Below are 72,089 nucleotides of genomic sequence, written 5' to 3'. Positions count from 1 at the left end.
ACCCTGGTGCAGGATCTTACTCAGTTTCGATCACGGTCATAGTACAAATTATGGATCTATTTGACCCCCCTAGACACTCACTATATCACAGACCAGTTTTTGAACTACAAACTTTTAGATCATCACTCTCAAAATTCCTAGACAGCATGGCCATTGTAGTCCAAGTGTAGCTGGAGATACCCAGGTTGCAGAATGCTCTTCTCAAAGATACTGCCTTTCTAGTTTGTTCTATCTGTTGATTGCTAAGAGTGAACCAAGAGCTTCATTCAGCCTCCTGGTCCTGTCATGGGCACATGTGCATTCAGGAAGCCCATAAACTAGGCAAGGATATGTTAACCCTTAATGGCTATACCCCCTCCCCTTTAATTTAAAACCAAATTCCTCAAAGTTCGTAACATTTTATAAAATAACCTGGAAAAGAGTCACCTGCTGGGATTTCCAGCCAGCACAAAGAACAGCCACTCTGGCTGGGCAATTATGAGAGTTGAAATCCAGCCTGCTTGGAGGGCACCAGGTTGGTGAAGGCTAACTCAGATGAAAGAACCAGATGCTTCTTGCACAGGGGCCAACTTATGTCAATGGTTGAGGACTAAGAATCCAGTTGGAACAGGACGGTCTTGTATCTTCTTTGCTTGCTTCCCTCATTTGTGCAGGCAATATATTCAGCAACTCAGGAGACCAGATCTGGCCGATTGGAGTGTTACAGTAGATATGGACTTAAACCCACTTTCCAAGTTTTCCAAGAAAACCTTTGGGCATTAAGTCTTGCAGCCTCAGTTTTGATAGGTGCAACCTGGGGATGCCTTGGCTGAGGAAAGTGGAAGCAAAACGAAGTATAGCACAGTGTTTTTCAAACTTGGCCACTTTAAGACTGGGTAGACTTCAACTTCCAGAATTCCCCAGCCAGTATGCTGGCTAGGGAATTCTGGGAGTTGAAGTCCACCTATCTTAAAGTGGTCAGGTTTGAAAAACACTGGTATAGCTCATTGTATGTTTCAGCTGGGGAAACACTTTTTATTTGTGGGTGTGATCCTTTGGATTTTTAAAACCACAAGTATATTTTAGGGGAGCACTACTGTTTTTGTGTCTCCAATCTTAAAACTATCAGATGTAATTCAGGCATCTTTTAGTAATCAGTACTCTGGAATTTGCTTGTAATGCTGGTGAAAGCTGCAGGCATGGGGTACGAAATTATACAGTATGTAATCTTGGAGTGTCAGTTTTATTTATAAGACTTATTAACCTCCGCCTCCCAGAGGACTTGGATAGTATACACAATATAAAACAATAATAGAATAGCAGCTATTCACAACCACCAAAGGCCTTTCTAAAGAGCTAGTCTTTGCTATCCTTCAGAAGGTAGAAATCGGGGCCACCCTCATCTGAATACAGATGTGGGACAGTAACTGATCCATTTTATGGCATCAGTAAGGCAGTATTTGCAGTATAATACACTTTGCTTTTCTGTGCCCCCCCCTCCCTTCTGTGCCATGGGCCTCCTGTTACATGTTTCCCATCTATGGTCCCCTTGAAATATGGCCCCCAGCTGAGAGTGTTCCTCTGCACCACTTTTTGCATCTCAAATCCCTCAAATCCCTTGCAAAATACAGTTTTGAGTTTAATTAGAGCAACTATACTTAGCCTATTCTAGAACATCGCCTGAGCCTGGGTTGTTTGGCACTTCTTACATAGATACGTACTAATTGTTTTAGGGATGTTCTTCACCATCTCAGTAGAACACAAGCAATCGGACATTTTCACTTTTTTACAAAACTCTTGGATAGATTGAGGTTCAGTGATTTAATTTGTACAAAGCTTTTAGAACTTAGTCATACTATTTGCCTTGGTTTCTCCCCTACCTTGTTAGAATGATCTGCCTTGATGGCAAATAAGGGCCATAACTTCTCTGTAATCTCTCTTTCTTCATTAATGTTCCCTTAATTCTCTTCTTTAAGGGTCCACCGGTATTCCTCACCTCTTTCCTGCTTCTGAAGTAATAACCTTTGTTGCCTTGTATGTTACTGCCATTAAGCTTCTCAAAATCCTTTTATATTCCATCTTTTCTACTTAAATTCCTTGTGCCACTTGATGTTCCTTGTTAAAAATCCATTTTCTGAAGGAACACTTTTCTCTAACAATTTTCTTGACGATTCATCCTGTTGACTTTAATGTGATGATTCTGTTTCTGATCTGGCATAAGCATCATTGCCGAGCTTGTATTATTGTGATTTTGAATAATCCCTTTTGGAGAAATTTGGCTGTTTTGTTTCCTTTTGGCTTCATTTTTATCAGTTCCCTAATTTGAAATATTCATTCTTTTGAAGGAAAACGTGACTAAACCTTCCTTTTAGGTTGCAATTTTCCGCTGATAGTTCTGTGAAGTATTTGAAAAATTTTCTGATTTTTAACCTATTTTTGCCATTGGATGTTATCAGAAATTTATGTGGCTCCTACTGATACATGGAAGGAGTTTGAATTAATGAACAGTACTGAACTTTGGTGCCTGTTTTACTTCATAAAGAAAGTCATCCAGCATGGTTGGGCCACTGAGATAAAATAATTCTCTTCCATTCAATTAAAGCAATAAATAGGACAAGTTGTCCTATTTATTGTCCTCCTAACCCTTGGCAGCATTTGCAGAAGTGGTTTGCCCTTGCCTGCATTTTCCTAGGGCTGAGAGAGAGTGGCTGGCCCAAGGTCAGCCAGCTAGCTTTGTGTCTTAGGCGGGACAAGAACTCATGGTCACCCAGTTTCTAGCCTGGTGCCTTAACCTCTACACCAAACTGGCTTTCACTGTGTACTTATTACTAGAGTATGAGGGAGCAAGATTGGCCTCCAAAATAATGACCCTATGAAAAAAAAATGCAGTGTCTGAAGTTTCCTGGTTTGACATTTTGCCTCTTTGATCTACAGAAGGGTGGCAACACTAATTAGTCCTTCCCCACCCTTCCATATTTTATACCAAGAAACAGCCACCATCTCCCATCTAGTCTTAGGTATCTAGAAGTAGCATAGAAACACTTGTATGTAGCTTTGTTCCTTTGATTCAGGCATAATTCATATATCATACCAAACCAGGGCTGGCTTACTTGTGCTTTGGCAGGAGATGGGGGTTGGCCACTCTCAGGGAAGGTGGCCTCAGTGCTTAGTACCAGTGCTGTGTTCCAGCCCCCTGTGCTCTACCCCAAGGCCTGGTCATTAAAGCTTCAGTGGCCCTGGGTTTTGCTTACTTCTGAATGCCAGGTTGGTCTGGATCAGTATTTTTCAACCTTGGCAGCTTGAAGATGTGTGGAGTTCAACCCTCAGAATTCCTCAGCCAGCATGGGGGATTCATCCACTGGTCCAGATAACCATGGATGAGACAGCTGACCTAGCACGGTGTGAAGTGCTGGGAGGGGTCTCCTCTCAGAATTGTGCCCAGCTGGGTTATGGAGGTGGCATTAGTCAAGGCTCTGGTGAAGGGGTGGGGGTGTAGCCATTGTCATCCAGAAGACTCTGGAGGCTTTCAGGGGCACTGGCCTGCAGATAATCAGGTATGAAACCCTATTTGTAAGTTGGGTCATGGGGATCAGATGAGATTGCTGCTTGTACACTAACCCCCCTATTACACAGTGGCTTCCCTGATGGAACTGCTTAACGTATGGCAGTGCCATAAGGCTTACAGTGATGGGGAACTTCAACCTGCCTTTGTTTGGCCCAGAGTCAAAGGTAGTTCAGAAATTCATGGCCTCAGTGGCAACCATGGACTGGATCCAGGTAATCGAGGGCCCAACACACAGTGGGGTGTGTGTGTTTGTGTGTCACATGTTAGACATGGGTTTTTTTTTTAATCTTGGGACAGTGGCAACATGAGAGTTAGGCAATACTGCCATCTGTCTCTTTTTATGGACAGATTTTTTTTTAATCGTATGGCATAGCAGCTCGGTGTTCATGCTGCTTTTTCTTGCTGGGAAATCCTTGTGAGGTCCAGCAGCCAGATGTGTAGACTGTTTAGCCGTGACAAGTCACGTTGCCCAGGGTGCACCACGAGGAGGCTGGACTACATTGCACCGAGTTGGGCTGAGAGTGACTGGCCCAAGGTCACCCAGCCGGCTTTCATGCCTAAGGAGGGACTAGAACTCTCCTAACCACGCCTGGTTGGCTCTTGGGCTGAGAGAGAGGGATTGGCTTGAGGTCACCCAGCCGGCTTTCATGCCTAAGGCAGGACTAGAACTCACAGACTCCTGGTTTCTAGACCAGCACCTTAACTGGTCCATAAAGATCAAACTGGCTCTTTATGGACAGATTATTCCCTATTAGTCTTGAAGTTTTTTTATGGCTACCTCCCGCTGCAGGAAGGTGGGACCTATCTAATTGGTCTGCCTCAGGCACCAGATGGACCCTGTTGGATTCCAGAGGGCACCTGGGGTTATTCCTGAAGCGCTAGTGCATGGTTCGACTGAGGCTTTAGTCACTTGTGGGAGTAAGCAGGTGGCTGGGGATTTGGACTGGATCATCGCTATGCTGCCTCCCTGTGTACACAGATGCTGGAGTGTTTTCAGAGAAGCTTCTGGAGATGAAGTGGTGCAAGAGACACCTAGAGAGCAGCTGGAGGAAGATGAAGAGACAGTCTGACCAAGCACAGGGAAGAGCCTGTATTAAGGACTACCTTGTGATGATAAGGGCGGTGAAATGTCCTTATTTCTCCAACCTTATGCCTTGGACTGCAAGAAGATCAAACCAGTCCATACTCCAGGAAATAAAGCCAGACTGCTCACTTGAGGGAATGATATTCAAGGCAAAACTGAAGTACTTTGGCCACATCATGAGAAGACAGGGCACCCTGGAGAAGATGCTGATGCTAGGGAGGGTGGAAGGCAAAAGGAAGAGGGGCCGACCAAGGGCAAGATGGATAGGTGATATTCTAGAGGTGACAGACTTGACCTTGGGGGAGCTGGGGGTGGTGATGACCGACAGGAAGCTCTGGCGTGGGCTGGTCCATGAAGTCATGAAGAGTCGGAAGCGACTGGATGAATAAACAAATTGTATCCACATATTGCTATTGGATGACCCTGTTTTGGATTACTTAGTCCCTTCTGCGTAAGGAGTTGGGGGATCCTTTGCAGGGTTGTTTTGAGCATTATGCTACACATTTCACAGATAAAGTCACTTGGATCTGCTTGGAGTTAGACTGCAGCTGTGCTGGTCCTATACAGGTGCCTGTGGTGCAGCTTTATCTGGTTATCTGGGTGGAGTTTGATTTGGTTACTCCTGAGGAAGTGGACAGGGTCCTAGGGATGTTGAGTCCTGTCACCTGTGTATAGATTTATGCTCCTCCTGTTGGTCCTGGCCACCTGGGAGGTGACATGTGGTTGGGTTCAAGCAGTGATAAATGCCTTTTTTGGCGATGGTTCCACTTGCTTTGAAGGAGGCAGTGGTTTGCCCTCTCCACAGGAGGCAATCGCTAGACCCAGCTGTTCTGGAGAACTTTTGTCCAGTCTCCAACCTTTCTTTTTTAGGGAAGGTTGTTGATAAGGTGGTAGGCCTGCAACTCCAAAAGGCTCTGGAGGAAGTGGATTATCTGGACACATGGCAGTCTAGGTTCAGGCTGGGGAATGGCATTGAGACAGCATTGATTATGCTTATTGATGGCCTCTGGTGGGCTCAGGAGTGGGGTAGTGCATTCATCTTGGTCCTCCTTGATTTTTCAGTGGCTTTTAATACCATCAATACCATGGTATCCTTCTGGATTGATTGTGGGGGTTGGGAGTTGGAGACTGTCATGAGTGCCGTTGAGCTGAAGACATCAGCGCAATGGCACACATGACAATAGCAAGGAAACAGGGGAAGGGGCTCAAGATAAGTAGCCATCAACTTACAAAGACTGAAGGACAAGAAGACAATGGCTAAACGGATCGCGAGGCACACCCAAGCTGTTAGCGCTAACGCAACGGAGATCGCCCAGCTGACAGCAATCACCGGAGGAATAGGGAAACCGATGATGGGCGATTCCGGAACGCCAGCGGGGCCTCGCAACCTCTCACCTACCGGCAGGACAGCGGGTTGGACAAAGGGGGGTGACGTAACCGCGAGTGAGGGGGCGCTGACCGGCGCGGGGTATTTAAACCCCGCACCGGCGCGCTCCTGTCACTCTCAGCTTTTTTCCTATACTGTATCTACACTGCGAATAAACCAGAGCCTGTTCCACGGAATCAGCGTCTGAGTATTACTCGGAGGTAGGCAGCGCATGACATAAAGCTGAGAGTCATAAACTCAGCCTCGCCGAACCCCACCGGACGACAACGAGCCGCGGGAGGAGTAGACGGCGAGAAGACCAGGAAGATGAGGCCGGCGCGACGCGGACGAGGGCGAGCCGCACGGAAAGAAGCAGAGGAGGACCGACCGAGGCCAGAGGCACCGCGGACTCCCGGAGCCATGGACGCCCACCCGACCCAACCCGAGCCTCAGCTCCAACCCCAAGGGGAGATGGCGACGGAGGCAACCCGACCACGGGAGGGAGCAACATACCTTCCGAGACCAGCGGAGAACCCCGCGCCCCACATCGCACCCCAGCAACGGGCGTGGAACGACAGCCCAACGGCGGTAAGCACGGAGGAGGACGATGGAGCAACCCAGCAGACGGCGGAGGAAGCGGACCAACGGCCGAGAGAGACTGAACCCCACCGGCAACCCACCCCCGCCGACACACCGACGGAACCGGCCCCAGCGGCGGCGCGGATCGTGGACGAGGACACACGAGCTAGACTCGCAGCCATGGAGACCCAACTGAAGGAGCTCCGGACCATGCTTCAGTCGCTCATGCCCCCCGCGCCGCCCAACGACGTCCCCGCACAGGTCCACACCCCGAGCGAAGCGCCGAACTCCCACGGGCCAGATGAAGGTCAACAGACGGCCCAGGAGGACGACACCACAGGCCGGGAAGCGAGAGGAAGGGGCGCACAAAACGCCCGGGCCCCAAAGGACTTCCCCATCTTCTTTGATGGGAACCCCGCGAAACTGTCGTTCTTTATCACGAACGCCAGAGAGTTCATGGGGAGGCACGGACACTCCTACGACTCCGAAGCGGACAAGATCGCTGCCGTGGCGATCAAACTACAAGACCGGGCGGCGGACTGGTACGTCCAACTGTACGAGTCCAGCTCCCCCGCCCTCGCCAACTTCCCCGCCTTCATCAATGAGATGAAAAGCTACTTCGAGGACCCACTAGCCAAAGTGAGGGCGAAAAGCACACTCCAAAGACTTAAACAGGGCACACGCACTGTCCCAGACTACGCCCTCGAGTTCAAAGCCCTCGCGGGGAAGGTCAACGACTGCTCCGAGACCACCCTGCTGGAAATGTTCAAAAGGGGGCTCAACCGCGACGTACTTCAATGGGCCCTCTACCGCGACGACCCAGAAACTCTACACGGGTGGATCCACCTCGCGGGGAAAGCAGAACACGCACACCGCACCTTCCTCATGACAACTACGGAAGACACGAACTACACCTGCAAAAAGGTACCCGCACCACACGTGGGGACGGCCGGCCCCACATACCCAAAGAAGAAATTTAATCGGGAGCCCTGCGGGAGGTGTGGAAAACTAGGGCACAAGACGGCAGATTGCTTCGCCAACCGACTGCCGACCAGTGCGCCTAAACCCACCCCGAAAACTAGCCCCAAACCACCTAACCCGCCGCCGCCCCCTCACCGCCGAATGACCGGAGCCACAGCGACACCAGAGGAAGGCTGGGACGCCTACTGGGGGGAAGAGGACAACGTAGACCCAGACCAGCCGGCGGGAAACGCTCCCCGCCTGCCCTGAAACGCGTTGCGAGGCAGGCGGTGGGACAGCAGCGCGGACCACCTCGACGGAACGGCGAAAGCTCCGTGATAATGGCGGCAATTAAACTCTCTGCCGGCAACGGAGCCACCACGGCCGCGGCACTAGTGGACTCGGGGTGCTCAAAAAACCTCATCCACCCCGACTTAGTCGCCAAACTCGACCTCCGCTGCTTCCCCCTCCCCACGCCGTTGGCATTCCACCAGCTGGACGGCTCTACAGCGGGAGGGAAACCGGCTACGATGCAAACCGAGCCGGTCACCCTGCAAATGGGCACTCACACCGAACGCACATCGTTCGTCGTCACCCACATCGGACGGCCCATTGCAGTCCTGGGAATGCCATGGCTCGCGACAAACAACCCGCGCATCAACTGGGAGACCCGCACCTTCACATTTGGCGACAGCGAGTATCGGGCACCAGTTCCGGCGGGCAGAACCAACCCCACTGTGGGACGAGCAGAGGTGACTACACAGGACAACGCCGCTACCACAGCAGACCTACCGGAACAATACGCTGACTTCTCCGAGGTCTTCGGAGAGGCGGAAGCTGACCAACTACCCCCCCACCGCAAGACGGACTGCCGGATCGACCTGCTGCCCGACGTCCCCTTACCTAGACCGAAGATCTACTCGATGACCCCGAAGGAGATGGCAACCCTCCGGGAGTTCATCGATAAAAACCTAGAGAGGGGATTCATAGAACCAGCATGCTCACCGGTAGGAGCCCCCGTCTTATTCCGGGAGAAGAAAGACGGCACCCTACGGCTCTGCACCGACTACCGGGGCCTAAACGCGGCTTCCCTGTCCAACAAATACCCCTTACCCCTGGTGAAAGACATGCTCGCCCACCTGTCCACGGGCAAAGTCTTCTCCAAACTGGACCTTCGCGAGGCGTACTACCGCATCCGAATCAGGGAAGGAGACGAATGGAAGACTGCGTTCAACTGCCCCCTAGGCGCCTTCCAGTACAAAGTGCTGCCGTTCGGACTCGCGGGGCCCCCCGGGGTGTTTATGCAGCTCATCAATGAGGTACTGCATGAACACCTGTTCAAAGGGGTCCTTGTCTACATAGACGACGTCCTTATCTACACTAAAATGCACAAGGAACATGTGACCCTAGTCAGGCAAGTCCTCGACAAGCTCAGAAGGGCGCAGCTCTATGCCAAACCTACAAAGTGCGAATTCCATAAAGCGCGCCTAGACTACCTGGGGTACCGAATCTCCGGAGACGGCATAGAAATGGACCCCACAAAAGTCGAGGCGGTGCTGAACTGGGAACGCCCCCGCAACAGACGCCAACTCCAGAGCTTCCTCGGCTTCGCGAATTTTTACAGGTCATTCGCCCGGGGGTTCGCAGAGATAGCCCTCCCCCTAACGGACCTCCTCAAAACCAAAGGGGTGGGGGACACCCGACGCGCCAAGAACCCGGGCACAGTATTGAATTGGACTCCCGCGTGCCAGACCGCATTCAACAAGCTGAAAGCGCTGTTCACCACAGAGCCAATCCTCGCGCACCCGGACCCAGAACGGCCGTTCGTGGTCCAAGCCGATGCCTCAGACTTCTCCCTGGGGGCCATCCTACTCCAAAAGGACCCCACGGGACTCCTGAAACCATGCGCCTACCTGTCGAGGAAATTTTCCGAGACAGAAAGGCGATGGCACGTCTGGGAGAAAGAAGCCTTTGCGGTAAAATCGGCGCTAGAAACATGGCGACACCTACTCGAGGGAGCCACCCAACCATTCGAGGTCTGGACCGACCACCGGAACCTCGAGGCCCTCCGAACGCCCAGACGCCTCAGCCCAAAACAGGTCCGATGGGCCCAATTCTTCAGCCGCTTCAACTTCCAGCTGAAGTTCATGCCGGGTAAAAAGAACTTCCTGGCCGACGCCCTCTCCCGACTGCCCCAAGACGAAGAGCCCGCCCCAGACACCATTGGGACGGTCCTATCCGCCTCGCAACTGGGGATGGCCGTGACCACCCGAAGCGGCGCTTGGAGGCAGCTCGACCCTACGGCGCAACCGATGGCGGGACAACCTGTGCCCAGACGACGCCAACCGCAACTACCAGGGGGGATACGCACGGACCTCGCCTCCGCCCTCAAAACCGACCCCTGGTTCCTGGCAAACCCCGACAAGGTAACGATGGCACAGGACCAGGCATGGGGGGAAGGCAGAATCTATGTCCCGGACTCGCAACGCCAAGCGATCTTGCATAGATCACACGACGCCAAGCAAGCGGGACACTTCGGGTTCCTTAAGACCCTACACCTAACAAGGCGTCAATTCTGGTGGCCCGCGCTAAGACGAGACGTGAAAGCATACGTAGCGTCCTGCCCAACGTGCACTAGGGCCAAACGGGCACCAGGAAAACCCGCGGGGCTTTTACAACAGGTGGCAGAACCCTCCCGCCCATGGGAGGAAATCTCCATGGATTTTATCGTGGACCTCCCACCCAGCCAGAAGAAAACGGCCATTTGGGTGGTGAAGGATTATTTCTCGAAACAGGCCCACTTCATCCCCTGCATGTCGGTCCCGTCCGCACAACTAGCCAAACTCTTCCTCATCCACGTGTACAGGTTACACGGATGTCCCGCACGTGTGGTGACCGACAGGGGCACACAGTTCACTTCCAAATTCTGGCGGGCCTTCCTAAAGCTGACGGGGACCCAACAGGCCCTATCCACTGCCTGGCACCCCCAGACGGACGGAGCCACAGAGGTCCTCAATGCCACCCTAGAGCAATTCATACGCTCATATACCAACTATCATCAAGACGACTGGGCCGAACTGCTCCCGTTCACCGAAGTCGCATACAACAACGCCGTCCACACGAGCACGGGGAAAACTCCGTTCGAGGTAGTCTCGGGGCGTGACTTCGTCCCCATACCGGAGCTGCCACAACCCCCGGAACCCCAGGTGGACGCTAGCGACTGGGGACGGAAGATTGCGGAATCGTGGCCAATAATCACGGCAGCGCTGAAGGATGCACAGGCGGCCTACAAAGAGCAGGCCGACAAGCACCGGCGCCAACAACCGACATTCCAGGCGGGGGATATGGTCTACCTATCTACCAAATTCCTAAAGTCACCCCAACCCTCGAAAAAACTGGGGCCTAAGTACATCGGGCCGTTCTGAGTCACGCAGATAGTGAACCCGGTGGCAATACGCTTGGACCTGCCACACAACCTACGGAGACTCCACCCGGTGTTCCACACCAGCCTCCTGAAACCGGCAACCACCTCTCGATGGCACCCAAGCACGCCACTGCCCTCACCGGTGATGATCAACGGGCAACATCACTTTGACGTAAGGGACATACTCGACTCCCGCAGGCAACGGGGAACTTTACACTATTTGGTCAGGTGGAAACATTTCCCCCACCCAGAATGGGTGGCGGCGCACAACGTTAACGCGCCCGACCTGACCCGGGCTTTTCACCGGGCATACCCCGACAAGCCAAAACCAAGACTAGTAAACCGTCACCTGCATAACCCCTCCCCCGCGGGCCCCAAGGGAAAGGGCCCCCCCAAGCCCGCGACTTGGGTGGACCTCCCCCCCCCGGGACTCCCCCCCCGCCCCGGGCCCACGAGGCAGTAACAAGCGGTCGCCAGCACCCTCCCCCCGCCCCGGGCCCACGGGGGAGTGGCAAGCAAGTCAACAGTGCATCCTAGGGACAACGCCCAGGAGCACACATAACAAAGGTGACGCACTTGGAATAAAAAAGAAGGGCCCTACCTGGAGCTGATAAGCACCCGACCAGCCACGCCTCTCTCCTCGTCGAACTGAGCCAAACAAACAGGGTGTGGCCGGAGCATGCGCACGCCCAGGGTGTGACCTGGGCATGCGCACTAAGAACACACCCTAGTAAGGCAAGTGGTGGAGGGCGGAACAAAGGGAGGGGCGAAAAATACTCCGGCGGGAAATTCAAAAAAACAAACATTTTGACAGCTCTCCTGGGGAAAAAAACAAACAAACCAGAAAACCGGGGGGGGGGGCACTATTCGGACAGGGGGCAGTATGTCATGAGTGCCGTTGAGCTGAAGACATCAGTGCAATGGCACACATGACAATAGCAAGGAAACAGGGGAAGGGGCTCAAGATAAGTAGCCATCAACTTACAAAGACTGAAGGACAAGAAGACAATGGCTAAACGGATCGCGAGGCACACCCAAGCTGTTAGCGCTAACGCAACGGAGATCGCCCAGCTGACAGCAATCACCAGAGGAATAGGGAAACCGATGATGGGCGATTCCGGAACGCCAGTGGGGCCTCGCAACCTCTCACCTACCGGCAGGACAGCGGGTTGGACAAAGGGGGGTGACGTAACCGCGAGTGAGGGGGCGCTGACCGGCGTGGGGTATTTAAACCCCGCACCGGCGCGCTCCTGTCACTCTCAGCTTTTTTCCTATACTGTATCTACACTACGAATAAACCAGAGCCTGTTCCACGGAATCAGCGTCTGAGTATTACTCGGAGGTAGGCAGCGCATGACAGAGACACTGTTCTTCAGTGGTTTTCCTCTTTCCTCCAAGGCTGGTTCCACTTGATACTGGTACAGAGGGAGAAATCCTGTCCTAGGCCTCTGCTATGCCTTGACTCTCTCCACTCCTATTTAACTTTTCCATGAAACTGCTGGGTGAGGTCATTTGTCAGCATGCGGTTAAGTATCAATATGCCATCAGTTGTACAACTTGGCCCAGGGCCAACCACGTGATGCAGCTGAGATGTTTTCCCAATGCCTGGAGACTATAGGTCTGGATGGGGAAGAACTGGCTTTGACTCAATCCTGCCAAGACTGAATGGCTGTGGGTTTTAGGTCCCCCAGATCTAGTGACTTTCCATCATTAACCCTGAATGAGGTTACACTTCCCCAGAGTTGGTGCGCAATCTGAGGGTTCTACTGGACTCACAACTCCTGCTTGAGGAGCAGGTGGCAGCTGAAGCCAGGAGAGTTAAAATACATCTTGTGGGCCAGTTGTGGTCTAGAGAGTAAGGAAGGAAATACTGAAGAACCATTACCTAGGCAAACGGGGCTGAAAGTTTTTTTAAGACCTGCGAAACAAGGTATTATTTGGAAGCAACTCAACAGACCCATCCTTGATTCACTGGGGTATAAGAAAGAGGGGAGGTAAAGCACAATTAAATCAGCAATATTCTCTTATTATACCCAATCTCAGGAAAGGTAGTTCTAGTCTTCCTGTGGAATTGATTTCCTGGTCTGGTCTACCTAGTGGGGCTGACATGCACCCATTCCTCAAATTAGGGCACACTGCTCATAGTCACTCATGCCTCAGTCACTTCCTAGCTGGACTATTGCAATGCACTGTACATGGGGCTGCCCTTGAAGAGCATTTAAAAGGTTTAGCTGGTCCACAATTCAGTGGCATATGCAGTGACACACTGTATGAATGTCCACAATTCAGTGGCATATGTGACACCACTATATGAATGGCACTGGCTTCCAGTAGCTTCCAGGTGCAATTCATGGTGCTGGCTGTAATTTCTATGGCCCTACATGGCCTGGGACCAGGTTACATCTCCTCTCTCTAGGGCAGGGTTTCTCAGCCAGGGTTTCACGGAACCCTAGGGTTCCATGAGAGGTTACTAGGGGTTCCCTGGGAGATCACAATTTACTTAAAAATTATTTCAAATTTGGGCAGCTTCACATTAAAGAGGTAAGTTTCATTCTTTATTTTTAGTTGTTAATGCCAATATACAGGCCTACACATGAAATGAATATAGCATTTTTTAAACTTGTGGCCTATATTAGAGCCTAAGTGTGCAGGGGTTACCTGAGGCCTGAAAAATATTTCAAGGGATCCTCCAGGGTCAAAAGGCTGAGAAAGGCTGCTCTAGTGGTTTCTGCCTGCCCCATCTGGACAAGTGGGCATTCTCGAGGTGCCATTGATAAAACAATGTCATCTGGCAGGTCCCTGGAAGTGTGCCTTCTCTGTTACGGCACCTGCCCTATGGAACTGCCCTCCCCATGTAATACAGACAGCACCTACTGTATTTGCTTTCACAAGGCCATGGAGACCCCAGGCTTTGGGGTTGGGATGTTGGCATGGGAGCTCTGGCATGGATGTGTATGTCTAGTGGTTTCGTGTTGCTACTAAGCCATGATGCAGCTTTAGTTGGTTTTTGTTTTAATGGAATTGTTTTTATTTTGTTCGCTGCCCAGAGTTTCATGGATAGATGGGCACTCATATAAATTGGATCAATAAAAATAAATAACCATTGGCTAGATCTATACAACACCTCTATAAAAAACACATTATGGAAAAGAGAAAAGGTTATCCCACAAGAGCAGGAACCTAACAAGTAAGGAACAAAATGGAGTGATATATATGAACCTTTGATTAAATACAAATGGAAATTGGGGAAACATGATACAGGGAGCAGAGGCGGCCACTCAGAAGCTCCCTTTTGATTTTCCTAACTTATTCATTATTCCTGAAAAATAAGTTGCTTCCAAGACTTTCAGTCTCAAGTGAAACTCATAAAATCCCGTTGTATCACCCACGTATTGAAATCCAACTAGACCTTCATCTTCAGTTGTCTGATACATCCACTTGGCTATTGTTACCACCTCAAAATCAATGTGCTGAAAACTGAACTAGTATTTTGGTTTCCAAAGTCATTATCTCCTCAATTACTCTTCATATTCCTGAGCAATACTCTACACTCTACTGAGCAATTACATTCTTTTGGTTTTGATTCCACCATACCTTCAATCTGTTGTTAAACTGTAACAGTTCCTGCCACATTGGGAGAATCTTTAACTCAGCTGGAACTATTGCCTATAATCTTTTTTTCCCACTTTGCCTGTAATATTTGTCTCTAGCCTTCTACTGTTACATGTTCACCTTAAACTGCCAGAATTTATATTTTCTTTCATCCAGACTGCATGAAGCTCTTCCTAATGTCCCACTCTACTGCTACCCAGCAGAAACCTCTTATGTTTATTTTCCAGTTTTCTACTTTGTCTTTCTTCTATTATATTTGCCTCCAACTTTAGATTCTCTGACCTCCCACCCCAATTATTTAAATATCCCTTGGGTTAATAACATCTTAGTACAATGCAGCAATCTAGATACTATTTCACTTATAAAACTTGCTTGAAAACCACCAAACATGAAAAGTGCAACATCAAGAAAACATTCGAGTTAATGGAAACAAGTCTTTATTAAGTAACTTTTTAATATCAGAAAAATAAAACTCTTATAATTCTCTTTACAGCAAATATATAATATCAGTGCTTTGGCCATCATTAAGTTAAAGGCCCTTTATCATAAAATATATGCTTTTTTTAAACTTTACTCAAATTGAATTTATAATCCCTATGACCTCCCTACATATACATAACAAAAAGAGTGTAGTAAAATTAGCAAATACTAAACCATATTGAGAGCTTTGTCATTCTGAAGTCTGTGGTTTATAGAAACAGTACACGCATCTAATGTTGAATCCTTGGCTTATTAGTTGCAGTGTACAATGCAACAATACAAAACGCATGCGTGGTAAACGAGATTGTTCATATCTACAAGACTCAGCTAAAGATTAAGATTTCAATACTGACATTTAACTATCCTACAGGCTATTAGCGTTAAAGTTATGCATCTCATAATGTAATAATAATAATAATAATAATATGCCATCAAGGCAACTTTTATACTGAAAAAAATCATAAAATAAAAACCATTATCTGTAAACTTTTTTTTTATACGAAATGTAACTCTTTCAAGTGGAAATAAAAAATAAAGATTTCTGTATATTCACTAGTTCAATACACATAGAATTTGCTATACTGAGAAAAATTATTTCATCTTGGGAAGATATTGCTCAAAAAAAGAAAGTGAATAAGAGGAGGGACAGAGAAAACGTTTTAAGAGGAGAAAGAGAGGAAGAGGGAGGAAGAAGAAAAAAGAAACCCACCAGAACTTCTGGATGTTCTTTTAAAAATGCCAGCAGAGATTTGGGAATATTCTGAGGATGAAGTTCTGTAGTGAGATACATCCACAGGTTGAAATGTATATTAAATCAATAGAGAAGTTCATTTTTTCCCCCTTAAGACAGGGAAGTGTAGTTTTGAAATGAGACAAACCATTTTGCAGGGTCTTAGTTAAACGGCTATTTGCCATGAATGATACAAAGACGTGGATGTTACTCCTTTTGCCCTCCTATACGACTAAAAATAAAAGACAAGTTTCACATAATGTGCAAGTGTGGTTGAAACATAAAAATGATTCACATTTTTTATACTCTTGATACTCTCTAAAATAGTTAATTTAAGAACAGCTTGATCACATGAGCCAATGGAATGTCAGCATCCTCATTTGCAGATACAATGGACGCAAACCCCTCCCCTTCCCCTTCCTCCCACACAGGTCCACCGGAAGCAGAAATGGGTGGGGAAGGGGCTCTGTACAGAAATGTCACACCTCTTAGCATCATGAATTGCATCTTGTATTCTGTGATGGACACCTAGTGCACAGAGGGCCTCCTTCCTTTCAATGGAAGGTCGTGCTGATCCACATATTCAGAGCATTATGTAAGATTGCCCCCCCCCAATAAATAAGCAAATTGCTACAAATGGGGGCGCTCTGTGCACGTGGCTGGAGCTCCTGAGTCCCTTGGCAATGATTGAGACAAAGAAGGCTTTCCCAGGCGTCAGCAATGGAAGACCCACACATTCCTGATTCACTTAAGACGCCTCAATTGCATACTGGATGAGAAGAGGCTCGGTTCATCCTGTTTTGCCCCCTCCGTCCTCCATGAACAGTGATCGTGTTAATAAAAATTCTCACCAGGCTACTCGCTGAATGGCAGGAAACCAATCGACGCACTGTAAAATTATTTGCGACATTAGGTAAATTAAGCCTGCATTGTTGTAAAGAGGGAAAAAGCATCCCAAGACCTGCTTTGAAAAACTGGCAGTGTAAAGAAGGCAGCGCTGGAAGTATGTCGAGACATTCGTCGCCCTTTGCACCCTTCCCCCCTATCAGTTTCTACACTCAGGGGCTACCTGAGACCTCGCCTTCACCGCCACCGCTGCCAATACTTAGTCAAGATCTGGACAGCCTGCGAATGCTCATTGTACACTCCTGCTCCGAAACGAATCTAAGTCCCTGGCACCCCAACAACATCACAGCTTCCTTCCAGGACTTTGCTGGAGGTACCACAGCTGCGACCAAAGTGGAGGAAGATTGGCCAGGTCTACAAGGTTAACTGAACAAGCCTTTTTGAAAAGAGTACACGCTCTTCAAGCAACGTCAGCCTAATCTCAAGAAAGCCCAATAGCAGTCTGAGTTCGTTATAAGTTTACTTAGGGGGTACCATTACATCCAAGCCATTAAGAGTTCAAAAAGTCCATATATAATATCTCTATATATTTAAGAGTGAATTTGAATCGCCTGAGTAACAGCTGTCTGGCAAACTGGACACGATGGTGCTTCCTTTTCACAGATCTTGTTGGCACACTCCATGCAGAAAAGGTTGTGGCCACATGGGACCAGCGCAGCGATTACCTCGTTCTCAAAACATATCACGCAGTCGTGTTTCCGCCTTAACTCTGGAGGGGAACTAGATGTGGAACCACCGTTGGAAGAAGAGTAGCTGTTGGTGCCATTTGAAAAGGCAGGGATGTAGATCGGAAGGCCGACCTGGTTGACTGTGCTGGGGGGGTCGCTTCTCACTCTCCGCGCCAAGGGATGTTCCAGGGTTTCGGGAAACGTGGGTGACAAGCGAGGTGTGGATGGCTGACTCCCTTTCCGTGGAACCTTCACGTTACTAGCCGGCTCACTACCAAAACTGGAGAGTGGGTTGACGGGTTCAAAAGGTGTCCAGATGGTCTGAGAAGGTGTTGGCAAGGAATCGTATGCTGGGGAGTCGACTGCTAGATCCTCTGCACCCACAGAAGGTAACGTCTCTCCAAACCAAAAATTGCCAGTGCTGAACGGACTTGTTGGGCTGAAGTCGGCCAACCTATTGCTTCCAAAGTAGGAATCGGTGGAACCACTTCCTAAAGAACTGGAGCTGTCGTTTCTGTAATTAGAAATCATCCTGGTGCGACTTGGAGGTGGTACTGGGTTGGAAGTAAGCCAGGCAGATCCAAGGTTTCCTCCTTCAAAACTTACATCTGTACCGTTGTAATGGAAATCATTTTCTTCGTTTAGTTCAATGTAGTTTCCAGTGCGCATGGCAATGTGCATTTCTATCTCTTCACGGGCACGATCTACGTTTTCAGGCATGCCGGTGACCTCAAAAACTGGCTCTTTGTCTCTACTGGGAGTAACTATGTAGGTATGAGTTTGCTGCTGAATTCTTTTGATTGTAGCCCCTTTGGGGCCAACCACCAGCCCGACAACACGGTAAGGCACCCGGACCTGGACTGTCGTTTGGCCTGGTAGACTGGGGTTGCAAGGGAGCCCTCCCAGAGCAGGGCCATTTTTGTTGCGTGAAGCTCTTATCATGGAGAAGTGTTCAGCCGCAGAAAGAATCTCCCTTTTGGCCATGGCTACATCTTCTTTGCGTCCAGTGACAACAAAAATGGGTTCTTCTCCACGGACGGGGGTCTTGATGTATGTATTTGTTTTGGCTCTCAGCGCCTTTATTTTGCAACCTGCATCAAACATACGGAAACAAAAACACGTATTTTAGTGAACTGATTTTTTTAAAACAATTTTTTTTAAAAAAACACGCTTAGCCTCTAAGTTACTTTTGCTGTCACTGTGCGCCATAATATATGCAAGCTAAACCAAACAGAAATCCATTCCATGGCAAATCATGTAACCACACAGAGACCAGCACCCCATTTGCCGTGAAAGTTGATGCTTCTGAGAATTAATGTCAAACCAGGCACGCAAATTAATTAGCTCAGAGAAATCTTTAGTGGCTTCCTGGCCCACATAAACAGGGTACTTATTTGTGGTTTGTACAAGTAAAAAAGGGAGCCGGCTTTTGAAAAACGTGTCAGCTGGAATAAGTCTTTATAGGCAAATAAAAGCCATTTTGCTATTATTGCCTCAAAAGAGCAAAGACTTTAACCTGAATTTCTTCTACCTGTATAATGTCCTTCCCTCCATCAAGTACTACTTTTAGTCATTGCACTTTATTATTATTATTAATAATAATAATATAACAATTTATTAAACTTTTATGCAACCCAACTCTCAACAACTCTGGGCGGCTCACAACAATCAAAGAAAGAAATTACAATAAAACATAAAAAATAAAGAAAAAGATGGCAAGCAAATTTTCATGGAAATATGTTGATTTCTTAACTTCGATATAATTTGTATTGCTATTAAAAGGCTATTTTCAATAAAATGAAAAATATTAGTACACAGACAATTCATTCAAGGGCATTTCTTCTTTGGAGCATCAAGAAAGCCCTTTTGACAGAGGCCAAGGTGATCTCTGAATATGCTAAAACCTAAAGAAGCTTTTAAATTACAGGGAAGTTCTTAGTTGACTAAATCCACCTAAGACAGTTATGATCCAAATTATTCAAAACTTGCAATTTTTTCTTCAGATGGGTATGGATATTATTCTAGGGGCATCCTTTTAAAAGGTTACAATAATCAAGGACTGAAAAACCTTTTTGAAATTTGTTAATAATTGGAAAAGGAAAAAACCAGGCATTTCTAAAGGTCAAATCTTGCAGTATGTGGAAAGCCATGTCAGACTGCAACGTATGTGAAGTTCAAAAGAGCAGGTATTTTTTGGATAATATGCCTTTTACCTAATTTCTTCAAATCAGGCTGGTTGTCAATTGCACATTCCTTGCAAAGTAATTATTAGAACACAGAATGTTGATCAATTAAACAATTACAGAACATTATAGGTCTACTAGAGATTAATGAACAAGAAAAGCAAAAGCAAATGATGTTTAAAAGTCGAAATAATGATGTGGTGGCTAAAGAGAACAGGAAAGAAGCTACGCATGATAAAATTTGTACAATTCAGTTTTGGGAAGATAGGAAAATGGTTATTAGGAAAATGAACTTTAACTTGCTTCTTAGAACTATTAAGTATTGGGACAGTTTCCAACATTGTTTCTATATTCTCTTTCACATGAGACTTAGTTAAAACAAAGACTTAACTCTTATGCAGGATGTGTTTATCCAAACAAACCCATTCCCTAGGGAATTTTGGAAAACGAATTTCTGAACTTCAGTCTGGGAGTTGGGCTTCACCCATGATTGCCTTACTGACCAAGAATCAGCCATACTATCCTAGGCCTGCTGTATACTTTCACAAACAGGAGTGAAACAGTCTGATCAGCAAAGAGGTTCTTATTAATGGTCCATCTCTCCTGACATATGCATTCAACATACTCTTGCTAAAGAGGCAAAGACACTTTAAAAACCTCCCACTCACTTTTTCTCTGGCCCAATTATTCAAAAATGAGAAAAGAGTAAGCTGAAATGCCTTATGCCTGACTAGAAAGAAGTGTATCTGATTGATGCACAAACCAATACCCCTATTTGCAAGACTAGATACCGGCACTGCCTTTCCTCGGGAGAGAGGGGGAAGTTAGTTTCCAGTTGAAACTACCAACACATTGCCATCAGAATCCAGTTCAATTTTTCAAATGTCTGAAGATTTCATATGGGTAATTAGAATCAAAATAGAAAGGAAAACACAGCTAGTATAGCTCTTAAACTCAGTTTGTGTAGTAGCAATATTTCTATAATACTGTGATGAACAGTGTCACAGGAGGAGGAATGGGGTCTATGCAGAGATGGGGAGTTGCTTCCTGTCTGTGCCTTTTGTTAGTCTCCTTTGTGTGGATCCTGGAGATGTGGCACTGTCACAACAGAGAGAAAAACTTTCCCACTTCTCTTTATCTTTCTTTCCAGCATCACTGCTTCTCTGCCAAGATCTGTTCAACAGCGGCAAGAGCCAAAGTGGCCTGCTGTGTACCATTCTGTGAATTGCTGAAGCAAGACAATTATTAGAGGCACTTTCTGATTCAATTATTTTGACTGAGAAACATGCAAACACCCACACCCACACAAAACCATGTATAAATACTTAGGGATAGCTCAAGTTTTTACACATGTAAGAGGAAGCATCATTTACATTCTAGTCAGCAGAAATTTTGTCTACACATTAAGTTCCCATCTGAAGACACCCTATCTGGCTTTTCACAAGAAGGAATGTAGGTGTTCTAGACATCATGTCAGAAAAATGCAGGCCCCACATTCAATGACGTATCAAAAGCCAACACAACAACATCCCTAAAAATGCTCTCTTTTAAAAAATGATGCTGGAAGAAAAGCTGATTTTATAGACTCCAAGGTCAACTCCTCCGTTATTGGGAAAGAAGGAGCAACAGTTGAAAGACAGCTGCGGCCTCCAGCACCTGAACTGTCTGTCTGTGTCACCAATCAATACTAAGTGAGTTTATTTGTAAAGAAATACTGTGAAATACAGGCACAAGATACTTCTGTAAAGGCAGTCACCCTCCAAGCCAATAACTTTTTCATGCAGTTCCACTGGATGACCTTCAGAATCCTTTCACTTCCTGTTCCTATTAATCGCTTCCTCATGTGCTGCATCATAACATGGCATCTAACAGTTTAAAACCTTAAACTGCTATGAATGATGCCAGTATATGACTTACGTTTTCTGTTTCTAGCACAACACTTAAAGTGAGGAATCAGAAGGTTCTAAATGAGGGAAACTTCATCCCCCACACAGTATTTCCAGATCCCTGGACATGTGAGAGCTTGCCATATGCAGGGCTTGCAGCGAGGTGTCAGGGAGAATGCAAAGTTGTGCCACAACTGGCAGAAGTTATACACGGCCAGTTTAGTATGAAACCCTTTTCTCTAAATAGTCTTAAAACCATTACAATGCATGCTGCGGGTAAGAGTATCCTTAGTTCAAATGATTTACCCTTCAAATGTTTACACACAAACATTTCTAACCCTTATTTCTTCAGCCTCAAAACTGTCCTTTTCTGCCAAGTCAGGGGTTCTCAAATTTTGTGGTGCTGTGACTCCCTAAAATAATGAGTTTGTTTGCCCCTTTCCCGCATTAATAAAACTGCCAGACAACACTGACAGGGCTTCTGATGTTAGAACTTGCTCCTGAGAGCTCTCCTTTGATGGCCTTTGCTCTTAGGACAATGTTGCAGCAGCCCCAACCAACTCAACCCAAGGCAACCTGGCTAGTATTGAAGTGTTTGCCGAATCTCACTTTCCCCCTCTTCCAGGAAAGCGGAAGAGCAGGGAGAGCCTTAATGCTCCCGACAGCCCATGCATGTTGGCCTCCTGTTATGAGCCACCATCCTCCATCAAGAAGAAGTGCCGTGGTTGAGCTGCCTCAAGTGGGTGCGCAGGCTTGGTGCTAAGACCCAGCATGACTTCCCAAAAGATAAATTTCAAGTAAATGAGAAGATAGAAACATCTCATTTAAACAGTAACAGGCGGCTTACCTTTAACTGTGGTGCTCTGAGTGGTCATATATGAGCTTGTGTATATGAGTGATATGAAACACCATAAGGAACTTTCTATTATGGATAGATTCTTGGTGGGAAGCACGATCCATCTTGGTCCTAAGTGTGTCTCCCACTGTCTTCAATTCTGTATGATCAGTGTAGCACCTCCAGGGTTTGATGTGAATGCATATATGACCACTCAAAGAACCACAGAAGTATACAGCAGCCATGAGTTTGAATAGGTTTGAAAACAGAGATGAGAGATTCCAAGTTTCAAGTTTGAACTTAACAATAGGGGTGTCATGAGTGCCGTTGAGCTAAAGTCATCAGCGCAAAGGCACACATGACAAGAGCAAGGAGATAGGTGAAAGGGGCGCAAGATAAGTAGCCATCAACCCACAACGACTAACGGCCAACAAACAATAACTAAACAGATCACGGAGCACACCCAAGCCATCAGCGCCAATACCACGGAGATCGCCCAGCTGACAGCAATCAGCAGAGGAATGGAAAACCTGATGATGGGCGATCCCGGCACCCCTCACCCACCGGCAGGGCAACGTATTGGACAAAGGGGGGTGACGTGACCGCGAGTGAGGGGGCGCTGACCGGCGCGGGGTATTTGAACCCCGCACCGGCGCGCTCCTGTCACTCTCAGCTTTTTTCTTCCTAAGCTGTACCGCACCATGAATAAATCAGAGCCTGATCCACGAACCAGTGTCTGAGCGTTATTCAGAGGCAGGCAGCGCATGACATAAAGCTGAGAGTCATAAACTCAGCCTCGCCGAGCCCCACCGGACGACAACGAGCCGCGGGAGGAGTAGACGGCGAGAAGACCAGCAAGATGAAGCCGGAGCGGCGCGGGCAAGGAGGGCGAACCGCGCGGCAAGAGACAGAAGAGGACCGATCAAAGCCAGAGGCACCGCGGACCCCCGGAGCCATGGACGCCCACCCCACCCGACCCGAGCCTCAGCTCCAACCCCAAGGGGAGATGGCGACGGAGGCAACCCGACCGCGGGAGGGAGCAGCACGACTTCCGAAACCAGCGGAGGACCCCGCGCCCCACATCGCACCCCAGCAACGGGCGTGGAGCGACAGCCCAACGGCGGTCAACACGGAGGAGGACGACGGAGGCACCCAGCAGACGGCGGAGGAAGCGGACCCGCGGCAGAGGAACGATGAACCCCGCCGACAACCCACCCCCGACGACGCGCCAATGGAACCGGCCCCAGCGGCGGCGCGGGTTGTGGACGAGGAGGCACGAACTGAACTCGCGGCCATGCGGGCTCAACTGACGGAACTCCGGACCATGCTCCAGTCGCTTATGCCCCCCGCGCCACCCAACGACGTCCCCGCACAGGCCCACCCCCACGAGCCAGCAGAGGGTCAGCAGACGGCACAGGCGGCCGACACCACACACCGGGAAGCGAGAGGCGGGGCCGCACAAAACGCCCGGGCCCCAAAGGACTTCCCCATCTTCTTCGATGGGACCCCCACAAAACTCTCGTTTTTTGTTACGAACGCTAGGGAGTTCATGGGGAGGCACGGACACTCCTATGACTCCGAGGCCGACAAGATCGCCGCCGTGGCGATCAAACTCCAAGACAGGGCGGCGGACTGGTACGTCCAACTGTACGAGTCCAGCTCCCCCGCCCTCGCCACCTTCCCTGCTTTCATCAATGAGATGAAAAACTACTTCGAAGACCCCCTAGCCAAAGTAAGGGCGAAAAGCGCACTCCAAAGACTTAAACAGGGCACACGCACGGTCCCTGACTACGCCCTGGAGTTCAAAGCCCTCGCGGGGAAGGTCAGCGACTGGTCCGAGACCACCCTGGTGGAAATGTTCAAAAGGGGGCTCAACCGCGACGTTCTCCAATGGGCCCTCTACCGCGACGACCCAGAAACGCTACACGGGTGGATCCACCTCGCGGGGAAAGCCGAACACGCGCACCGCACCTTCCTCATGACAACCACGGAAGACACAAACTATGCAGGGAAAAAGGTACCCGCACCACACGGGGGAATGGCCGGCCCCATATACCCAAAAAATAAGTTCAACCGGGAGCCCTGCGGGAGGTGTGGCAAATTAGGGCACAAGACGGTGGATTGCTTCGCCAACCGACCGCCGACCAGCGCGCCCAAACCCACCCCGAAAATTAGCCCCAGACAACCCAACCTGGGGCCGCCCCCTCACCGCCGAATGACCGTGGCCACAGCGACACCAGAGGAGGGCTGGGACGCTTACTGGGGGGAAGAGGACAACGCAGACCCCGACCAGCCGGCGGGAAATGCTCCCCGCTTGCCCTGAAATGCGTGGCGAGGCAGGCGGTGGGACAGCAGCGCGGACCACCTCGACGAAACGACGAAAGCCCCGTAATAATGGCAGCAATCCAACTCTCTGCCGGCAACGGAGCCACCACGGCCGCGGCACTAGTGGACTCGGGGTGCTCAAAAAACCTCATCCACCCCGACCTAGTCGCCAAACTCGACCTCCGCTGCTTTCCCCTCCCCACGCCGCTAGCATTCCACCAGCTGGACAGCTCTACAGCGGGAGGGAAACCAGCCATGCTACAAACCGAGCCGGTCACCCTGCAAATGGGCACTCACACCGAGCGCACATCGTTCGTAGTCACGCACATCGGACGGCCCATTGCAGTCCTGGGGATGCCATGGCTCGCGACAAACAACCCGCGGATCAACTGGGAGACCCGCACCTTCACATTCGGCGACGGCGAATATCGAGCACCAGTTCCAGCGGGCAGAACCAACCCCACGGTAGGACGAGCGGAGGCGACCACACAAGACAACGGCGCTACCACAGCAGACCTACCAGAACAATACGCCGACTTCTCCGAGGTCTTCGGAGAGGCAGAAGCTGACCAACTACCCCCCCACCGCAAGACGGATTGCCGGATCGACCTACTGCCCGACGTCCCCTTACCTAGACCAAAGATCTATTCGATGACCCCGAAGGAGATGGCAACCCTCTGGGAGTTCATCGATAAAAACCTAGACAGGGGATTCATAGAGCCAGCATGCTCACCGGTCGGAGCCCCCGTCTTATTCCGGGAGAAGAAAGACGGGACCCTACGGCTCTGCACCGACTACTGGGGTCTAAACGCAGCTTCCCTGTCCAACAAATACCCCTTACCCCTGGTGAAGGACATGCTCGCCCACCTATCCACGGGCAAAGTCTTTTCCAAACTGGACCTTCGCGAGGCGTACTATCGCATCCGAATCAGGGAGGGGGACGAATGGAAGACGGCGTTCAACTGCCCCCTAGGCGCCTTCCAGTACAAAGTACTGCCCTTCGGACTCGCGGGGGCCCCTGGGGTGTTCATGCAGCTCATCAATGAAGTACTGCATGAGCATCTGTTCAAAGGGGTCCTGGTCTACATCGACGACGTCCTGATTTGGGGTTAATCAGATAAAGCACTTAATGATAGGATAAAGAAGCACTACAGAGCACTGAATGCATACCAAAAACTGCCTTAGAATGGAATGGATGGAAGCAACTGCAAGACCTTGAGACTTGAGAGAAAAGCAGAAAGTTAAATGCAACCTTTAATGGGGAGGAGCTGGGACAAAAAACTTCAAACAAGCTAATGTTGAATTCTATTTACAGGCGTAAGAATGCTGGGTACAAGGCCGTACGCAGCCTCCGTAACTGCCAAGAGTTCCTCTGAAAATGATCCATAGGGAAGAAACAAGTGTGAGATGGCGGACAGTGTTCCATCTCCTGCCCCAGGAGAACAAATCCTTCCCAGGAAGAAGCGTGGGTTAAGAAAAGGAAAGAGGGAAGATGAGAAGGTGTTCCTCTTGGTCTTCAAGGGGTAACCAGGATTCATGGAGACAATGTGCAAATCACCCTATGGAGAACTCTTCTAAAGAGAAGAAATGGGGAAAAAATTATAGAGACAGTTCTGTCCAGGCAAGGAGAAATATGTCTCCCAGAGCATCTTCATCTCAATCCAACTGCTATGGAAATCAGCAGTGATATCAGGATTACAAGCACGTTGGCATTATGCCTTGAGACATTGCATCAGATCCAACTACCACATCTAGAACTACAAGGCTGAATGAAGGAAGTGGAGTTTATTCCACCTTGTTTGTCAATTTAATAGACCACTGCAAGATCACCTATAGCCTGAAGAATCTGTGCCCCATAGGAGGTTTGAAAGTCTGCACTACTTTGATTACACCATTAAGACCACTTACATGCAGCCAATAGTTGCAATACACCCAATGCGCTTAGAGTGGTCTGTCCAATGAGCTCCTAACCTAGTTTTCAGGTATCTGTCATCACAGTGACCTATGGCAGCAATGGAATGAAGGAGCAGCCACAAAGCAAATTTGGGATAATGTCCATAACTGAAGTGACTGAAGGACCAGGATGGACAGGCAAAGTCAGACAATCCAGATCTAGATGAAAATGTAACCCTGAGAAAAACAAATGCTGGAAGCTCCTCATGGACAGCCTGCCCAAAAGAACCACCACCATGGTGGCCAAATGGATCAGCAAAATCTAGTGATAGTGCAGTCCTATCAATGGATATTGTACACGAGGTCCGGAGATATGTCATCCAAAAGAAAAGATGTTGAACAAATTGAATGCAGAGAGATTAGTTGACAGGATTCCAATAAAGACCTATCTGAAATACTAAACTGAAGATGAGCAAAAGCTACTTGAAGAGCTCTTGACTGGATTATGATACAAGGAATCAAGCATCCAAATAAAAGTAGATATTAATCCTGAAAATTTGGATATAGATTATCATCATGAATTCTGACCTTGTAGGACAATGGAGAAGCCAAGTAGTAGGATCCAATCCAGTAAACAAAGTACTTGTTTAAGCTCCTGATGACAGTTCTGTGCAAGTGTATCACCTATATATGAGACACATACAATCTACAAAGATGAATGTGCATTCCATGACCCACTAAACTACAACTCCCAGCAGAACCAGCCAGCATGGCTAACTAGGTTCCCTAATCCTCATGTACATCCTTTAAGAGTGCCCCTAGTAGAGCCGGGGAAGGAGGGAAGAGAATGAGCTTGAAGGATGAAACTGGACACAATCTACCTTGCTAGCCTATTGATCTTCAGCCTAGCCCCTGCAGACTATTCTCTTCTGCCCGATTTATCTGGTAGGATGAGATTTTTCCGAATTTGGCAAATGGAGGGACTTTGATTCCCTCCACTTGAGCCTCTATCTTTCTAATATAAGGAATTACACCACCATAGAAACTTTGAAAAACAGATTGTACCTTGAATGTTATTCAGGTCTAGATCTGTGAACAACTTGAAAGAAGCATTTTTTCTCTGAGGTGGATGACTATTGCCTGTTACCCAACAATCAGCTATGACCCATTTACAACATCTGTTCTGCCTACCATCCTTGGTCTCCAATCATTGCCACAAAAATGTCAAATTCCTTGAAAGTTTCCATGCTGAAAGTGGAGTTATACAAAAGAAATACATGCAAATCTACTTATTTCAAATAATTTATTTCCTAATGATATTACACTTCTGTGGCATATTACATTACAGCCTAATTTTTATGAACATTACAAAAAAAAATGCAGAGTAGAATCAGTTGAACCTAGGGAGAAAGGAACAGCTTTCTGAACTTGAAGGTGAATCTATACAAAAGGAAATACTATTATATATATGGAAAAGTTTAAAGCTATACATATTCCACAGAATGGGGAACAGAGAAGTGGTGTGCAATTAATTCCATCAAAGTCACACTAGGAGTGACCTTTATTGTAAGCAACTTCCTCTACGAAACTTTTCAAGAGGGACACTGCTTCTCATATATACAGTGTATGAAAACACAAAAGCAATGTTGTATGCTTTGACTAGGTAAAGGTAAAGGTTTCCCTTGACATTCAGTCCAGTCGTGTCTGACTCTAGGGGGCGGTGCTCATCTCTGTTTCAAAGCCGAAGAGCTGGCGTTTGTCCGTAGACACTTCTTCCGTGGTCATGTGGCCGCATGACTACACGGAGCGCCGTTACCTGCCCGCTGAAGCGGTACCTATTAATCTACTCACATTGGCATGTTTTCGAACTGCTAGGTTGGCAGGCGCTGGGACTAGCAACGGGCGCTCACCCCGTCACGCAGATTCGAACTGACCTTCCGATCGGCAAGCTCAGCAGCTCAGCGGTTTAACCCGCAGCGCCACCGCGTCCCTTATGCTTTGACTGCTCTAGCCTTAATATGAAATGTACAAAATAGGCTCAAACAAAAGGTAAAGGCAAGGGATGAACTTTCATGAATGTTCTTACCAGTAGTGTGTGTGTGGGGGTGGGTGGGGGGAAGCATTTCTTTAATAATTATATATTAATTTCACAATAACCAGAGTTCTCTGGGTAGAATACAAGGGGCAATAAAAGCAAAAGAAATAATTGAGTACTCTTGTGGACGCATGTTATGGCATGCTATATGTTATGACCTGTTGTTACAACAGTAAACTAACTAACTTTTGTGGAATATCATGACGCAATTAATCCACAGAGGGTGAGGGTAATGGTGCTTTTTTCCTGTCTTCAGTAATGTCAACATCATACTGGCTATATACTGCTGGGATATCGGCCTGTATACTACGTCATGCTCAAAAGACCAGGAGGATCAAGATGTGGCTGTTCCTACAATGTGACAGCAGCTTGGACAGCAGTGAACAGGTTAAAAAAAAATCACAGGATGTGGGCAGATGAGTTATCTGTTATCACCGTCTCTAAAAGCACTAATAGGGAACAGACAAACATGCCTTCCAACTCAATCAAGTTTTTCTCTGTTTGCATAATAGCAGAAAAAGGCAAAAGTATCAGTATGCTAACAACATATAAGCATGCTAATATATCCCTAACAAAGTTACACACCTCCTTGTAAAATAAGAGAGATTAGATGATGGGATGGAAGCATATTTGACACAGCAAGAGGCCTATTCTTACTAGTGGATTCTGCTTGGCCTTTTGGTATTTCTCTTTTTCAGTTTTCTTTCTTTTGGACAGTGGTCAGCAAGGTGTGCTGGGTTCACCACCCTGGAAATAATAATTGTTGCTGGCTAGGATTACTCACTGCAAGAGAACTCTAAATATACTCCTTGACTCTTTTCCTGATATTATCTTCCTGTGGTGACTTCTACCACTGGAAGTACTTCTGGAATTGTACCAGAAATGGTCCAGGTTAGGTTCTGAATCTATCTGAGCCAGTAAAGGAGCATAATATAGTAAGGACTAAAGGACATATTCTACCTCAGCAGTGTATTACATTTGTTAACCACAACCCATAACTTGGTTTACATTCCACCTTTTTGTTGTTGTTTATTCCTTTAGTCGCTTCCGACTCTTCGTGACTTCATGGACCAGCCCACGCCAGAGCTTCCTGTCGGTCGTCAACACCCCCAGCTCCCCCAGGGACGAATCCATCACCTCTAGAATATCATCTATCCATCTTGCCCTTGGTCGGCCCCTCTTCCTTTTGCCCTCCACTCTCCCTAGCATCAGCATCTTCTCCAGGGTGTCCTGTCTTCTCATTATGTGGCCAAAGTACTTCAGTTTTGCCTTGAATATCATTCCCTCAAGTGAGCAGTCTGGCTTTATTTCCTGGACTGGTTTGATCTTCTTGCAGTCCAAGGCACTCTCAGAATTTTCCTCCAACACCACAGTTCAAAAGCATCTATCTTCCTTCTCTCAGCCTTCCTTATGGTCCAGCTCTCGCAGCCATATGTTACTACCGGGAATACCATTGCTTTAACCATGCGGACCTTTGCTGTCAGTGTGATGTCTCTGCTCTTAACTATTTTATTGAGATTTGTCATTGCTCTTCTCCCAAGGATTAAACGTCTTCTGATTTCCTGACTGCAGTCAGCATCTGCAGTAATCTTTGCACCTAGAAATACAAAGTCTTTCACTGCCTCTATGTTTTCTCCCTCTATTTGCCAGTTATCAATCAAGCTGGTTGCCATAATCTTGGTTTTTTTGAGGTTTAGCTGCAAGCCAGCTTTTGCACTTTCTTCTTTCACCTTCATCATAAGGCTCCTCAGTTCCTCTTCGCTTTCAGACATCAAAGTAGCATCATCTGCATATCTGAGATTGTTAATGTTTCTTCCAGCAATTTTAACTCCAGCCTTAGATTTCTCAAGCCCAGCACGTCACATGATGTGTTCTGCGTACAAGTTGAATAGGTAGGGTGAGAATATACAACCCTGCCGTACTCCTTTCCCAATCTTAAACCAGTCCATTGTTCCGTGGTCTGTTCTTACTGTTGCTACTTGGTCGTTATACAGATTCCTCAGGAGGTAGACAAGGTGACTTGGTATCCCCATACCACTAAGAACTTGCCACAATTTGTTATGGTCCACACAGTCAAAGGCTTTAGAATAGTCAATAAAACAGAAATAGATCTTTTTCTGAAACTCCCTGGCTTTTTCCATTATCCAGTGGATATTGGCAATCTGGTCCCTAGTTCCTCTGCCTTTTCTAAATCCAGCTTGTACATCTGGCAATTCTTGCTCCATGAATTGCTGAAGTCTACCTTGCAGGATCTTGAGCATTGCCTTACTGGCATGTGAAATAAGTGCCACTGTTCGATAGTTTGAACAATTTTTAGTGTTTCCCTTTTTTGATATGGGGATATAAGTTGATTTTTTCCAATCTGATGGCCATTCTTGTGTTTTCCAAATTTGCTGGCATATAGCATGCATTACCTTTCCACCTACTTTGGCAATTTGACCTTTGCTTTTAAAGCCCTAGTTCAAGAACTGCTAACCTCTGCAGAAACATGCTTGACATCCCTCAGAAATGATAGACTCAGGAGAGAAGGGGAAAATCTACTCAATAATGGCTCCAGAAATACAGAATGTTCTTCTTGAAGAGTTGACATGGCTTTTAGGTAGCTAATGAAGACATTATTTATAAGTGTTAATAACTGCTTCTAAATTCGTCCATTTTTATTCTATATTATTGTTGGATGTAAAGCACTGTTTCCAAGCAGAAAACTAGAATAGAAATTCTCACCATACCTGTACCAGAAAACTTAAGACTGCTATGTTTTACATGAGACTTTGGTGGAAATGAGAAGCATCATATCTGAAGCAGTACCTCATTCATTTCCTACCAGGCTCTAGAGATGAATCACTGTTACATCTTACTCAAATCTTATAGAAGCACTGAAAATGTGTGAAGCTGCCACTACTGAGCTGAAAAAGGGATCTGTAAGTACTCATGGGATGGATAAAAATATACTAATGCAAAATTTATCACAGATCAGTTGGCAGTATAAAGCATCTTATCCACGATGCTGTTTGGGGGATCGACATTCCCTGAAATGGCCACAGTTAGATAAACGTGGTCCAGAAGACAGGATGCAACTTAGCTGTGTGATATTTCTTACAGTTGCATGAAGGTGCTTAAAATAAATAAGTACAATTGACTTGAATTTAGCAAACCATATACAGCAAGCATAGAAGTTAGTAAAGGTGGGATGAGTCCAGAAGTAATCTAATCTGGAAGCATTGCTTTCCAATACCAGACATATTGGTCAGCACTAAAAACTGAGAAAACTTTTTTATTTCTGAACAATGGAGGTCACATAGCTTCTTGACAGTCAAACTGGAAGGCAAAAACATTTTTAAAAATAATGAAGTCTTACCCTTCTGAAAATGGGATAAAGCTCATTTTTAAAACCAGCATGATGGGAGTATTTCAAATGGCTGTTTACTGAAATACTCTAGCATATGCCGTGCAATGCTTGAGTAATGTTCCCAAGCTGTTATTCTCAAGCTACATTGAACTACTGGCACTGAATTCTGGGAGTTGTACTCCAAAGCTTGTGAACAACGTAATCTTGGGTAGGCAGTTCTGGCCTTAGATTAGCATCAAAATGGGTTGCAAAGTCTATTGAATAAAGGATGCACTGTGGAGGACAAGCAAAGAAAATACAATAATCAGTTCCTGTCTATTGCACTTATGCATCTTGAAGGAAAATTACATTGTTAGGACTTTCTTTCCACCAGACTCAACCCACTGTTGCTCTGGCCTCAGTGCTGAAACATATGAAAGGTTATGGGCCTTTATTTCCTCATTGTCAACTAACTCAAAAAAGTCACTGAGCATACCAGGGATTGGGGAGGGGTGTTGCGAGTTAAATGGCACAACAGCTGAGTCAGCCTACAATCATGATATTTCTTCACTGCATATGCTCAAAGCCATGTTTAGCTTATTACTTCAAGTATGTAAGAAACAGATTCCAGAGCTATGACCCACAGGAAAAGAGGTGAAAGAAATGTAAGACAACGGGCACAAAAATCCTAAAGCAAACAAATATCTCTTTCATTCTGAAACATAAAGTATAATTTCTTCTCTTGCCAGTTGGCTTCTTCTAAGTTGATGCCTTCAGTAAATATAAACAACCCTAAAGCAGATTTTAAAAAATCCATAAGCCTTTTGTACAATTTCCCAAAGTTTTAAAAAAACATAATTCTATGTTGCTCCTAATGAAATATTGAAGTTGTTTTCCTATATGTAGTGTTGCTCTACCAGGTAACATCAACAAGTTTCCCAGATTCTGGCTGCAATATATAAAGATGATGTCAAAAAAGGGGATAACAAATGTTTAACATAAACATATTACCAATTCATTCTTTGATAAAACAGCCAATCTTTGAGGCCAAGATTGTTTCTGGTACAAGAGAGGAAGTTATATATGGTGTCTGATGAAAGGCAAATTGGAGTTGAGCCTACAAACTAACTTTTGCCATCACCATCCCTATGCAAGGTATATTATATCAAAGCAGCAGCAGCTCTACATTACCATATCCCCCTTGAGCAGGATAACTCTTCCTAAATTCTCTATTATAATCTCTCAGGACATCTAAGTCAAGAGTTTGTTTAAGCTTATGTACTGTACCTAAATATGGAGGTCAAAGTGTATGGTGACTGGCTAGTTCTAAGGATTAAACTCTTATAAAAATGTGAATTTGAGGGATAGTGGTACTGATGGGCATCATACACAGTCCTAATTGCTGCAGGTTAATACACATAGGGCTGTCTTTACAGGATAAACAGTACGAGTTTCATCTATAGTGCCTCAGAAAGACAACCTAAGAAAAAAAAACTTGACATAGAAATTGAATAGACACATGCATAAGTCTGCTTTGATGAGGCTGTTATTCTGTTGTGATTTAACTTTCTGTATCACCGTGTTTAAATGAACAGAATTTTACCACGTCTGATGAAAATGCATGGCTGAACAATTGACTATATCACTCAATAATCTAACATGGAGCAAGTTTGTATTTCAGAACATCCAAGAATATTGACAAAGGTTGTCTACTGTGCTCCAAGAGTAAGGTCCACTGGGAGAATTTTCATGAGTTATTTATGTATCAAAATCATTGCCCAGAATCAGATACGTTCAGAATTTCTTAATGCCCTGTGCCTCCACAGAACTGTCCACCTACCAACAATCATAGATCATCCCATTCTTCTATATGCAAGTAAAAAAAAGTAACATTGTAAATATCTGAACAAAGGTAACATGAAACAGATAAAGTTTGGCACATGATATCCATAATTCAAAGACTGCATGCATTTTGTTTCCTCACTCCCAAGTGGTGCTTTTTTTCATAGGAACCTAAGGAGTGTACAGCCAATTCTCATGGGGACCTGTCCAAGTGTGATCTTCTGAGATGTAGCCAATGAAGAGAAAAAAACCATACTGCTGAAAGAATTTTATGTTCAGACACATCTCACAGATGTAAAGTATTTTCTACAACTACAACAACTAGAAATTTTTTCCTAACCTGTTGAAAGCTGAGATTCACAGAATGTTATGTTTTGCATCATCTCAAGAGGATCTGATTGGAACCTGAAATAATACATATTGGAGATAGGTGGGACCATCATATTTAACAAGAAGAATCTGAGTACAGGAACCGAACACTTGAAACAACCATCTTTGGAATGGAACAGCAGCTCACCACTGAACTATGAAGATTAGCTGCTGTGTGAAATACATGACAATCATTTCCCAAAATTTATGGGTCACATGAGATTCAAGCAGGCAGAAATAGTCCTTAATGGAATTAAAAGCCAAGTGCAATGGGAGAAATGTGGACATTTCATGAGTTAATTTAGATTTTGAACAGCCTCCCCCTTGGGCCTGTCTGCGACCTCAGGGGGGAAAAAAAATCAACATATGGGGAAGCACTATATATATATATATGAACTAGCTACAAATATATGTATCCATTTAATTAAGAACACCATTATTTCCGTAATTATTAATTTCAGAGCTGTTAGAATCATAGCTACTGTATGAATTGGATACGTATATATTTTGGGTTTATACACTTTTTAAGTGTTTCATGTGGTTCCAAATGTATGGGACCTCAGGACACTGACTTGCTTCAACTAGCCCTTTTTCATCAGTTAGATACAAGAATACTGTAGTCACACCAAGTGTTTTAAAATCTAGGAAACAAGGAATTCTCTCCCAAATAAAACTGTAAAGGAGAATGAAATATATAAAATGGGATCCCAGAAAAGTATTCATGACTTATTTGGATTTCCTTAAAAAGTATTTTTAAAGGGTTTCATGTTATTTAAAGGAACAATTCAGAACCTCTACTCCAAATAAGGTGTAAGAGTGAAGCATTTGTTTCAACCTAGCAAGACCAAAATAACTTGAACCCCAAAGCAGCAGACTATTACGTGCAGAGGAGAGGTTTATACTTATGGGGTGTTACCAACAACTTTCTAAGTGAGAATTTTGTAGGCCAAGTTTGAGCAAGGCAGACATGTGCAACCTCTGTTGGTTCAAAGGCTGCACTGGAACTTGTGTGGCTTGCTGGGGTCGCATTCTGTAAGAAGGAGAAGCAATGAACAAAACAGGCTTAAAATTCCCATTTTGCTCCTTAAAACCCCCCAGCCTGAAAAAAAACACAAAACAAAACAAAACAAAAATCCTAGACTGAATTTTTTGAACCTGCCGACTGCAGAAGCTCTCTGAATGCCGCTAAAGCTTTTCTGCTTCTCTAAGATAGGGAGTAGAACGATGCCTAACAGATTGGTAACCAATCTGGAGTCTTCTGCAGCCAATATGCCATGTCAAGAGACCAATAATATATTAGCCAGGAGGGAGGACATATTGAAGTCCCACCCTTCCGCTATACTGGGAGAAGCATGAAGACACTATGATGTCAGCTAACTTCAGAATTATAAGGAAATGGCAGATGTTGCCCTAATGAGCCTTGGAAACCATTGGAGATGCGGAGGGTGTGTGTTTTGTTAAGTGTTAGAGGCGTGTCGCAACATGCAGCAGTTTCTCCAATGTCTTCAGCTACGGAAAAAGGCAAGCTCCTCTCCACAAGTCAGCTGCCCAATATGATCTTCGGCTTTTTTAAAAGCAAGAGTGGGCAAACCAATGCCCCAGCCAATAAATAAGTGCCTACCCCCAGCACTCTATCTGTGCTGCTCTGGCATCCCAAGATGATGCCATTTTAAAATCTCTCTTAATTCAAATGTATGAGTGTGATTCCGGAACGGAAAATGCTCCCTTTTCCAACTTTAAAGCTTCCCCAAGCCACAAAAAAATGGCTTGAAATTGGTCCCCCAAACAGTAACTTTGGGTCATTTTCAGGGATTTTAAGGAAAGGAATAGGAGTGGTTTCTTCTCAGAAACCTTCTGCTCCCCTTTTCATCCTTAAACCCTACTCCCCAAATAAAGATGTGGAATAATTTCAGTTCTGCCCCTTTCCAGAGACTTTGTTATATTACTGGATGACCTCCTGCAGTTCCCTAGTAGGTAAGAAGCCTGTGTTCTCTCCTCGACACTTCAAACATTGTTTACTCTGTTTTAAAGGCTTTTACTTTTTCTTAATAACACAATTGATGGTACTATCAGAAATCTTGATATTTAAGATAGTTTGGGATTTGGATGATTTGGTTCTTCCATATCAAATGCCTTTTGCCTCCCTGGCACTGGAGAAAGCAATATTCCTCAAACTTCATTAAGATAGGGGAAAATATAAACACTGACTCAACTCCATACACTGCTATATGTATTTTTTCCATAACAGACACTTATTTTTCTTACAAATAACCTCTTTTTAAAGGGCTTGAGAAGATCCATTTAACTCCATCTGAAATAACCATTCCTATGTCTTGAAGACGGTCCACAAACTTTTAAAAGTCCTCAAACGTGCACCATTCAACGAAGTGTTTCTCAACACCCACATACGTTAGCCCAAAATGATCATTTTTACAGCTACAGCTAATAATATACTGAACCAACTAACTGCTGTCTAGGATATTTATAGGGCAGTTAAGTGCAAGCAAGAAAATATTTTCCATTCATGAGAATAAAAACCTCAGTGTAAACATTTGCAGGCAGTGACCTCATGCAGAGCAAGGTCACAGCAGAAACTGCCCGAGTTCCACAGTCCCAATACCCCAGCTAAGAGTTCCTCAGCCACCATTTACTCTCCAGAAGCCCTGCGCCTGTCTGCAGCTGTGTGCAGGCATCACCCTGCTTGCCAAGATGCACAGCTTTTCCACCCAGCCAGATCCACCTGTTCCCTTGCACCGGATTATTCCACCGTAAATGGAAAGGAAGCACTTTTTTTTTTTTTAAAGACTGCCTCCATCTTTGCAAGAGTTGGTTTCCTGGGAGCAAAAATGAAAAAAGAAAAAACCAACCAAAAAACTTTTTACTTGCCTTGCAAAAAGAGAAACAATTCAAGTTAAGACAGAATGGCTGCTACTTCTTGCCTCTTCTTAATGTCTCTATAGATAAAGCAAACCTTTTTGGCTTCCTTGAAGTGTACATGTGCTTAGCACATGTTAAAATACACTGCGCCTTTGGAACAGGGTTCCCCAAGCCTGGCAACTTTCAGATGTATGGACTTCAACTCCCAGAATTCTTAGCAATGGCCATGCTGGCTGGAGAATTCTGGGTACTGAAGGCATTATGAAGTTGCCAAGGTTGAGAAAAATGGCTTTAGAAGCCATTGGGTAATCATTTATATTGGATCATTTTTAAAAATGGTGAAGATAAATGAAAATTTAAATGAGAAGAGACAACTCTAGTATGCAAACTAGTGTACGTGAATGATAAGCAATCCCCGCGCTCTGGGATGCAGGTCTATGAGGGCTTTATTCTGGCTTTTCTATATTCCTGCAAAGCTATGGCTATCAGATTTGAGCTGCAAAACCCTGGCTTGGATGACCATTATTACATTATATCTCTTGGCTGCTACCCATTGGTTTTCCTGGTTTTTGCAGTCCAGATTTGATAGCTTGACACAAAGCAAACTTACTGTCTTAATTATCTACATACCAAAACCTGACAGACTTTAATTCCAAAAAGATGCATGCTAGCTTCCTGATCAGAATCTTAACTCATATTAAAATAATGGGAGGAGGAGGAGATTGGATAAATTCATGAACACACATCTATCAAAGGCTATTGGTCTTGAAGACTCGGTGTTACCTTTGGACTGGGGTCATCATGCCTCCAACTACCAGATTGGAGCAGAACAATGGGGAAGGGCAAGTCTCTATTTATTGTTTGCAAGAACCCAGAAGCATCAGCTTGGCCACTGGGAGAAGCAAAATGGTGGACTAAGATGGGCCTTACACAGTTTACAACAGCGTGGCTAGCATTGTTATAATGAACGGCTGGAACCAACAGCGTACCTAAGATTTACTTCTCAACTGACAGATCAAATGCTGCCTCTGTAAAATAAACAGCAGCAAGTCTTGTTTGCTCTTAATATTTTACACTCAGTGGGCCTTGTCTGAGTCCTACCATTATCACCTTGCTTTGCTCTGCTAACAGTTTTATGGCATGTGAGTCTTAAAGCAGACGAAAACTATGTGCTCCACTTTAGCATGTTTGAGATGCCTCGTGAGGAAACAGATGTCCAGCATCTATTCTCTAACCTGCAGCACACAACAAGTCTGCTTGTTCTGCAGTGCACGTTGAGCTGCTGTTACTGTCTCCAAAACGAAATGTGTGCATTTACAGATGGTATTACTGGAATAGAGCATACAAGAAAGTAAGGACCAGACAGACAATAGAATATATAGACATTTCTTAGGCAATTAACCAACTGGGGAGTGGTCAACTTCACCACAGGGGCTGAAGACCAACTGGAACAAACCAAGCCAGAAACATGCTGGTTTGAAAGCACAGTGAACGATACATCTGGGGAAAGCCTACGCATGCCAGACATAGTAAAGAAAACGCCACTGCCTTGCATACAAGCCCACAAAGGACAGGCAGAGAGATTCTTCCCCTCCTGGCAGCCAGCTTTGTTTCTATACTGAGCATACAGCAGGGATGGTGTGGGCACCCTCTCTTCTATTACTCAACTCACCTGCTAGCATGAAATTCCTCACTGGAGAAGTAACGAACGCAGCGCTTCTCAACCTTTAGGATGTGTGGACTTCAACTCCAAGAATTCCCTAGCAGCATGGCTGGCTGGCTGGGGAATGCTGGGAGTTCAAGTCCACACATCTTAAAGTTCCCAAGGTTGAGAAACGCTGAACTAATGCCATGCAATATGCGTGTTCACAAAACAAGAAACATGTGTTGTTTCAAACCCAGAACGCGTCACCACATTCTGGACATTCTGCCAAACCTTTTGAACTAACTGTGGTTCCGCAGAACCAAAGCCAGGTTTCGGTTGTTCCAGGTTTCAAATAAAACAAAAAACTGGATAGGTAAGTGGCAAGGCTGGTGTACACTGCCCCCAAAGCAGCTCCTAGCAAGGCATATCTCTCTGGCCTACCTGCTCCTGAATTTCCAGCACTTTCCTTCCCTCACTTGCTGACTCCCTTAGATTTTTCCTTGCTCCTCTAAACCACTTCTGCCCAAAGCAGAAGGGCACCACGTTGTTCTGTGCAGGAATGAAAACATCTGAAACATGTATACTTTGGTTCAGGCAAGGATCACCCTAAAGCAATTGTTCCATACACAGAACATTTTGCACATCGTTAGCATTCAACTAAATGAGAGCCAGTTTGGTGTAGTGGTTAAAGCACCAGGCTAGAAACCTGGAGACCTAGAGTTCTAGTCCTGCTTTGGGTACAATGCCAGCTGAGTGATCTTGGGCCAGTCTCTCTCTCTCAGCCATAGGAAGAAGGCAATGGCAAAACACTTCCAAGAAAACTGCAGGGACTTGCCCAGGAAGTCACCAGGAATCAGGACTGACTTGAAGGTGTGCATCCATGTGCACACACGCACCCCCCCCCCACCAACTATTCAGGACTGCAACTCCCATATATCCAACTCACAAAGGTGGAGGGCAAGGTCTTACAGGCTGGTACCGCATCTGGAAGATACCAGGTTACCAAACCACACTTATCCTCATGCTAACACTTAAACAGCTAACGCTTAAACCAATTCTCTCCCTAGTGAAGATTTATACCTAAGGACTGAACAAAGTTACACACCAAACTCTGTGAAGACTACTCCCTACTTAAACCAGGGGACAAGGTGAATTGGGTTTTTTTTTTATTCCCCTGCTGTTAAAAATGGAACTTGTATCATTTTCTGCAGATTTGAATGCCAGATACCAGGTTATACTGGCTCAACTAGTTTTACATTGAAGATTATTATTAGCAAAAAGAATTACTGAAGTAATCAACTGTAATTATATAAATGGGGAGGAGCACAGTTTAGTGAAAACCGGAACGATTCTCCGTGCATTCAACTTAAACTGGGCAAGGGGAGAAGACCTCATACATGTAACATACAAATGGGGAGCCTCTGGCTTCAGCATCTCCTTCCTTCCAACCTCTTGGCCTCCCCAGCTCAGTCCACAATGCTCGGCCTGTTGAGCACAGCCTCAGTCTTCAAGCTTTTATTTGTGGCGGGTTTTGAAAACTGGTTGTAGAACAGTCTGTGATGTTTTCATGTGTTCTGGTTTCCTTCCTCAATGGTTCTCAGCATTTTCTGGGGCAGTCCATGTTTGGATCTGTTATAAAGATTAATTAATTAGCTAGTCCGCCCCCTAACCCCCCGGAGTTGTGTCTATATGGTCTGGAGCTGACTGCACAGCACTGTTTTTTAAAAACTGAAGTTTGACTTTTTGTGTCTTCTGATTTGGGAATAATATTCATTAATTGTAAGTGAAGCAATCTTTCTGGCAAATACTGAAAGACCTGTTTCTGAATCGTGAACCACTTCTGTAGAGTGGTTGTGGAAATCTGTAACTTAAAATGGATCTCTGAGTCAATGACTTCTTTTAATGTAGACATACTATTCCAAGCAGGTGGTAAACTGCAGATATCTGAAAATTTAACGACACAGAAGCATATAATTACTGAGACAGATGTAGGCATTACATTTAATAGTATTTAGGAAAAGAGCGCAGTTTTTTAGATTTAGTAGCTTAAAAAATCAGTATTAGAACAATTCTGGAAATGCCTTAACTAGAGTTAACAGACTTAAATTGGGCCACATAGTCATGTTATTCCATATTTGCCCACCAAGAGAATGAGATATGAACATTATTTAAAAAACAAGATTCAACTATAAAGTGTCAGCTGTAAATGTTTTTAGATAAGCCCATTTATAATGAAACCTAACGTTATTGCAAACATAATCTTTTAGAGCTAAACTTATATTCCCTTGTAACTTTTGAAAGTCTATTTATTGATCTTCTTCAATCAACACGCAACACAATATTTCAGGTATTTTTTAAAATTATGGCTTGATACTCAAAGTGAAGGATGAAGACACTAGCCTTTGTTGATAGCAGCTTTTCTCTAAGTAGCATCATCCAGTGAACCTGCATAGATGATACAGCCATATTTAATGTTCATCTACCTGAAATCCACAACGTTAGTTCCAAAACTATTAAAATCTATTAACTTATTATAAGACCTGGGGGGGGGGGGTTCAAGCCATCTTTATTTTGCAAAAAAATAATTATCTGCAAAACCTTGCTTGTTATGGCCATAAATGAGAGGAGAAAGAAGAAAGGACTGAAGTTCATCTTCAGAAGGGCTCTGATGTTTTCCTACTTGTGAATATTAAAAGAATTTCTTCAGCTTCTGAACCCTGATTTTGGAATATAATCCTTAAAAATACATATGTATCAGAGACTCTCAAGGAAGGTGAGGGGAAAGAGCATAATTTATAGGCTTAAAACTACAAATTTCTTCCAACAACCTTTTGATTGGCTGCTGAAATCTTTTCTCCTAGGAAGAAAGGGAGGGAGGGAGGAAGGGGAAAAGAAATTAAGACAAAGAGAACCATCAGGATGTCCAAGGCAAGGGCAGGATTCAAGAGCATGTGGCACTTGCCTACAATTCTTCAAAACAAATTGTCTTTTCCTGGGATCACATGGCAGCTGTAGAGGACAGTCATGAGAACTCAAGAGAACATGCGACTATTTTAAACAGTTGCAAACAGGTACTATGTTTGTGCTCCTGTTTGCTTCAAAGAACCTTTTCCGGTTAACAACTTTCATAGTGTACCTTTACAAGCTTTATCTTCTCTGGATGGAATTCCTCAGCAAAAGCAGAAGCAGTGAAATCAGCTTCCTCACTTTTCTATCAGAAATCATTTTGTACAGAGAAAGCCCTGCTAAGACAGACTGTAGACCAGACACAAGGGTTAGATGAAACCCTTGCACATATCAGATCACTTAGCCCTGGCTTTGCAGAAGGACTTTGGGAACTCAGCTTTCATTAAGATATGCCTAACAAAAACATGCAGAAAGTCCCACTTCCAACTCTCATAGCTGTCAAGCAAAAGTAGTATCATCTACAGCCAGCATGTGCCCAAAGACTCTGAAACCAGAGATACGAGCAGGAATCACTGGCAGAACTGCCTCAATCAGCACAATTCCTTAGCCTGCACCGCAGGCTGCAGTCGGTCTCCTTGTCCCAATGTTGGCCTCGTGTTTCATCGCCGCCTCCTCCTCGTCCTCCTCCTCTCCTTTCACCACGCTTATAGGTTTTTTTCCCCCTCTTTGCAGCAACTTCTCCCTCTCAGATTAGTTTCAATCTCTATCTCTCCCCCAAAGCTCAAGAATGCACAGGCTACTACGTTTTATTCTCATAAGATAACATAATGTTCCATAAGAGAAAATTCGGGGATCTGAGCACCCGTTTCCCTGAGCCAAAACTGAATGACGGGGGGCAGGAGGGAGTAGCTATGAAGTTAGAAAGCCAGCAGTGATATGAAGGTTCTCAGTGTTTTGCTAAGAATGTTACATGTACAGCTATCATCCTATTAAATAGAAACTGTGCTCAGTGTACTCAAGCCCGGTTACAAGATGTTCTTTTGAAGAAGGATAGCTGACCTGTATAATCTGGGAGGGATGGAGAGGTTGGTAGATAAAACTTTAAGAATGTGACACTACTATCCCACTTGGGCTGGTTCAGTACATTGTGCTGGAGCTCACATTAAGGTCTGGTTTTAGCTTTGTATGTTACCAAAACGGAGCCAATTTTGCTTTATTCAAGAAGCCATGGATTTGTATGATGATATGAATCAAGCATGAGGGTATCAGAAAAGAAGGCAGTCATTCTGAGAAATGTCCTTTTCTTGGAGATAAGAAAAATAACTTGCCACACCATGATACTCCTCTGGAATGCAGTGGCTTCTGGTGTAAGTTATGCAAGTATTATAAACCACTGAATTTGTGATGGGTAGACTTCATGGGGAATGTCTATCTAACCCAAAGGTTGTAGATGTGTGTGAAATTGATAGTTTTGTGTTAATAGGTGTTGGAGCCAAGCACCAAAGTGTAGATGGGCACCAGTGACTTGTGGAAAATACAGCTATGAACTCCCAAAAGCCCAATTTACATTGCTGGGTAAAAGACTGAAAGCAGAGACCTCCAAGAAGATTTTCATGAAATGCTACTACTCCACACTCAGATTTCAGTTGATCGGTACAGTTAAGAGGAATCAGTGATAGGGTAAGAATGAGATATTCAGGTATGTTAGGCAAAGAGTAGTGTATGGGACAAACCAGGCCTGTACAAAAAGGGCCATAAAAGAGATATGGTGAATGAGAGAAACTTTAGGACAGTGTTTCTCAACCCTGGCAACTTTAAGATGTGTTGACTTCAATTCTCAGAATTCTCCAGCCAGCATGAAGTCCACACATCTAAAAGTTGCCAAGGTTGAGAAATACTGCTTTTGGATATAGTCACTTCTGGAGAGAGACAAGCAGAGAAGTGTCCAGATGAGGGAATGTTACACTGTTTGAGAACTTAGCCAGCACTATCTGTCGATAAATGACCTCCATCTAGACCTGTCCCCAGCGACAAGCTGTAGTTCTTCCCTAGATATCCCTGCAACATCTTGCAAAGCACTGTAGTATTTTCATTATCCATTCAGATCACATGCCTGAAGTATGCAAGTTTCTGCTTGCTAATGATTGCTAGAAGGCAGCAGTCAGTCTTTCAGGACCAACTGACTGGTTCTTCCTGCAGACCATGGAACTGTTTGGTAACCATCTCCTAATCCATTTGGAGGCATTTGTCTTCTTTCTCTTTCTCAACATCCACCCTTACCCCATGCTTTACCACTGAAAAAGCCGTTGCTTTAACTATTCTGAGCCAGTTTGATCTAATGGTTAACATAGGAGGGTGGAAAACGAGTTCTAGTGCTGCCTTAGACATGGTAACTGGGTGATCTTGGGCCAGTCACTCTCTATCAGCCCTAAAAAGAAGACAAGGGCAAGCCACTTCTGAAAATGTTGCCAAGAAAACTGCATGGACTTATGCAGGCAGTCAACAGCAGTCAAGCCTGATTAGAAGACACAATACATACATATAAATTACAGTATTATGATCTTTGTTGTAATAGAAGTGACTTTATCCCTCATGATCTGGTCTACGCTTATCATTGTCTTCCTGCCTACGTTTATTTTTTTTCCTCCAGCACACTGTCCTTCCACATTTATTCTTGAGCCCAAGAAAGCAAAACTATTTACCAACTTCACTTCTTTGCAGTCAACTGTGAATTCACTAGGTATGCTGGTTGATGTTACCTTTGTTTTTTTAGTATTTAATATCAACCCAGATTTTTCACTTTCCAGTTTTACTTCCTTAATGAGCACTTCTAAGTCTTTAAGCTAATCAAGTGGTGTTGTCTGCATATCTCATATTGTTAGCATTTCAACATCTTATTTTGATTTCAGCTGTCTGTTCTTCCAAACCTGCTATTCTTACAGTATATTCACTGTAAAGGAAAACATTACGGGGACAAGATGCATCCTTGTCTCACTCCCTTCCCTATCCCGAATCACTGTGTTTCTCCAAATTCAATTCTTACAGTAGCTTCTTGTTCACTGTAAAGGTTCCCCAAGAGAATAATCAAGTGTTCCAACATACCCATTAACTTTAATATGTTCCTCATTCTGGTATGAACTATACTATCAAAGGCCATATTGGAGTCAGTAAAGCACAGGTAAACCTAAATTTCTCTGGCTGTCTCCATTATTCTTATGCTAGTTATCTAATATCAGGTCCATTTGCCTTTTCTAATATCTTCTGTTCACTTGACATTTCTTTTTCCATGTATGGCTCTATTCTTCTTTGTAAGAATGTAAACAAAACTTTGTTTGGGTGAGGAATTTGTGCAATGTTCTGATAATTAGTACATTCTCCTGAATCTCCTGATTTTTTGCAATCTTACCTTGTCCACACACGAGCGTTAGTACTTTAGCTGCCTCTTCTGCTACAACGGTGGGATTTCTTTTCCACTTGGTGCTTTTTTATTGGGCAGCTGTCTATTAGTTCTTATACATCGCTGTCTAGGGGAATCTGTTCCTGAATATATTCTTTCTCTATCACTGTTTCTGTCATTCTATAAATCTGTTTGTAAATGGTTTAAGTATAGTTTTTCCATCTTTAACTTCATTTGCCTGGATTAGATCTGTTCCACGATTAATTCTGAGTTATCCTTAGTTCTATATTTTCTTCTAATTTATATGATTATCTTGAAAGCTCTTCTCATTTTCTTCCTATTTTTGTCCATGCATTGACATTCTTGGTTAATACCTCTCTCCTTGTCCTTTAAAACTGTCATTTGCATTCAGTAGTCAAATCAGGCAATCCTCATTATTTGTGGGTTCTGTATTTGCGAATTCACAAAAATGTTTTTGTAACCCCAAAATCAATACTCATGGCACTGTTGCACTTATTTGTGAACATGCAGAGAAGCAAGACATGGGAATTGCCCAATATGCATACCCCCAGCTGAGGTTTCAGCGCTAATTCGGTATTTGCAGCATTTTCAAGAACATAACTTGAATAATGAGAATTGCCTGTATCCTTATTGCTCAAGATTCACCCTCCGTCTTCTCTGGCTACCATAACAACTTGTTCTGAAAGCTACTTAGATCTTTTCTTCTTCTGAAATTTTAGGAATATTTTTCCACTCTATTTCCACTTTTCCACAGCTCAAGCTGTATTTTGCATAAGAGGACCAAATCTCTTCTTTACTTTTTGTATTTGGATACAAAAATCAATCTCTTCAGGTCAAAACTTGGTGGCATAAATGTGTTTTTGTTAACTTTCTATATATATGACACTGATAATTCATGGCTTCTTCAACCATCTGAAAGTGTTCTATCTGACTGAACTGCATTTCTCCATCTTTTGTTTCCTATTATTTAGCTAATGTTGTCCATCTGGTGATACCCAGATGCAGAATCCTCATTTATGTTGCTTATTGCAGGTATTAGCAACGAAAAAAGAATTCTTTGCAATTTCTCCTCCATTATTGTAGATATTCAAATCTTCCTGTAATCCGAGATTCCTTTAGATGTACATAATTTTTAGATATTTGCATTTTAACACTTAATTTGCCACAAAATTCCCTAATTTCTTCAAACATCACATCTATAATAAGGACATAGAATTGGATAATTCTCATAGATAGGTTTATTGGGTCATAGCCAAATACATACTTTGAAATGTCCTTTTTGGAATCTTAAGTTTACCCCCCCCTGCAAAAAAAAAACAAAAAAAAACCCCAAAGCAAATAAAGGACTTGATAAAATGTAACAAGATAAACTAAATATGGCTGGAATGGACTAGTTTCTCACAGGACACACATGTGCATACGCAAGAGACATTTCCACTGGGATTGCTACAGAAGCAGTTCAAGAGTTCAGATGCATTCATTGTGTCTGATGACAAGCTTCAGGAGCATGTCAGGTGTAACAACATTTGTTTTTCACGGAAATTACTTCAAATCAACTGTGAACTTTAGAAACACGCACCTTCGGTTTACTGACTTTTCTGGGCTTTCAGACTTTTAGAACAAGATTAGTGCTGTGGACAAAATAATCTTTCACACTATTACTATAGTTAATAGCAGGAAGAAGTCTTTGAAATTCTTGTGATACCTGATTCGGAAACAGCTCAGCTACTAATCTAAGTTCATAAGATAGTGTGCAAATCAAAGACCTTGTACTTTTAAATATGCCTTTGGACACATGGACAAAAGGTATACACTTTCTCCACTGAGATTTATGATTTCAGCGGCACCTTAACTTCCAAGGTGTGAGAGGCCTATAGATCTGCGAATGCTTCTCTCAGCCCACACTAATATGAAGAACCTTTATATAAAGTCAGATTACTGGTCATCCCACCTTCACACATTTTTCCAGTCCTATTTCCTTGGAATTCTTTTTACTCAAAATGCTGGAACTGGATACAGACACTCTTCACCACTATAGCAAGCGAATGAATTTGCTCCTGCCAACTATTAAAATTCTACCTTGATGTGAACTTTGGCCTGGTATTCTGTACTTGTGTCTATGGGAAAAAAAAATGTACCATGTAATGTAGGCTAGGCCTCTGCCAGAAAATCCTTTTTTTAATCTCCTTTTTTGATATATTTCACCAATCCCTTAAACGATAGAGTGGCATATATTATTTACTACAAAACTGTCAAGTCCATCCTCTGAAACCAATAGACCTGAGAGTTTCTCATTTGAGATTTAACGAACTATATGGGGTGTAACTATGGCTAAAGAGGCCAGTCTTCGCAACTTTAGCCACCCAGTCCTCACAATAAAACTTGATGCTAAAAATGGGCATATATAAGAAAATTGCCAGTTTCCTCATTTTAGAGCAAATTCTGCTCAGATTCCTTTCCTTCTACCCTGGCCTCATTATCTTTTCTCCTGTGAAAATCTTTTAACATTCTGCTTTTCTTCTCTAATTTGGTCCTTATCACAATTTTCAGCCACTGCTTAATTTAGCCACTCTGTTTCCATGTTACCAGTATGTGACAAAATCTCCTACTTCCTGTTTTCTCTTGTAGTTTCATTTCTTTCTTACCCTGTAAACAAGCAGAGGGGTCTTATTGAGTGTCTGGACCATTTTAGGTGGTTTCAGAAACATTGAAGAGGAAGAGGCCATCATAACAGCAAATAGCCATACCCCATAAGTGCTGGATGTGATCAGCCCCTGTAATTTCAAGAACTACATATGAAGTATAAATGTAGTGCGTCTGTGTTTAGAATTTTTCTTCTCCTACTGCATCACATTTTTCACTGTGTAAACAAGTGGAAAAATTAGATTTATAAACAACAAAATACTTTATGTAAGTCCATTCTTACTTCCAGTTTTTGAGCATTCTCCTATATGGACTTCTTTCTTTTGTGCCTTCAAGTTACTCTTTGCCTGGACTAGTCCCTGCAATTTTGTTGGCAAGATTTTTTTGGGAAGTGGTTTGCCCCTGCCTTCTTCCTCCTAGGGCTGAGAGAAAGAGACTAGCCCAAGGTCACCCAGCTAGCTTTGTGTCTTAGGTGGGACTAAAGCTCATGGCCTCCTGGTTTCTAGCCTGGTGCTGTAACCACTACACCAAACTGGCTCTCTAAATGGACTTTACCCGCATCAGAATAAGTTACTTTAACTGCATCAGAATAAATTACTTTAACTGCTAGTGGACTAGTACTTCACAAATACGTTAAAAATAGGGGTTAAGGTCTGAATCAATTCCCAGACCACACCCGAGAGTCAGACAGCCACTCTCGATGAAACTTCAAGCCTTTCTATGAAGCGTCTCATAAAACACTTGCATTTTCTGGCCCTCTGCTTTGGTCAACCATCACCTGGACCAATCTGCAGGATGCCTTCCAAAGATCAACTGTCAGGGAATTCAAAGATAGGTCCTATGAAAACTAAATTCCTTCTTTTCCTTTCCCATTCTCTAAAGGAAATCCGAATAAGCGATAAGGTAGTCCTCATTTAATGACTGCCTTGTTTAGTGACCATTCATTTAGCCAGAATTCTCCTAAGATTCTGTGATTCCTCATTTTAAGCAGAAGAACCAGCCATGTGTTCAGTGTTAGCTGAAAGGCAAATAGTTCCTTTGCCTGACAAGGAACATTCAGAACTTAAGTCTGCTTAAAAACAGTCCAGGCTAGGTAGGAAACATGCCCAATTCAGAAGAAAGAGGAAAACATCCAACCATAATCCGTGAGTTGGAGCACTGTGCATAATAAGCAAACCAAGTTATAGGTCAGTCACCTTCTCTACTAAACAAGCACATTCCAAAAAAATTCCCCTCCTGAGATTCCCTTCAGAGAGTTGGTGCTTTTGAATAAAGATGTAGAATCCATAAAAATACCGTACATAGAAAATAACTTATCAGAGCAATTATACGTAGTCCTCGCTTGGCAACTGCCTTGTACAGCAACCATTCACAGTTATGACAGTGATGAAAAAGTAAGTTTATGACCAATCTTTGCATTTACAACCTTTGCAGGTCTGTAAAGCAAAGGGAAGCTGATCATTAGTACAGTCCCGGTTTCACATAGTAGCCGCTTTGCTTATATCCTTTTCTTATCTCATGCCATTCATTTCTCTACCTTATTATTTCTTATTCATTTTCTGTGCTTCTGAATGATGGGTATGTACAATGAATTGTGAATATCACATCATATCACATTCCTGTTTGGCTGCTCCTCCAAAAAACATGAGACCACATAACGGGGTAGTTATTTGGTAATTAGATTTCGAGGGATCCCCTACTACTATGTATCTGTTGCTGTGAAAGTACAACCATCAAAGCCTGCTCAACATGGCAGAGGCCTCCTGTGTTAAAGGTTTTTGCCCGGACTTTTCCTTCCAAACCACACCCATTTTTCAAAGTGTCACTGCTCCAGCTGTCCTATCTCCAAGACCATTTCTCACCCCTTCAAAACCAAGCAGCTTCTCCTACAATTTCAACGTACCCCGCTCTCTTCTTCCTATCTAGCAATGTTCTTTCCAATTGGGAGTGAAATTTCTTTGTCAAATTTAGATTGATCAGATCTGGGGGCAGGCCATTTCCCTACCTCTCCCAGCCACCGTCCCACCCTAACAATCCTGATTCAGGCTGAACTTCCTCTTATTCAGCATGCAATACTCCAACCCAGGACTAAGGTTTAGACACATCATCCACACCCTAAGGATGGGCAGAGCAATGCCTCCCACTTACTCCAGGTTGCTGCAAGGGCACCCTATTTCCACCCATCCAGCCCCAACCCTGTTTCCCAAACTTTTCACAGCTAGAAGCTACTCAAGGACCTCAAAGCAACCCCTACCTGGCTCAGAACTCCCAAAGTGAACACGTGTAAGGGAGGGAACTCCAATTCCCTAGCTTTCTTTTTTGGGGCGGTAAGGAAAAGAGAATGGGCTCCCTTTCCCTACCAACCCCTCTCCTCCACCCCCTCATCCTTTATCACCAACTCGCAGAATCTGGTTCCCTCCCAGTGCGTTGGGATCTGACTCCCATCTTCCTCCCCAAATGGGGTCTATGGGAGTTGGGGTCCCGCGTCTGGCGAGCGCCAGGCTGGGAGAAACCGCCGTCCCAACTTCCCCACCTCGGCCCGGCTGGTCCCCCAACGGGCCGGCCGCGGGGAGGAATCCCCCTCGGCCTGCGGGCCCCCTCCGCCGGTCGACCCTAAGGCCCACCCGCGGGGCCCCCCAACTCACCCTGCCGGCCCACGATCTCGGCCACATGCTCGGAGCTGGGCACCGGGACACACTCGGTCGTGTTGACGCTCTTCCTCCGCAGCAGCGCCGCCTGCTCCCCGTTCAAAACCGACCCGGGGGGCATCCCGGCCGCCGCCACTCCCGCCCCGGGCGGCCCGTAGGACTGCGAGAGCATCGCCGCCATCACCCCGGCGTGGACATCGTCGCCGGGCCCGTAGAGCGCCCCGCCCAGCGCCCCCGCCTCGGGCGCCTCGAAGGCCGAGCCGGCGGGGAGCGGCAGCGCAGGGGCGGGCGGCGGCGGCAGCAGCACCGAGCCCAGCCCCGGGGACAGCAGCGGCGGCGAGGCCGGGGGGGGCAGCAGCAGCAGCGAGGCCGGGCCGCCGCCGCCTCCCCGGGGCTCCAGGAACCCCTCGTCGTCGTCGTCGTCGTCGTTCTCCTCCTCCTCCTCCTGCTCGGCGCCCTCGTCTTCCTCGTCCTCCGGCGGCTCCTCCAAGTCCAGCTCCAAGTCGCCGCCGCAGCCGCCGCCTTCTCCTTCCTCAGGCGCCGCCGCCTCCTCCTCGTCGTTGTCGTCCGGCTCCCGGGCGGCCTCGTCCCCGCGCTCCCGCAGGCCCAGGCCGGCCAGGCGGTCCCTCAGCAGCCCCGTGTCCGGCAGCAGCGGCGGCTGAGGGGGAGCCGGCGGCGGCGGCTGAGGGTGGTACTGGAGAAGCAGGCCCGGCGGCGGCCTGGGCGGCGCCGGCAGCAGCAGCCGCGCTCCCAGCTCGGGAGGCTCTTCGGGAGGCGACGGCGAGGCGCTGCCGCTCGGCATGGCCGGCCAAGGCGGGGGAGAAGAGGGGGGCGGCGAGGCGCTCCGGCTACGCGGGCCCGGACGACATGCTGCGGCGGCGGCGGCGGCGGCGGCTGGCTCTCCGGCCGCCGCTTCCTCCTCTTCCTCCTCCTCCGCCGCTGTCTCTGGAGGGGCGGCCTGGGCGTTGCTGCTGCTGCCGCCGCCGCCGCTGGCGACGCTGATGGCGCTGCTGCTGCCGCCGCCACCACGGCCCGCGCTCGGCTCAGCGCTTCTTTTGTTCCATGGCGGCGGCTGCTGCTGCTTCCCCCCGCCGGCTCCAGCTGCAGCAGCAGCAGCGGCGGCGGCGGCGGCGGCGGCCGCAAGCGGCGGCGGCGGCGGCCCAGGCAACTCCAGCCCCGCCCCGCGCCGCTCCCCCAGCCGGGCGATTGGGTGGCGGCCGCGCGGGGGCAGCAGGGGCCGGGGCTCGGCGGGGCGCGCGGGAGGCGGCGGCGGCGCCTGGGACTGGCGGGCGGGCGCGGGGCCAGCGGCGAGCGGGGGTGGCGGCGGCGGCGGCTCCTCTCGCTCCTCCTCCGCCTCCGGTCCGGTCCCCGCGGACAGCATCCACACGCGCGCACCCTGCTGGCTCTGCCCAATCTCGGCTGCGGGGAGGGCGGCCCGGGATTGTTGGGTTGGCCCGGCGGGTATTGTGACGGGGCGCCAGGGAAAACGGGGGAGAAGAAAAGGCGGCGCAAGGCGGGAGGCCGGACGCGGGCCCGGCCCGGTTGGGGTCGGAAGGCGCAGAGGGGCAGGAGGGGAGCCGGAAGGGGGCGGTGTTCAGACAGCCCCGTGGACCGGGGAACGAAGCCTGCCTCTTCTGCAGCACTGCGAGGCGGGCAACCCCTGAATGATCCGGCTGGCTGGGCTTGCATAACGCTAAACTGCCCCCCCCCCCCGCAAAAGCCAAGGTTAGCATGAATCAGGTTTAGCGGGTTGTGGGAATGAAGCTGGTGAAGCGTCTGTTGAATGCGCCCAAAGGCACGGTGAGAGGAGCGGGTGGAAAAGCGAAAGAAGGCTGTTCTTTTCGAGACTGGGCGGCGGAGTCTGGGCTCTTAGTCCCCGAGTGGGACAGAAGGGCTTCTGCGAGAAGAACCCCTGCAAAGGGCGCTCTAAACATGTGCAGAAGGCTTATTCTCCTGATCGTTATCTCGGACCCTGCGACCACACCTCCTACTGAGGATGGCGGTTTCCAGACCTAACGCAGCTGCTTTGGTAATGGGAGAACCGGCTTGGGAATAAGAACCGGGGTTGCTGGAATAAGGTGTGAGGATATTTTTGTGACACATAATTCAGATAGCAGTTAAATCCAAAAAAATTACTGGACGGGCCTGATTGTGTAATATTCTGCCTCACCAAAACGTTCTACGTCAGTGTTTCTCAAACTTGGCAACTTTAAGACCTATGGACTTCAACTCCCAGAATTCCCCAGCTGGACTTGCTGGGGAATTCTGGGAGTTGAAGTCCACAGGTCTTAAAGTTGTCGAGTTTCAGAAACACAGTTTTACAAGATGTGCTTGGATGACATGTTTGGTTACACTGGTGGGTGCCTTAACTCACTGCTCTGTAATGTATGGTTTTAGAAATAGGATTATCTTGTTATATGGGGACCAGTTGTCTTTGACAGTACTGCAGCAAGCAGCTGATAACCTATCACTACCTAAAGTTGTTTCCCATTTTTAAAACATGAATAAAGAAGATCCCTGATGGTCCAGTGTGGTAGCTGAGGTAGAAAAAAAACTTAGTTTCACACACTTTTTAACCATTTCATGCATACCATGTGCTTGCAAAGAGTGTGGGAGGGGAAAGTGTGCAGCAAGAGATACCCCATTTAGCAGCTGGTTGAATAACTATGCTCTTCCAGGAAGCTGGAAGAAAGGACTAATTGCAGAGTTCCTCTTGCTTCAAAGCCTGGTTGATACAGTGAGCCATTGGTTTTAGCCTGATCCAACTATAAATCTTGACTGCTGGGTAGGAAAAATGGTCACTGTCCTAAGCTGGAGACACCTGGGCTACTGCTTAACTTGTTTCTTGCAGAATGGATTGCAAAAGTTATTTGCACCAGGCAAAGAATGACAGGGCTGGGATTAAGTACCTGTATCATTCCTTGGCTATTGTTCTTTGCTTGAAATCAGTAGTGTAAAATTGGCAAAAGGATGATTCTTAAGAATGGAGTAGGAAAGAGACTAAAATCATGACTGAAAACATGAGATAGTTTGTATTTGTACAAACAGGGTATGTGTCTCACTATGCTGTGAGGTGCAAAAGTGGGGAATAAAATTAATTTGATCTTATAGGCAACTTTATTCTATTAAAATCAGACACGTTTGTTGTTTTGTACTAGCAGAATAAGGTATCTGGTCTTGCTTCTTTGAATGGAAAAGGATGCAGGTGCTTTTAAGAGCTGCAGACATTTGTGCTGCTTCGTTCTTGGGTGCATCTTTCTGGAACCAAATCTTAAAATACTGCCCAGCTTTCTAGTTCCTTGTGGCCTTGTAACGACCACTGTTCCTTTCAGTGATTTGCTAATCAGATGGCTAGGCCGTGGGTTTAATCATCTTGCAAAAGTTGTTGTGGTTTTTTAACCCTGCTTTAGCTGCCCAAGCCTGATCATTTTTTAAAAAAAATGCAACAGCACCCCCACCCCCAAGTTGGTCTTGATCATAGGGGAGTAGCTTAATATTGGGTTCATTCAACAAATCATGCATGTGTGAACAGAGCCACATTTTTATTGCTCTTAGTAAGCATTTTGTGTTGACTTTGTTACTGTTGTGGGTTTTAACTGATATTTATTGTGTGCTACTTTGAATGGTGATTCATAAATAAATACAAATAAGTGGAGTACATATTTTAAAATATTGCCAGAGTCCTTGGCAGTGTATGGGGAGGCAGTGGGGATGGGTAGGGTCTGGGAGATATGAATTACTCCAAGTTGAAATCTGTAAATCCAAAAAGTCAGTTGTTTTCTGGAGATACAGGAACTAATGTAGTTTATTATTCCCACTTCACATACAAATAATTGAGTGGATAAGCCAAGCTCTTACACACCCTTGGTAGGAATTCAAATTAATCTTTAAACTATATAAAGATTTCTGATATCTATGCTACACTTTTATGATATACTGTACTTTTTTACATCAACCATTAGCCTTTGTTTTGCATGGTCTGCTACAGTATGATTACTGCTTAGTGCTCAGTAGATGTTGGCAATTTACCAGGCCTCTTAGACTAAACTTTAGGAAGCTGCTTGGTGGCATGCCAGCTTGAGTCAAAAATTGGGCATGTGATTAAATGATCACATAATTGTTTCCGTGTTTACCAAGATGCTCAGTGCCCACATTCTTCTGTTGTCAAAATCATCTGAATTAGCTGCTTAAGTCCTGAGAGACTGCTAATATGAATTATATGGACTTGAGTCATGCTTCTGTTCATGCCACACAGGCATATAGCCAAATTTTGAAAAGAAGAATTATATTCCGTTGGGGAATGACAAAACAAAAACAAAACAAAAAACAAAAACAAAAAAGTAGATTAAATGCCAATCTAGCTTCAAAGGCTAGCAATTTTTGTGGTAATTTCATACTTATAAAAGTGCTCGGATAAACACCAACAAGCTTGTACATTAGTCTGGCTTTAATTATTATGCTACACGTTCTAAAGCTGTTGATCCAACACACACCCAGAATATCAAATATGCAGACTTCTTATCTGTCTGTTCCGACAATTCACACTTTCAACAGCCTGCATGCAGCTATATTTTCAAGCAACATCCATATCTGTATGTAGTAGCCGCAGTGGCAATTTTATTTATCATGCAATTACATCATAGTGGAGTACAAAGTACAAAGGGGATAACCATTTATTACTATAATTGGTGATAACATTGCAATAGAAAACTAGCCTGTAACATACAGTATTAATTTATGTATGTTCAGTTAGTGATTTTTGGAAAACTTTCCAGGGGTTTAAGAATCAATAAAACTTATCATTGGTGGCTGGTAGCCAGTGGGATGAGGAAGAGAGCAGAATGACCAATGTTAGGTGGAGCCAAACACTTTTGATTTTATCCCCATTTTCCTCTCTTGCAAAGCACCAAGGGTGCTGGAGGCAATTAAATATAAGACTAATGTCTTACCTCGATTCAGATGGGTTGAATGTCAGGAGATAAAGTTTGTGGACTCCATACCCCTTGGGAGCACCCCAGTCCTCCAGATGCTTCTTTACATTGCTCATTGCTGCAGTCCCAACAGCTGCATAAATCAAACACCAATATGTGAATGCCATGGATAACTGGATCCAGGATAAAAGCCACCAACGCAAATATGTTGGAAAACAAGTTCCCCGTCATTTTTAATTGGCCCTATAAAAGTGTTATGGAAGGGGAAATACAGATGCAAAAAGAGATGGAATCTAATTAACTTTTACCAACACTGGTACCTTAATTTTGCTGCACATTTCAGAAGTTATAAAACTAGGTACTCTTAATAGCACAAGGGTGTTTATTTCACTTGGATTCTAGGGCTGCTTTGAGTATGAGTGGTACCTTGCTTCCCTGGCATTGTTTTGGTAAGGTGCTCTCTGAAAGAAGACTTTTGGAAAATAGGATGTTTAGTGACTCATGTTTTACACGCACTATTCAAGGACCTCAGCAAATAGATCAGTGCTTCTCAATCTTGGCAACTATAAGATGTGTGGACTTCAACTCCCAAGCTGGCTGGGGAATTCTGGGAGCTGAAGTCGACACATCTTAAAGGTGCTAAAGTTGAGAAACACTGAAATAGATAACTGCCTTTTGAGATGACATTGGGTACCAAATAAAAAATAAGAGCCAGTTTGGTCTAGTGGTTAAGGCAACGGGCTAGAAACCAGGAGACTGTGAGTTCTAGTCCCGCCTTAGGCATGAAAGTGGGCTGGGTGACCTTGGGCCAGTCACTCACTCTCAGCCCAACTCACCTCACAGGGTGGTGGTTGTGGGGAAAACAGGAGGAGGAAGGAGTATTAGGTATGTTCACCGCCTTGAGTTATCTATAAAAATAATAAAGGCAGGATGGTAAATAAATAAATAAATGGCAGTGATGTCTTATATCCCATGCAGTGATATCATCATGTCTTCTATCCTGGAGAATTATATGTATTTAAATTAAGATCTTTGGATTTGATATTCAATATTTATATTTTTATGAAGAATTTTGCTTTTAAAGTGAATATTTGTAGCTCAGGGTTGAACTGTGGAGTCCTTGGTGCTCTCTGAGCTTGGTTGTTTTCTTGCAGAGGTTTCACTGCCAGACTAGCAACATCTTTAGTGCCACTGAAGGTGTTGCCTAGTCTGGCAATGAAATGTCTGCAAGAAAACAACAAGGCTCAGAGAGCCCCAAGGACTCCACAATTTTGCTTTTATTGTATTTTAATCTGTAATTATTTTAATTTTATTGTAAGCCGCCCAGAGTCGCTCTTAGTGAGATGGGTGGTGACGAAATGTGAAATATACATACATACATACATACATACATACATACATATCAGAGGTAGGTGCCAATAGGTGCTTGGAAGCCTCGCATTACTACCTTTTCCACATCAGAAAACCTGACCTGTAACAGCTGCATCAGCTGGAAAGGCAGATTTGGAGCAGAGAAATAATGGCCTTAATTTGATCTTTATATTGAAAATTATGGCACTTCTAGGAAAAGTCATGAAGCTTACTTTCTTATCGGGACAGAATAAGGAGGGACGTTGCCATGAAAACTGACCTCTTGATACACTTCTGAAATCAAATGGTTAACAAGACATAACTAATTAATAATAAACATATAATCAACTGCCAAGCAGCGACATAAACCACTTCTGACCCATTTTTTTTTCTTTCTACCTCTCAGCCTCTTTCCAAATTTCCCCTAACTGGGGTAGAATTCTGCTTTTTCTATGGTTTATGGAGCTTGTTTTTATTGCCGTATTCTAATGGTGAACAACGTGGCAGTTGGTGTTGATGGGGGGGGGGAGATTGCATCTGTGGCCCCCCACATGTGGGGTGCTTCAGGGTTCAACACTCTCTCCTCTCCTGTTTTGACATCTACATGAAACCACTGGGTGAGGTCATCTGCCTTTTGGGGTTTGGTGTCATCAGTATGCTGATGATACCCAGCTACACGTCTCTACCCCTGCATAGGTGAAGCTGTCCATGTATTGACCCAGTGTCTGGAGGCTGTTTGGGTCTGGATGGGGAGAAGCAGGCTTTGGGTCATTCTGCACAAGCCTGGGTACCTGTGGCTGTTTGGCGACTCGGGGGTCAGGGATGTTACTTGGATGGCGCTGCACTTCCCCATGCAAGACTGCTGCCCAGCCTGGGGGTCCTTCTGAACCTGCAGCTACTCCTCAAAGAGCAGGTGGCAGCTGTGGCCAGGAAGGCCTTTGCACAGGCTCATCAGTTGTGCACCAGTTGTGCCCTTTCCTCGATTGGGAGACCCTTCAGACAGTTATTCATGCCCTGGTTATCTAACAACTGGATTACTGCAAAGTGCTCTACATGGGGCTGCCCTTGAAAACCACCCATATGCTACCGCTGGTTCAAATTGCAGCAGCATGAGCAGTAATGAGTGCCTTTTGGTATGCCCCTGTGTCACCACTGCTACGCAAGCTGCATTGGTTGCCAGTCTGAGTGCAATTCAGGGTGATGGCTATTACCTATAAAGCCATCTATGGCACAGGGCCTGGATATCTGAGGGACCGCCTGTCTCGACTCGTGCCTGCCTGCACTCCGGGTCCCATCTATTAAATGCTGTCATCTCGGGCTGAGGTAGCGTGCCTTCTTTGTTGTGGTCCCCACCGTCTGAAACAGCATCACCCCAGAGAGATGGACAGCACCCTCTTGCCTGGCGTTCTGGAAAGCTCTTAAAACCTGACTTTGGTCCCAGGCCTGGAGTTGATGTCTCAGTGTATTATCGTATTTTTAGAGCTGCCATTTTGTTTGATTTGTGTTGTTTATAAGATTGTTTTAATCTGGGCTGTCTCTGTGCTCTGACATTTAATCTGTTTTTATGGATTTTTCGGTTTTGTACACTGCCCAGAGTCCATTGGAATACATTTGAATAAATATTAACAACAACAACAACAACAACAACAACAACAACAACTTGGGAGATGATGAGTGATGGATTTTGAGTCCAAAGGAGCCAACTGGAAAGAATGAGCAGTAGTGCTTGTGGGCCAATTTAAAAAATTAATCTTGAAGCAGTGCAAGGAAGTGGATTGGACATGCCATGCTTGGAGGTATCTGTTGAAAGAGGATAGGTTGCTGTTTGAGCCAGTGGACATACCTAGAATTCTGTGGGCATCTTGTGGGTACCTTCACAACATGGTTGCCGCAGTAGGCATGGGCCATTTTAAAACAGCCATTTTTCAGAAGGCAAGCTCTAATGCTCCCTGCCAACCTTTTGAGCCCCATCTTGAGATTCAGAGGACCAACCTTTCTGTCTCTCAGTCCTTCTGAATCCATTTTAAAATAGACTCTAGATCAGTGTTTCTCAACTTGAGAACTTTAAGATGTGTGGACTTCAACTCCCAGAATCCCACAACCAGCCGTGCTGGTTGGGAATTCTGGGAGTTGAAATCCACACATCTTAAAAGTTCTCCAGGTTGAGAAACACTGCCTTAGATTGATTGGGCTATTTTGACCAGTTTCAAATCTATATGGACACCTCAGTGCTATAAACCCAAGAAGAAAGATGGGAGAAACACAAGGACTTTACAGAGAATCAAATAAAAGTGACAAAGTGAAGAAAGGGAACTAGGCTGGTTCAGGGAATGCTTTTTAAAATGCAGTTCATGCTCATGCAATTAAGAATGTGAACATCTAGTGTATATTTTACAGCCTGTTTTTATTTAATCTCTTATATACTGCCATAATGATTATACATCCATATTAAGTGACTCAGGAATAGAGATTTCTCTTTAATTTATTATCTGATGTATAAAATGAACAATTTCCCCATATCGAGGCTACTTTGCTGGTCCTCGATGTGTGCTCTGTTTTTAAATTTATGTGGTGTTTGCTCTGTCTGATGTGTGAACACAGAATATTTATTAGACTTGGTTTGCATATCATGATTAAGGCATGGTTTGTTAACCAGGATTAAGCCAGCTGGATTCACGCAGCACATGAAACAGGAATATCTGAAGGAAGTGTCAAAAGAGTCAAGATGGCCACAACCGTGAGATCAACCCCATTCCTTTCATGCATTATGACATGTAACAAAGGGGTGGGACTTTAATCTCACGATTGTGGCTGCCATTTTGACTTTTTTGACACCCCTGCAAATGTCCTTGAGGTGAAACCATAAAGTATGGCTTATCATTAACCAACTATATTATGTTTAAGCAAGGTATTTCATTCCAGTCTCTGCTGCACTTCCGTGATTTCCTTTGAGCTAATATTTGGCTTAGATTATAGCTCAGAAGCTGGTACTACTCTCTGCAATTTTTATATGTTTGTCTCTGTTTTAGACAAATAAAAAAATCAGCCTGGTCTGGCTTTCAGTGTTTCACTTGCCAACCAAGGGCCAGAATGCAATTTACTTTGCTCTTCACTGGTTGCTACAGTTTTTTATTCATCCAGCTGGATAGTGCCTAAGTTCAAACATTTTGCTTAATCAATGTTTGCCTAAATAAATAATTAGCTGGGCTCTAAGAACATACACTAAAGAAGAACCGTGATTTACATGTCACAAAGGGTAGGTTTACATGTTGTGCTAAATCAAATCTGAAGAAAATATGTTTAGTTTTAGGCTGTTGTATGAACCAGGTTAGTAGCTGTATTGGGATACAGGTGGTCCTTGTTTAATGACTGCTCGTTCAACGGCTGTTCAAACTTGCGACGGCACTGAACAAGTGGTACTTATGACTGGTCCTTGAAGCTCCAGCCACTGCAGCACCCCGCGGTCGTTGTGATTTGTGACCTTCCCTGCTGGCTTCTCACAAGCAAAGTCAGTTGGGAAGCCAGCAGGAAGTTGGAAGTCGTGGTCACCTGAGGCCCTTGCTTAACGACAGTAACCAGGGACTGCTGGAACAGCTGGAACGACTGTCACTAAGCAGCGTGGTCATGTGACATCACACTTTATAACCGCATTGCTTAGCAATGGAGATTCGAGTCCCAATTACCATTGGTAAGCGAGGACTATGTCTACTGTTAAGCTTTGTCATGACTCCAGTTTGAACCCTACCTCTTTACACAGATGTCTCCACTCTACACCTTTCCAGACAGATTTTTTTAATTCTAATTGTTAGAAATCCTAGTCTCTTATATGATGCATTAAGTGGCACAGTGTCATCTAAAGATGGTGGAGAGGAGAATAAATGCAAGAGAAGTTAGCCATATAATCAGGAGATGGAATGCATTGCCTGGGTTAGCCGGTCAGGCTGCAAAGATATGGGTGCAGTTATCTCCAAAACAACTGTCCCTGCATGCAGAAAGCCAGAGTGTCAAAAAGAAAAAAATTAATGTAGTAGAGGTAGTCCTCGTTTCACAACCACAATTAGGACTGGCAACTCAGTCATTAAGTGAAGCGGTTGCTAAGTGAAACCTTGCCTTGCTTACGATCTTCCTTCAGCTTTCCTTTGCTTTACAGACCTGCAAAGGTCATAAATGCAAGAATCGGTTGCAAAGTTACTTTTTCATCACTGTCGTAAGTGTGAACAGTCACTGTACGAGGCAGTTGGCAAGCGAGGACTACCTGTAATTGCTCTGATGAATTATTTTCTATGCACGGTGCTCTTATGGATTCCACATCTTCATTCAAAAGCACCAGCTCTCTGAAGGGAATCTCAGGAGGGAGATATTTTGGAACTTGCCTTTTTAGTAGAGAAGGCGACTGACCTATAACTTGGTTTGCTTATTACGCACAGTGCTCTGACTCACGGATTGTGGTTGGATGTTTTCCTCTTTCTTCTGAATTGGGGATTTTTCCTACCTAGCCTGGACTATTTCTAAGCAGATTTAAGTTCTATATGCTCCTTATCTGGCAAATGAACTATTACTTTTCAGCTAACACCGAACACAGTCATGGCTGGTTCTTCTGTTTAAAACGAGGAATCACAGAATCTTAGAAGGGGCCGTTTAAGGCCTTGAGTCAGACCTCTTCCTCAGTGCAAAAAGATCATTTAAAAATAGCATTGAAGGAACCATACTTGGAAATCCCCCTCTGGTATCATATGAAAATCTTTGCCAGACCGTAAGTTTCTTGCAAACCTACAATTATGTGAATTGCCTCTGTAATCAGCCTTTGATGACCAGGAGGCCTTCATTTATAAATCTTTGCTGGTTGCTAACATTTTAAAATAATAACTCAAGAGGGAGTACTAAACTTTAATTAATATGTCTGCATTATTGCTCAGTTAAAAGTTTAACTGTGTGTTGCCAGTCCTCTCAGCCCTTGGGCAAGGCTTGGACTACTTCCAGCTTTTGAGCCCCTAAGTATAATAAAAATAAAACAGGCACCCTATAAAACACTGAGTGAGACATGATTTAAACATTTTTACAGTTAAGAAAAAAGGTAGCAACTACTCACATTCAGAGTTCTATCTGAATTCAGGGCTGAGGCCAAATGTTTCTATTGCCTCTGTCCCCCAACCCAAAATGCAGTCTCCAATAGCTCTATCCTAACTTAGGAAGGGATGGAAGACTTACTGATTTTTATCCAATTTAGTTTTCAAATGGAAACACTGACCACAAGGAGGCAGCCTAGAAGAAGAATAAATTTCCTACCTAATAAGTAGGTTGAACTTTTTGGTCTCAGCCAAGTTCAGCTAGGGGCTATTCCATAAGTGCATTTGTTTTGTAAGCCACGCTAATAAAGCTACATTGAGCAGGGAGTTGCATTTGATTCGGTAAATCTTGTTATTCACTGTAGTTCTATAAAATTGCTGTGAATACTGAATTAGAAAATACTAATACCGTTGCTCCTAGGGAAATACAGGGTTAGGATCCCACGAGCCTCCGGTCACAACATTTTTGTCCATTGATCAATACATAACCTTGTTTTATGACTGCTTACGTTATTTAATGTATACATGTTTCTTACAAATAAAGTCCTGAAAGAAAAGAAAAGAAAGATTAAGCATTTAAAGTTTTATTAAAAAATCCTACTTTTGATGGCCATTTTAACAAGCGAGATCACTGAAAGAAGGCAGATGCTCACAGACCTGCGAGTCAAAATTTTTGCTGCTCTGCGCCTGTCTGTGAATAACTGCAGAAGCCTTGTGACTGTTGATTTGGGGGTTACAAATCGATTTTAGAGAGTAGGTGAATTTGCGAATACGGAACCTGTGAATAATGAAGTTGGCCCTTCCTTTGGGTTAGTGAATAAATCATAATTCACCCAGACAATCAAACCATGTTTATGTCTTAATGCAGAGTCTGCACAAGGCCAACCAGCATCCTGTTGTTGGCCTCCAGAGCACCTCCGTAGGGGCTGAGACAAAACTCGGGCCCTTGTTTGCATTTTGGAGGATGGAAGGTAAAAAGGTAAAAGGGGTGCCTGAATGCTTATGGCCGCTTAAGGAACCCATTTCTCCCTGCAGCACTCCGGCATTCCCTTAAAGAGGCCCCGGCCTCACCTGCTTTGGGAAGAAGCCCTTCAACCTGCCACAGAAACTAAAGAAGTTACGCATCCCTGGTTTAAAGCAATACGTGAACTGCATCACTTTGTTCTATAAAATGCATCATTCTGCTGGTCAGCACTTAATTTGACTTAGGGTGGTTCAGTCCCAAAACCTATTACCATATCCCTATCTTGAATATCCAAACCCCAGGAAGATTTCTGAGTTACTGAGAAATTTGCAGGATGCATCGTGATCAGTGACTGGCTCTAATTAAAGAATTATTTTACAGAAAAGCTGCCTCCTGTATGCCAGTGTTACTCAACCTTGGGAATTTTAAGACGTGTGGACTTCAACTCCCAGAATTCCCCAGCCAGCAATTCCAGCTGGGGAATTCTGGGAGTTGAAGTCCACGCATCTTGAGAAACACTGCTGTATACTGTATTGCCCACTTACTGGCAGTTGTTTCTTAAAGAAGGACAATCTGTCACCCACGGTTAACACTTTGTGATATTTATTTATTTACATGCTACCACTCCTAAGATGAACTCAGAATACCAAACAGAATTCTACCATCTTTCAAAAATATTCTGACAACAATCCTATGAAATAGTGTTAGCTGAAGAGATTCTGTCTGCCCCAGATCATCTGAGAGGTTCATAGCCAAGTAGAGTTTTGCAATAGATCCCCCTCTTTTGTTGGGACGCGGTGGCGCTGCAGGTTAAACTGCTGAGCTGCTGAGCTTGCCGATCGGAAGGTTGGCGGTTCAAATCCGCCTGATGGGGTGAGCTCCCCGTTGCTAGTCCCAGCTCCTGCCAACCTAGCAGTTCAAAAACATGCCAATGTGAGTAGATTAATAGGTACCGCTTCGGCAGGCAGGTAACGGCGTTCCGTGTAGTCATGCCGGCCACATGACCACGGAAGAAGTGTCTACAGACAAACGCCGGCTCTTTGGCTTTGAAACGGAGATGAGCACCGCCCCCTAGAGTCGGAGACGACTGGACTGAATGTCAAGGGAAACCTTTACCTTTACCTACCCCCTCTTTTTACTTCAATATTAACCTCAATGAGCTGTCTTGGAATAATATACATTTTCTGCAAAAGTTGGAAAAACTCTAAAATAGACCCTCCCCCCAAGTCAAGCTCAAATGCTCAAATTGGGAAAAGAGAACCGAGACACAGAAATAATCTCAGCTTGTACATACATTCAGAAGCAAGTCCCACTGAACGGAATTAAATTTACTTGTGTGAAAGCTCGATCTGGGATTGTAGGATGCGTTCACTTGGAGATTAGACAGGCATCAGTCTGGCAGGGGTGTCTGTGGGGAGTGTGTGTGTCTAAAAAGTGAAGAAGATGACTGTGACCACGTGACCACGTGACCAAAACTATGAGCTTCACAATGCCATAAACAGGGGCAGGGTTTTAATCGCACAGCTGCAGCCTCCATCTTCACTTTTTCAATCCCCACCCAATCAGATGCCCCTTCTAGCTGGGATGTTTTAACTTGGATTCCTGCATTGGGTAGGAGGTTGGGCTTTGTCACCTGCATGTCCCTTCCAACTTTATGAACAGATTGTATTTCTCTATTGCTATATTTCTGTCCTGGAAGTCATCCCACCTGATCTCTCTCATACCTTTTGAATCATATTTCTCTTTCCGTACTTAGAGCTGAAATTCTTGTTTACAGTATTTCCACACTCAGAACATGGAAATGTTCAAGGAAGGCCATGAATTGTATGAAGCAATGTTCTTTCTGATTTTGCATTCAGCGGTTTTCATGAGCCCCATTTCGTCAATGCTCCCACTTTCTATAGTGGTCCTTACTTCAATGCTTTTCATTTCCATTCCCTACAGCAGGGTTTCTCAACCAGGGTGGCACCCTCAGGTTCCCCGAGAGGTCACTAGGGGTTCCCTAGAAGATCATGATTTATTTAAAAAATTATTTCAAATTCGGACAACTTCACATTAAAGAGGTAAGTTTCATTCTTTATTTTCAGTTTAAGAACACTGTTAATGCCTATATCCAATCCTACCCATGAAATGAAGATCATGATTTTGTAACTTCTGGGCTATATTTGAGCCTGAATGTGCAGGGGCTCCCCGAGGCCTGAAAACTATTTCAAGGGTTCCTCCAGGGTCCAAAGGTGGAAAAAGGCTGCCCTGCAGGCTTCAGTTTAAAGCTTTCAGGCTCACCATGTTTTTACAAAACAGATTTTTACCAGATTTTTACTTGTGACGTACAACCCCTCTCATGCAGGCAGTTCATTATCTAGATAACTTAGATCAGTGTTTTTCAAACTTGGCGATTTTAAGATGAGTGGACTTCAACTCCCAGAATTCCCCAACACCTTAAAGTTGCCAAGGTTGAAAAAATCACTGGATTAAACAAATCATGGTTTCATGCAATGAGCAAATCCAATGCCCAATTCACATGCTTATGATTTCCCATACCTGAGGGGTGTGTGTGTGTGTGTGTCAGCCAAGGTAGCTCCAGGCTTCCACCTCCTGACATGGATTGGGATCAAAATACAGCCAGAAGGCATTATTTGCTGTATTTGCCTCACTAAACTTTCCCGCTTCAAAACTGTTAACAATAGTAAGAAACAAGGTAGGAGGATACATAGGAGCTTGTGGAGATTTTCAACAGAGAAAAAATTATGGACAGAAGAGTTAATTCTCCACAGACTATTCCAGATCTACCACATAACCCCATGGTTTGCTTTTCATTAACATTCTCAAAGATGGAATTTAAAGATACAGCTAAAATAAAGTGATTGACTGTTAACTTTGCTTCATTGTGGCTGGACTGTACCAAAGCGGTTTTATAAAATTTGGTAAGCAGATATTTTTCCTTGCCTTTAAATGAAACAAGAAGCCTCTTCATTTAGTTTCCTGTAATTTACTTTTTCTGACTTTGTTCCTTTGTTCTCTTTTTTCCTTCCTCTCCCCCATCCACATACAAAGTTTTCTATCTTACCTCCCAATATTGTTCTCCTCATCATTCTGTCTTCTCTGTGTTAACCTTGGGTCCAATTCCTTCTCTCTAGCCAACATTCAAGCAATGCAAAGCATTCCAGAATTCTCCAAGTCCAACATTCACTGGGTTGATTCCAGATTTTGTCATAGTTAACTAGGAATGAGCAAATTCAGTCCCACTGATTCCAACGGATCTTTTCCAGGAATCACTAAATTTAGTACTAATTCTGTGTCTTTGATTAGCTCCCTCTAAGCATCCTTCTTGGCATTTGCATAAGAAAGAACTTCACATGGTTATTTGGGATTGTGAATAGGGATTTCAGTACATCTTTTTCTGGAATTATAATTCTAATAAAATTCTAGAAACTTTAGGGATGGACTGTTTTGCTGCTTTCCAAATTATCTGTGGGTGCTTCACTCACTTTCTTCCTGCTTAATCATAGCCCAGATCAAACTGAACTGAATGTTAAATTTAGTTCAGAATGTTTCTAGGAATATTTGAACAGTCATACGTTATTGGGACAAATTGTGAGTAGTTTTTTTTAAACGGGGAATTCATTTCAGCAGAAGTGAAAAAGAGTTGTGTCAATTTAAATCAGTGCTGTTGCTTGAAAAGCCTAACATAGCCACAAAATAGCCATCGCTAATTCCTTGTCATTCCTGCTTCTTAGCATAAACCCTGAAGCAGGTCCATCATTTGTGGTTAAGGGTCGGGTGGGAGACATCTACCCAAGACTATTTTTCCTAAAGCAAGCCTGGGTGACCCAAGGTCCTCCAGATGACATTGGGCTCCCAACTTCTGTCAGTGCCAGCCAGCATGGTCAAGTCCAACATCTGGAGAATCATTAGTCCTCTACCCTGCTCTTGAAATAGCAGAGCTTTCAATTACGGTAGACTGAAGTCCAGGTGGCTTTCTTATTGCTCAGAAAGCAGAGATGCCCTTTGTTTCATGCAATAATGCCAAAGCATGAGTGGAGGATTTTTGCTGCAAACCCTTCCCAACGTGTTCCTTCTTAATGGGTTGAATGTCAACTTGGCTGGGAATGCTGAAGTCAAAACCCAACAGGTGTGGAGGACAGCAGGTGCAAAAGCTGATACTTGGGCCTCTGCAGGGCCGCAACTAGGGGGGGGCTACTGGGGCATGTGCCCCGGGTGCTGTGCTGGGGCAGCACCAAAATGGGTGCGGAATCCATGTTTGCCCCTGGTGACACAGACCCTAGTTGTGGCCCTGGGCCTCTGACATCTTGCTTCTAGTATGGGAGCAGGGAGAAGAGAGGTCTTATAACCTTTCTGCCATTAGGCAGCATCAGTGTCAGAGATCATGGCTGCTCCCTTGCATCTGGCAGAGGATAATGTACAGGTAGTCCTCACTTGACAACCATTCATTTAATGATGGTTTGGGCTTACAACGGAGTTGAAAAAAATGACTTATGACTGGTTCTCACACTTATGACTGTCGCAGCGTCCCCGTGGTCATGTGATCATGATTTGGGCTCTTGGCAACCGGTTCACATTTATGGCCATCGCAGTGTCCCGTGGTCACGTGATCACCATTTTTGACCTTCCCGGCTGGCTTCTGGCAAGCAAAATCAATGGGGAAACCGCATAATTCAGAGTCCCTCCTTCGGGGGAGATGGTCAGTAGTACAAATTTGAGACATACAGTAAATAAATAAAATAAATAAATAATTCAAGTAACGACTATGTGGTTCACTTAATGCCTGCAGTGATTTGCTTAATGACTGCTGCAAAAAAATTCGTAAGATCGGGTCAGATTCGCTTAATGACCACTTCACTTAGCAACTGAAATTCGTCCCAATTGTGGTCGCTAAGCGAGGATTACCTGTGCTGCCAGGAATCAATGAGTTGTCCACTTTTGCTGCCTATTGGTCTATTGCACAGCATTACGAAGGACCTTTACCTGGGAAATCGAGGAGGTTGTGCTTCCTCTGGAGAGCATAGATAGGTGGTGGTAGAATTGGTGGGTAAGTAGCAGCATGCAGACATGGATGGCTGTTATTCTGTGTCAGCTAAGCTACAACTCTGCTTTTGCAGTGTTAAAGCCACCATGTTCATGCCATTGTTGCCATTCCTGATGCCCTCTGGTGAAGCATCTAGCCCCTATCACCAGTGAAGCCTGATTGAGCAGCATATAAGATAAGTTTTCTCCAGTCCCTGCTTACCTGCAAAAACAAATCACCAAGCAAATACTGGAGTTTCAGCACAGCCAAATTGCAGTGATTGGAACTGTTAACTCTCCAAATTCTCAGCCAGCATGGACTGGGTTTGGAAATGTGAACTAGCCATTATTAGTTTTTATTTGGTTTCAGTTTTTCACCATCACTGTCAGTCCTGCAATAGTACCTGAAGTTTAGAGCAGGAGAAAGCAAGATTTAGTGGCTGGCAGACATGCTGGGAATGTTGACCATGTGTTGTGGGTGCTCTCACAAAATGGCTGCAGTTGAGAGGCTGGCCAGTTCACAAAATAGCTGCTGGAGTAAGTTTGGCCAGCCTCAAGATATCCATTTACCGAAGGTGTGCAAGACATGTGGCCCATCAGCATCTCTTTTGCAGTTTTCAGGTGGAGGAGACCATTTTTGGCCCATTTAGAGAGAATTAAGGGGCAAAAAGGGGCTTAAATCTTCACTTAAGTCTTTCTGAGGCTTAAAATACCCATGACAATTCCTGAGCTGCCTGAAAAAAATTAAAGCCTGCGATGATCTACTTTTAATTATGCCACATGAAGCCTGGTGGGACTCCATGGCTAGCAGCAGAACCCTGACTTATGAGAATGCAAACTGATTGCTCTTCTTGGGAGGCTATGGAGATGCACAAGTTGTAGCCCACAGTGGGAAATCAGGAAGCATGTAAGACAATGGCAAATTAGTTCCACATTCCTGCAAAAGAAAACTACCTGACATGGACATGTTCTCGGAGCCACTAGGAGTTGAACTTGACTTAAGGATGCCCTTATCTTTACCTTATCTCTGATTGGTAGGATGGCACCTGCCAATATGGGTGGCTTCAAAAGGTGACAAGACTGATTAATGGAGAATAACTACATCAGACGGTTGCCAGTCTTGGTGGCTAAGGCATACATTTTTTCATATAAAGAGAAGGCTGCTTTGTTCCTATATCCTTGCTGGATTGCAATTGACACTTGGCTGGCCACTGTTAGGAATTTTTGAAGGACCTTGTAGATCTTTCATGTGATCCAGCACAATCTTACCTTCTCGGATTCTTATTCCACATGAACATAGAAATATAAGAATCTGCCTTCTACCGAGATGAACCATTGGTCCACCTTGTCCAATACTGTCAACACTGCTTGGGTCCAGAAAACATGCAAAACCATTGTTAATATAACTGTGGATTGTTGAATAAGCCACAACTGCCTAGGTTCAAACAATACACTGCAATATAACTGTGGTTTATGTCTGGATTTAGACAACATCCGAAACCAAAATCAAACAAACAATATTATGGCATAGCATATGACCAGCTGGTGATTGACCGTGCTGACTGGCATTTTATGGAGGAATGCAAAGTTTTTCACCTGTTATTCTTTTTGGATATCTTAAGCATGAGCCAGGGGCAAACAGGTGTAGCTAGAGAAAGCGTGGGCTATGCACAAATATTTGTGCAATAATGAATAAGCCTCAAGCCAGAAAAAAATATAGACTTGGCAATCAGCATTGTTAATTAACATTAAATTGAACATGTTTGCCTGTGAATAAATTTGCTTTTGTGCTAATGTAAGGTTAATTGGTAAACAGCTCGTCTATAACTTGCTAATAATAATAAAAAACAAGGAACAGTTAACCAACATTGATCTTTAACGTTGTTTTATATAGAGAAACTTAATTCTGTGCATGGAAGCAGTGAAAACAACCACTGTCACCAAGAACATATATCAGAGAGTCAATAATACCTTGCTATGGTGTCTGGAGGAAGCAAATATTTGTTATCCACAGTAGGGCCAATCTAACCACCATGTGAGCTGGAAATTATGGAAGCTGATGCCCAACACTTCTGAAGGTCACCATTTGAACACCACTGCCCTATGATGAAAGAAGAGAAAACCCAGGTTGGGTGGGACTATACTTCTGGGCTTTTTAATTATTTCTGGAGTTTAGGGGTTTTAAGAAGCAAATGGGTATCGTAAGCTTGCAGATGTGTAAAATACCCATTTCATCCCTTAAAACTCCTACAATGCTTTCCTAAAATTATGGCTTCCTACCTGGGCAGCAAAAATCTGCACAACTACTAGCTGACCACAGGAGTTTTCTGTGTCTCTTTGCTTCCCCCTGGTGGATTTTTGCAGCTCCAGTATGATAGCCTGGGGTGAGTGCACCTTGGGTGAAGTCAGTTTAAGAATCAGTTTCTTTGTGAAGATAAGAGGTTGGGAGACTTGTAGGATTCTTGTAGTTTTTAATGGAGAAACTTCAAAGTTGAGCACAGGGAAGCAGGAAAGCATCCAGACTTCTGTCCCCTGGATTGGTTATGTTCCAGCCCCAAAGTGGCTGGAACACCCCTACAGACAAGCTCCTCCTCTGTTTGCGAGATGTATTTGGGAGTGCAAAGTATAACAGGATGAAGATCCCTTCGTAGACTGCTTCCTGCCCAGATACAACAGATACTCCTGCCCAGCAGTAGATGTTGAAGGAACAATTTATGGGGATAAGTGCTAGAACTTCTAGACCAGCACTTCTCAACCTTAGCAACTTTACGATGTGTGGACTTCAACTCCCAGAATTCCCCAGCCAGCATGAGTTGAAGTTGCTAAGGTTGAGAAAGGCTGATCTTGACCTTGAAGTGCTAGTTCCAGGAAGAGCAATCAGTCAGTTATAACTAAGGCAGAAGTTGCACCCTCCCCATGGCCAGGATTGCATGTAACATATGGGAGGGGAGATCTGTGAGGACCTTCATGGATGACACTCAATCTTTACATAACAAACCAAAGAAATTAAAGATACCAAGTAAGAAAAGTGAATAAGGTAGTCCTTGCTTGTTGTTTATTCGTTCAGTCGCTTCCGACTCTTTGTGACTTCATGGACCAGCCCATGCCAGAGCTTCCTGTCGGTCGTCAACACCCCCAGCTCCCTCAGGGACGAGTCCGTCACCTCTAGAATATCATCCATCCACCTTGCCCTTGGCCGGCCCCTCTTCCTTTTGCCCTCCACTCTCCCTAGCATCAGCATCTTCTCCAGGGTGTCCTGTCTTCTCATTACGTGGCCAAAGTAGTTCAGTTTTGCCTTGAATATCATTCCCTCAAGTGAGCAGTCTGGCTTTATTTCCTGGAGGATGGACTGGTTTGATCTTCTTGCGGTCCAAGGCACTCTCAGAATTTTCCTCCAACACCACAGTTCAAAAGCATCTATCTTCCTTCTCTCGGCCCTCCTTATGGTCCAGCTCTCGCAGCCATATGTTACTACAGGGAACACCATTGCTTTAACTATGCGGACCTTTGTTGTAAGTGTGAGGTCTCTGCTCTTAACTATTTTATCGAGATTGGTCATTGCTCTTCTCCCAAGGATTAAGCGTCTTCTGATTTCCTGACTGCAGTCAGCATCTGCAGTAAACTTCGCACCTAGACATACAAAGTCTTTCACTGCTTCTACATTTTCTCCCTCTATTTGCCAGTTATTAATCAAGCTGGTTGCCATAATCTTGGTTTTTTTGAGGTTTAGCTGCAAGCCAGCTTTTGCACTTTCTTCTTTCACCTTCCTCATAAGGCTCCTCAGTTCCTCTTCGCTTTCAGCCATCAAAGTGGTATCATCTGCATATCTGAGATTGTTAATGTTACTTCCAGTGATTTTAACTCCTGCCTTGGATTCCTCAAGCCCAGCACGTCGCATGATGTGTTCTGCAGTCCTTGCTTAACAACCACAATTTTGGTTGTGAAGCAAAGCGGTCATTAAGTGAATCTGACCCATTTTATGACCTTTTTGTGGTGGTCATCAAGCAAATCACTGTGAGCACTAAGCTAACCCTGTGGTCTTTAAGTGAATCATGTGGTTCCCCATTGATTTTGCTTGCCAGAAGCTGGCCAGGAAGGTCGAAAATGGCGATCACATGACCATGGGATGCTGCAACAGTCATAAATGTGAACCAGTTGTCAAGTGCCCAAACTGTGATCACATGACTGTGGGGAATGTTGTGACGGTCATAAGTGTGAGAACCAGTTGTAAGTCATTTTTCCCAACACTGTTGTAAGTCTGAACTGTCACTGAATGAATAGTTGTTAAGTGAGGACTACCTGTATAGCTAAATCTAATTTACAACAATGCCATTCACTAGGCTTCTCTATTGCTTCCTAACCGTCTTTGTTTCTACTATATCCATAGACTGCTTCAGGCCCCTTTGTTCTTTAAAGTTCTCTCTAATCTCATTAACTTCATTCACCACATTTTTCTTGGCTTTTCTTTCCTCTCAGCAAATTCATTCTTCCTTTACATATTAGTTT

General features: G+C 44.9%; 1 protein-coding gene across 1 annotated transcript; it reads right to left on the bottom strand.

Moving 5' to 3' along the window:
- Positions 1-14,989: 14,989 nt before the first annotated feature.
- MEX3C (mex-3 RNA binding family member C) lies at positions 14,990-51,376 on the bottom strand. The gene is made up of 2 exons (XM_063295821.1): positions 50,245-51,376; positions 14,990-18,444 (listed from the first exon to the last, which is right to left on the bottom strand). The coding sequence occupies exons 1-2, from the start codon at positions 51,047-51,049 to the stop codon at positions 17,216-17,218; spliced, it is 2,034 nt and encodes a 677-aa protein (XP_063151891.1). The 5' UTR covers positions 51,050-51,376; the 3' UTR covers positions 14,990-17,215.
- Positions 51,377-72,089: the final 20,713 nt, after the last annotated feature.

This window comes from Candoia aspera, chromosome 2, assembly GCF_035149785.1.
Source record: "Candoia aspera isolate rCanAsp1 chromosome 2, rCanAsp1.hap2, whole genome shotgun sequence".
Taxonomy (NCBI): Eukaryota; Metazoa; Chordata; class Lepidosauria; order Squamata; family Boidae; genus Candoia; species Candoia aspera.
This window is presented reverse-complemented; position numbering and strand designations above follow the sequence as displayed.

What these genes read in the sequence shown, in the direction of transcription:
- MEX3C (XM_063295821.1), bottom strand. Translation starts at nt 51,049, where the DNA reads ATGCCGAGCGGCAGCGCCTCGCCGTCGCCTCCCGAAGAGCCTCCCGAG. An exon ending in CGAGATCGTGGGCCGGCAGG is followed by an intron (nt 18,445 to 50,244) that starts GTGAGTTGGGGG and finishes TGTTTGATGCAG; the next exon opens with GTTGCAAAATAAAGGCGCTG.